General features: G+C 55.8%; 1 protein-coding gene across 9 annotated transcripts; it reads right to left on the minus strand.

The window, feature by feature from the left end:
* Nucleotides 1-5,066: 5,066 nt before the first annotated feature.
* On the minus strand, nucleotides 5,067-54,225 carry ACOX3 (acyl-CoA oxidase 3, pristanoyl). Of its 9 annotated transcripts, none has more exons than XM_033419513.2 (18): nucleotides 54,205-54,225; nucleotides 46,318-46,473; nucleotides 45,777-46,007; nucleotides 44,835-44,909; nucleotides 44,251-44,340; nucleotides 41,743-41,886; nucleotides 36,947-37,035; nucleotides 31,488-31,584; nucleotides 29,480-29,662; nucleotides 27,699-27,821; nucleotides 26,048-26,168; nucleotides 23,840-23,962; nucleotides 23,485-23,598; nucleotides 18,526-18,641; nucleotides 12,971-13,145; nucleotides 11,783-11,850; nucleotides 9,171-9,257; nucleotides 5,067-5,795 (listed from the first exon to the last, which is right to left on the minus strand). In XM_033419513.2, the coding sequence occupies exons 2-18, from the start codon at nucleotides 46,459-46,461 to the stop codon at nucleotides 5,676-5,678; spliced, it is 2,100 nt and encodes a 699-aa protein (XP_033275404.1). In that variant the 5' UTR covers nucleotides 46,462-46,473; nucleotides 54,205-54,225; the 3' UTR covers nucleotides 5,067-5,675. The 9 variants fall into 9 exon arrangements, with proteins under 9 accessions (XP_033275404.1, XP_004265203.2, XP_033275403.2 ...); XM_004265155.4 differs by lacking the exon at nucleotides 54,205-54,225 and adding an exon at nucleotides 53,359-53,455; XM_033419512.2 differs by lacking the exon at nucleotides 54,205-54,225 and adding an exon at nucleotides 53,290-53,429.
* Nucleotides 54,226-57,442: the final 3,217 nt, after the last annotated feature.

Raw genomic sequence — 57,442 nt, forward strand, 5'->3', positions numbered from 1 at the left:
TGGCCCCTGAGTGGTTAATGTACTGCCTGGCAGGACGCTGGGAATTCGCCAAAGGAGTTGTCAGAGTTTACCAGGGGGCCTCTCTTCCCTCGCTCGCCCTGGGGGCCTGGGCCATCTTAGAAGCGCCCCCACTGCAGGCACCCCTGCCCGCCTCCCAGGGTTGGACCTGACCCACGGTCGGGCCGATTAACTGGACAGCCGTGACCTCACAGGGCGGCTCCCACAGTGCCCAGGGCTCGGTGATAAGGGACGGACAGGGTCCCGCATCTGGGATGGATCAGCCGCCCTGGACAGGCCGCGGGCCCCGAGTCAGGCCGTGCAGAGACCGCCTGGGCTGGAGAGCGGATGCCGCAGTGCAGGAGCGCGCGGCACAGCCGAGGGGAGCCGTGCGCGGAGGAGTAGCCCCCCCTGGCCGCCCTGGGTCAAGGGCTGTGTGTGGCTCTGCTAGATTTGGAAGTGCCAGGCGACCGTGCCGGTGGCAGATGTGCTGCGTCTCCTCCACGCCCACTGCTTGGGTGCACACTGTGTCCCGGACGTTGCCCCCACAGCACCCAAGAGCCCGTCTGCGGAGACGTGGAGCCGCAGCAAAGGGCACCACAGCGGCCAGCCCCCTGCTGGGCAGTTCCGAGCACGGCGACCACGGAGCACCTCCACTTACTCACCTGCTCAGAGACCAGCACACAGCAAAAGCTTAGCGGTGTTTGTTCAATAAATGGTGGATGTTGGGGCGGGGCGGGGCTGGATGGAGGTGGGGGCGGGGCTAAGGGAGGTGGGGGCGGGGCTGGATGAAGGTGGGGGCGGGGCCGGGTGGATGATGGGGGAGGGCCTGGGTGGAGGTGGGGGAGGGCCTGGGTGGAGGTGGGGGAGGGCCTGGGTGGAGGTGGGGGCGGGGCTGGGTGGAGGTGGGGGCGGGGCTGGGTGGAGGTGGGGGCGGGGCTGGGTGGAGGTGGGGGCGGGGCTGGGTGGAGGTGGGGGAGGGGTGGAGCTGGCTGGCGGGGAGGGTACCCATGGCTGTTGGCTGCCCCAGTCCCGCTCATGGCTCTCCGAGCCCATCACCCTGGAGTTTTCAAGGTTGCTTCAGGGAAGCGTGGGACCTGGTCCAAGGCTGAGATCTGTTGAGACCACTGTGGTCCTGGAGCAGAGCAAGGAAACCTCTCCCTGGTGACCGGACCGCGGGGGTGCTTCTCCAGCCTGGCTGTAGGAAGACGTCGTGCAAACACAGACCAGACACTGTCTGAGGCCTACAGCTGGGCAGGATGCCCGCACCTTCTTCCCTCCCGTCCCCACAAAGGGCTCTTGTGTCCCCCTGGCTGGGCCGGTGTCACCGCTTTCTGAGCAGTGTTGTCTCTGCTGCCTGTGGCCCCTGTGGGCCAGCCAGGCAGGGGTGGGGGGAAGGGGGTAGGGGTGGGGCAGGTACCATCGGCAGAGCTGTCACCGTCATCGTGGCTGCAGACGGAGAGGTGAGGGTCCTGCAGAGGTGCCACCAGGCCCCCAGGCCTCCCGCCTCCCCGAGGGCATCCCTGGGAGCAGGGCGTCTTCCTGGAAATGCCCACCCTCTCTGGGAGGATGTTTGCCTGGCCCCAGACCTGCGCTCCTCACGTGCGGCTCTCCCGACCTCAGGCTGCGAGCACGCCCTGGGGACCGGCCAGATGCCCGTGGTTCCTCACCATCCTGGGGAGGATCAATCATCCCAAATCATTCTGCTTTCCACTCCTAACACGGTCACTAGTGTGGCTCTGAACACCCCGCCCACCCAGCGCGCCGGAGAGAACCAGCACACTGGTCCTGAGGCCCCTGCTATGGACGAAGGAACCTTCTGGAAGGGCGATTTCACCACAGACCACCTGGACAGAATGCAAGGCAGCCGGTCTCCTCTTCCACCCTCTTAGCGCACGACGGTTCTGCTGCCACCTTTGGACTCACAAAGTTAGCCCTGGAGGGGCTGCAGCCCCCAGCCCGGGAGCCCCTCCCCGAGGGACAGTGGAAGCACTTGGGACTGCAGGCTGGCCACCTGAGCTCTCGAGCAGCAGTGTCCTCACCTGGAAAATGGGGACGATCCCTACCTCTGGAATCGGATGTACATGGCCTGCAGTTTCTCCCCAGTGGCAGGCCAGTGCGCTCTGGAGCTGGGGAACCTGAGTCTGCTTCCCAGCCCCTGACTGTGGGCTGCCTGACCCGAGAGCCCGCTTCCTCACTGTGGCCACCATCCCCGGGGCTGGTGGAAGAGAAAGGCAGGCAGGGGAACGCCGGCTGTGAGTCAGGTGCCACCTGGACACCGGTCCCCAGGCCAGCCCTGCGCACGTCTCCTCCTGGCTTCCCTTTCAATGTCCCACGCCAGCCAGCACCCACATGCCCACGATTTCCCCAGAAACACACACACAGTCCCTGTCCCCTTGGCCTTTTCCCTCTGGGCAGCGGAAACACAGGCTGCAATCTGCAGACTCTGGGTGCAGAGTGCCCGCTGCCAGAGGAACCCTGGACCAGCCACCGAGCCACCGGCTGAAACAGGTGGAATCATTTGGCCCGTCTGGGCTCACAGAGATCATACGGGAATGGGTCCTGTGCGCTTCCTTGCTTGGGCTTCCAAACCACAGAAAGTGATTTCCTCACAGCCCTGCAGGCTGGAAGTCCAAGATCAAGGCGTGGGCAGGGTTGATTTCTTCTGAGGCCTCTCTCATTGGCTTGCGGACGGCCGTCTTCTCCCTGGGTCCTCACGTGGTTACCCCTCTGTGTGTGTCTGTGTGCTGACCCCTGCTTCTCATAAGGACACCAGTCTTACTGGATCAGGACCCACGTGTATGACCTCATTTTACCTTAATCACCTCTTTAAAGGCCCATCTTCAAGTACAGTCACATTCTGAGGTGCTGGGGGGAGGACTTTGGCATATGGATTTGGGGGGACACAATTCGGCCATAACATCTTGCGTGGCCATTACTTTGGGGAAGAAGGACATCAAATCCAAGGTGCAGGAGCAGTGTGGTCACAAGGGAAACCCCCGGACTCCAAGTCCTCCCTGCTGAGCTCCGCCAATGCCGAGGATGCCCCTTCCCGGGGCTGCTCTTCCCACCCGGCCCTCCCTTCTGCATTTCCCTTCCTGTACGTTCTCGTGGACGGTCAGCATCTCCTTGCTCAATGACCGAGGCTGAGCGTGACCACTGCTGCTTCCCTGGCCAAGTCGCGTTTGTGTTCACAAAGCCTTTATCCAGCGTTCTGTCATTTGATACATGATTTTCTACATAGGAGTAGAAACACACTCCTTAAAAAAACACTTGGTTACTGAGACGGGCAAGTGAGTAGCTCTGGAAATAGCATTTGCTCATTTAATAGGGCTGGAGGGGAGCAGTGGCTTTGGCTTTTTTTTTCCCTTGTGATGATTTTTAAAGAATTTCAACTGCAGTGATACTGCAAGATGAAAAATGGAATTTTCAGTGGCTGGTGGGCTCCGTCTGGTCACACTGTACTCCAGCATTATTTCCACAGTGGTCCACACATCCTGTCTGCTGTAGACGGGATGTCATTGGTCTTCAGTGTGAAGGACGTGCCCACCCCTCTGCTCACCTCTCCCTCCACGGAGCACCTCACTGGTGGCGCCCTGTGAGGGGCAGAGCTAGGAGACCACCCCTGGTCCCAGGGATCCAGAGGGGAGGCAGCCCCACCCAGGGTAGAGAGCCCTGGCTACTGCCTTGGAATGCGGCTGACCAGGAGCTGCAGCCGGTACCGGAGCTGGAAAGGTGGGCGGGGGTCAGCATGGGCTCAAAGCAACAGCACAAGCCCCGGGTGGAGACAGGAAGGCCCGAACCTCACATGAGAAGGCGAGCAGCCCCACTCGATGGAGTGACTGGGACCACAGCCGTACCTGCCATCGCTGGGCACTGGGGCCAAGATGGTCCTCCCTCCTTCAGCAGCCTCTAAATCCACCCCGATCATTCTTTTACTCGTTCATTCATTCGTTTCTTCACTCATTCATTCATGAGTTTTTTCATGCAACTCATTCACTCATTCGTTCATCCATCCACCCACTGATCCCCCCATCCCCCCATCCCCCCATCCACGCCCCTCCAGCACTTGCCAAGCACTTCCCGTGTGTGGCCTCGAGCTGGGAATTGGAAACAGGCGATTCAGACCTGGTCCCTGACCTCAAAGAGCTTCCAGACCAATGGGAAGACTGACTACAGGCCAGTCAGTGCTGTGCTGTCCAGGGAACTGGGCTATGCACGTGGTAAAGGCAGCGTGTCACATAATTCCTTCTGGCAGACGACTGACAGTTCAGCAGAGCAACGGACAGGCCCCCCGGCTCAGATACCAGGTGGGAAGGGAGTCCGCTGCCAACACCACATCCGTGTCCACACAGAGGCCGTTGGTCGGTCAGGGAAGAGGGACACGCCAAGGAAGGACAGAGGGAGCCGGGGCTGGGACGCCACGTAGGCAGCCCTGGGACGGAGCAGATCGTCCGTGCGGCCCCTGGCCCTCGACGGCCAGGTGTTGAGGGCGCTCACAGACAAAGACCACGTGACGAGGGCTCCCCCGGAGGGCAGGCTTCTGTGCAGCCCAGTATTTGCAGAGAAGGGCCGGCCTGGAGCCACGTGAAGCTCCTTCTGAGGCCCCGCTGGCCCCTGGTCCTCGGACAAGACCCTCCGCCCAGGCAAGAGGACTGGAGGCCGAAGGCAGAGCCAGTCCTGGGCACACACAGGAGGTGAGGGGGCCGCACCTGGTCAGCCTCCATCCTCCATCTCAGCCTCTTCGTGAAGCCACAGGACGGCCCCTCCCCTGCCCCCGAGGCCAGGGGCAACGGAGACGGGGTGTCGAGTGAGAACCCACCCACCAGCCATCGTCCTGACCTGGGACACTCGAGTGACAGGTGGAGACACCCATCAACCTCCTCCATCTGTCTCCCCCAGCCACCCCATCGGGGCGCCCAGGACCCGGAGCACACGCCCCCCCACCCCCACCCGCGGAGCCAGGCAGCAACGGGTGTTCCATTGCCTGTAGGAACAAACCACTTCACGTAACAAAGTGACAAAGTACACAGCTGGGAGGTCGGAACTTAAGGATGACCAGACGTTCAAATCATTATGCATTTTTTTTTCCTTTGGAAACATTTCTTTGATGGAAGCTTCCAGTTCCACACAACAAAGTAATAAAACTGATATTCTTTTCCTGCAAAATCTTCAACTATGTCATTCGGGTGGTCCATGGTGCAAATGAGTAAGGTTATAATTTAATTACATGAGAAAGTCAAACCAGAGTGAACGAAGAATCAGACTGGCATCGTACAGGGTGTAGTGTTACAAGCACAGCCTTGTAAGAAGTCTCAGATGAAGGTAGAATATTGCCCGACCCGAATCACCAACGACCAGTTTCACAATCAGCATATGAAAATAGAACGTACAAAGCTCTAATTATCAAAAAGTGCTCAGTCCATCAGGAAGAAATGATCTTACAGGTTTTCTTTTCACCCAGCAAATCAGCCCTGCCCTTCAGGCGTTACCCGTCCTGCTGGGACTCGGGGTGGGGGGCAGGCCAGGATGAGCCAGGCCCGCCTTGGGCTCCACGGGAGGAGCAGCCGGGCAAGGGCAGAGCTGTGGGTTCGGAGAGCGGCAGCCGTCTCTGGGGCCTCCAGAACTTGAACTCGAGGTCCACGTCTTCACGGCTTCATCATGGTCAGCCAGTGCGACTACAGCTTGGATTTCAAGCTTCCTAGGACGGGCTTGTTGGCGGAGAATTCCGACCACCACGAGGCCCTCTCTAGCACCTTGCTTTGCTGAAGCACAGCGCTCCAGAGGTTCTTATAGAGCTGCAGAAGATACATACAGAACACACATGTATGTAGTAAGAAAGGTTTTTTTTTTTTTTTTTTTTTGTGGTACGCGGGCCTCTCACTGTTGTGGCCTCTCCCGTTGAGGACCACAGGCTCCGGACGCGCAGGCTCAGCGGCCATGGCTCACGGGCCCAGCCGCTCCGCGGCATGCGGGATCCTCCCGGACCGGGGCACGAACCCATGTCCCCTGCATCGGCAGGCGGACTCTCAACCACTGCGCCACCAGGGAAGCCCAATAAGAAAGATTTTGAGTGTGCCAGTGCAACTGTGAACACCCAGGAAGTTCTCTCCTGTCACTCATGGAAACATTTTAAGATGATTTAAATTTAATTTATGTAAATCAGTCTTTGCCAGTAGAGAACAATTGTGAAAATGCAACTATAAAGGCCAATAATGTACACTTAATGATGAAGACATCCCGCTCGCCCTTTGCTTTGGAAATTCTCCTGGAAGGTGGATTCTGCAAGTCGACGTTTCTCTCGCACCCACGTGGCTACTGGCTGGTAGGCGGCGGGGCAGCCCAGCAGCAGCGTGATGGCTGTCCCCTGGGCCACAGGGCCTGGGCACGCACTGTCCCCTCTCTGCCTGCCCCGTCAGACTGTGCAGACCGGGCCAGCTAGCCGTCGCCTCAGGGCCCCCCAGGTGGAACTGCTCTCGGTTGTTATCTTCGAGGAAGGTCCTGAGCGTGGCGGGCAGCCGCCTGACGCCTCCCTGCTCCCAGCACGGCCAGCGTCCAGGCTGAGGTCCGTGGAGACAGGGAAGGGGCCGGTTTCGTATCTGGCTGATGCTGGCAAATGTTGCTTTTAAGAAGCCAGCCTCCCCTGCACCTGCTAAGCACACTCAGCAGTTCTGCCCACGCTCTGCTATTCTTGGCTCCCAGGGAGACGCAAGGACGGGCTCTGTCTCCACAGGTCATCAACCCGAGGCGACACTGCACAGCCCGGAGCGTTACGCTTCACTTACTGATGATCTCAATCTCCTACAGCTGTGCCTGTTCATCTAAAATGAATTTCTGGGACTTGCCTGGTGGCGCAGTGGTTAGGAATCGGCCTGCCAATGCAGGGGACATGGGTTCGAGCCCTGGTCCGGGAAGATCCCACATGCCGCGGAGCAACTAGGCCCGTGAGCCACAACGACTGAGCCTGCGCTCTAGAGTCCGTGTGCCGCAACTACTGAGCCCGTGCGCCACAACTACTGAAGCCTGTGTGTCAAAACTACTGAGCCTGCGCTCTAGAGCCTGCAAGCCCCAACTACTGAACCCGCGCACCACAACTACTGAAGCCTGTGTGCTACAACTGAGCCTGCGCTCTACAGCCTGTGAGCCACAACTACTGAGCCCACGTGCCACAACTACTGAGCCTGGGCTCTACAGCCCGTGCGCCACAACTTCTGAAGCCCGCGCACCACAACTACTGAAGCCCGCGCACCTAGGGCCCGTGGTCCACAACAAGAGGAGCCACCGCAGTGAGAGGCCCACGTGCCGCAACGAAGAGTGGCCCCCGCTCGCCGCAACTAGAGAAAGCCCGCGCACAGCAATGGAGACCCAACGCAGCCAAAAATAAGTAAATAAATAAATTTATAAAAAGTAATGCCTGACATTAAAAATAAAATAAAATGAATTTCTTACCTAGGAGCACCTAGTTCAAACCTCAGCCCTTAACACTAGGCGGAATGTGCACTGCGTCAGGCACCCTGTTGGGTGAAGCCTCACGCTGGCTCTGGTGTCAGCGTGGAACCCGGGGCCCCGGTATCAGGACAGGACGGGATGGGACGGCCCTCCCCTACTCCTCCGCCGCCCGCCCGCGAGCCAGGGCTGTGTTCTGCAGAGCCGCTCGGCGCCGCCTGTTCGGGGCTAACGCTCCAGTGCACCTGTGTCGCAGAGGCCAGCCCCTCTCCCGTGGGCTTGTCAGCACGTCGTCCTCGTGCTCCCGCGGGGGCCCTAGCCAAGAGCAGGGTTCACTCTCTCCTGCCTTCCCTCCAGACGGTCCATCTCGGCCCCAATCCTGGCTCTGCTACAACCCTCCCGGCCCCTCCGGAGGCTGGGTTTCTCCCTGGCGAAGTGGACGTGGTGACACACACCGTGAGCAGGGACGCCCCGCCCAGCTGTGCAGCCAGGACAGCAGGCCCTCCACAGATGTACGGTCCCCACCATCCTGATTCGATGGGGGACTCGTCCGAACTGCCCACCCCAGTGCCTGGTACTCCTGTCCCAACCCCAGGTGTGGCTTGGGCTGGTCAGAGGTCCAGGCGCCTGCCCCCCCAGACTGATTGCAGTGTCCCCTGGGGACAGACGGAGGGTTCCTAGCACCCTACGTTCAGTCTCCTGGGTCAGCAGAAGTCTCAGCAGAAAGAACACGACAGCCCTGGAACCTCAGCACGTGACTTCAACACTGTGAAATGCCACGTCTCCATGGAAACACAGGGACAACCACCCACAGGTGGTGGGAGGCACTGAGCAGACCCGTGGGTGTCGACCAGCACGGGCGTCTCCACGTGGTGGAGGAGGTCAGGTAGGGACACCCGTGGGCACCGTGAGGGTCCCACAGCAGGACAAAGTGGGGCCACTCTTGGGGGTGCCCCTTCAGCTGGAGGCCGGAGAAGACCTCTCTGAAGAGGCGGCATTCCGCTTAGAATGAACACAAGTGCTCCGGCAACAGGAACACAGGTGCAAAGGCCCTGGGGTGGGAAAGCACCCAGTACGACGGAGAAACAGGAGGACAGTGAGACTTTAGTCCAGAGGGTGGGAGGGGCGCGGTGTGAAATGACCTTGGAGAACGGGGCAGAGGTCAGGCCGCGTGGGCTGGGGATGCAGGAAGGGATTTGGGTGCCATTTCAGGTGCAGGGCTCCATCAGAGCAGCTGTCTGACAAGGTCTGCTTTTAAGCCATCGTTGTGGAGCGTGGGGAGGAGGGGCGAGAGAGGAGCTCGGGAAGCCACGTGCGGGCTGCCGGCGAAGCACAGGCAGAGGGTGAGGGGTTACGAGCTAGTGCCGTGAGCCGGTCAGAAGACCCGGGGGTGGAGAGGCTCCCAGGAGAGCGTGAAAAGAGCCAGACAGCTGCAGGGCCCCGAGCGTGGCACAGGCTCGGGCTGACCTCGGCATCACGGCCCAAGCGGGCGGCAATGCTGTCCCCTTTCTCGGAGGAGGGCAGGCTGGGGGACGGTTAACCCGCCCGTGACCACCCCCACGTCTCCCAGCCACTCCCTCCCTGCTGCCCACGTGTGACCAGAGACTCCCGGGCCACGGCATCATCTCAGGCTCTGCAACGACTACCATCAGGCCCCAGAGAGCCCCCGGCTCGCGGTCCTGAGTGCAGCGGCCCCAGCCGCCACGGGAGGAGGCTCTGCTCTTTACCTCGCCGTCAGCTCTGCCGATCGGTGAGTTCAGGATGGAGTCAGGAGGGGCGATCACATCAACCAGGGCAACAGCATCGTCTTTCAGCTGTTGGAAAACAAAGTCCATACACTTGGCAACTCCCGGCATCTCCATGGCGACCACCGAGCAACAGAGCCTACAGCCCACTAGCAACGGTAACTCCGGCGGGCAGGCGCATGCGGCTCAGTTACTAAAGTGCTATCTTTTCACTGGCCTGGATTTTAGGTTCCCTGAGTGTGTGTCTGAATATTTTCACCATGTTGCTATCCACTCAAGACTTCCAATGTTTTATTTTTTTCCAACAAGGTACGGACCGCTCGTAAAACTGACGACTCTGTGGCTCATTAATTGGCAACTGTCTTCAGAGGTTTGTCTCTGAACCCTGACTTATCTGGGCAATTACTGTTCCAACAGAGGAAAATATGTCCGGAAAAAAATGTAAGAGAAAAAGCATTTATGAGCACGTGGAAAAGCCATCATTCCAACGCTCTTCGGTTCCCAGTAGTTTTATTACTCTCCCGTCCCATTATACAAATTATTCTTCAATATGACAAGTGGAATTTATATGAGAAGACTCCCAAGCATTTTCTTGAAATGCAAAAAACAATTTTCTTAAAATGACTGTGAAATGCCGTGGCTGAACTCAAGAGAACGCTGGAACGGGGGCGACTCAAACAACGTATGAAATCAACTGTTGAGCAAAGAGTCACAGGAACAGGGAAGTGCAGCCCGCTTTGTGGTTCAGAGGCTGCTCCCCGGCTCCGCATACCCCCAGCACCGCGGTGGGTGAGGGGAGACGAGCCTGGACCGGGGTCGGCCAACGTTTAATGTAGGGGACCCACAGGAAAGAGCTCGGCTTTGTGGGCCGCAGGGTCTCTGTCTCACGCTCCCCTCTGCTGTGACGGTGAGGACAGCCCCACAGACGATGCCCAAGGGAATGGCTGGACCGGGGAAGGAGCTGGCGCCCTCCCCCCGGCCGACCCTGGCCTCCCCGAGTCAGGACGAGCCTGGATCTGCCAGGCAGCTCGGGCTGCATTATGGCCCAGGACCGCCAGCCACCAGCTCCGTGGTGTAAGTGTCACGTTTGAGAGCAAGGAAAACAATGGTTGTATTTTTTTTTTTTTTTTTTTTTTTTTTTGCGGTACACGGGCCTCTCACTGTTGTGGCCTCTCCCATCGCGGAGCACAGGCTCCGGACGCGCAGGCTCAGCGGCTATGGCTCACGGGCTCAGCCGCTCTGCGGCATGTGGGATCTTCCCGGACCAGGACATGAACCCGTGTCCCCTGCATCGGCAGGCAGGCTCTCAACCACTGCGCCACCAGGGAAGCCCCGATGGTTGTATTTTTAATAATGGCAACTCACCACCTGTGGAACACACGAAGGAAGACCCCCTCCTGTTTAAGTAAATGTGGTCTGTGTACACAGCACGATCACAGAGACACCCTTACCCAGAGCCCACGTGGGGAGAGATGGGCGCTTAGGAAACAAACCCGGGGAGAGCCTTAATGTCAACCACAGAGGCATCACCTAGAACTACATCAACTTGAAAGCCCTGAAAGAGGAGAAACGGAGCGGCCTGTCACCCGTCGTGTGAGACACTGGGCAAAATGCTGGGGACTTTGGTTCATGTCTTACCATCAAAAGTAGAGAAATGCCTCTAACTGCACCCCCCGATACGGCAGCCACAACACACGTGACTGTTTCATTAAAATTAAAGAAAACTGGACTGGCCTGGTGGTGCAGTGTTAAGAATCCGCCTGCCAATGCAGGGATCATGGGTTCGGTCCCTGGTCCGGGAAGATCCCACATGCTGCAGAGCAACTAAGCCCGTGTGCCACAACTACCGAGCCTATGCTCTAGAGCCCACGAGCCTCAACCACTGAGCCCATGTGCCGCAGCTACTGAAGCCCGCATACCTAGAGCCCGTGCTCCGCAATGAGAGAAGCCACTGCAATGAGAAGCCCCCACACCACAACAAAGGGTAGCCCCCGCTCTCCGTAACTAGAGAAAGCCCGTGCGCAGCAACGAAGACCCAAGGCAGCCAAAAATAAATAAATAAAATATAAATAAATTGGTTTAAAAAAAAATTAAAGAAAACTAAAAATCCTTGGTCACACTGGCCGCCATTCTAACAGCCCCAGGTGGCCAGTGGTGATGGTATGGGACAGCACCGTCCCAGAACACGTCCACCCCCACACAAAGCTCCAGTGGACAGAGTGCCCTCAGAACGTGATGTGGCGCTGGGGCCATCTGACTTTTCTGGGCGACAAAGGTAGAAGGATGCAATAAAAAAGGAAAATACCGTGAAACAAACTAAAATTGGAGGCTAACATGAAATGCTGGAGAGAATTATCGCTATCGCTGTAAAAAATTATTATTAGAGCGAGCTGAATGTGTATAGCTTCTACGACAGTCTCTGAAAGTGACGCTTCCTGAAATTTCTGACATAAGCACATTCTGTAAGTTTCCCGGCTGTGCTAACAGTTGCCCGCACACAAACGAGTGGGAAGCTAAGGTCAGTGAACGTTAATATACGGGTGATCGTGTGTAATGTGGAAATCGTATAAGGATATAAGGGGATTTCAACTCACCTGGGCACACAGGGCCAGGATGGCGTTCTCTACCGTTTTACCTGCTTGTTCACCAGAAAAGTAGCCACCTGTAAGCAGAGCGCTGGTTACTCTGGGTTCTGCTACCCTAACTCCCAAAGTACCGACAAATTGCAAACATGCTGAAACCGCTTTCCAAAAGAGCCCATTCTGTGTGAAAATGCCTCGCTACTGCTGCCCGAGCCCCGCTGCGACCCCTTCACAGAAAGGCACCGGCCAGGGCTGGGCTCCTGCGTCCCCCTTCCCGCCAGCTCACTGAGCTTGTGCTGGGGGTCAGAGCCGGGAGCTGGGGAGGCTGAAGCCCAGGAAGGCGGCCTCGGGGGGCTGTGGGGAGACCTGCGGGGCAGGGCCGGCGGCAGGCAGAGCGCGGCGCGGGCGGTGGCCGGAGGCTGTGCTGGGGGCCGACAGGGGCTGCGGGCACACAGCTGCACCTGCGGGCATGTGGGCCTCTGTAGCCACCAGGGGCTGCGCACGAGACCCAGCCCCGCAGCCTCACCTCCTACAATGCGGCGGGCTGTGCCATGCCGTCCAACAGGCCTAAAGAGGTGGCCCCGACTTTGCCATGGGACTGGCTTTTGTCTGACTTTTGCCGCAGAGAACGGCGCCCGCTCACTCGGAGTGGGTGGGCGCCTCGCCCCACACCCTGCTGCTCCCTCTACCCGGGAGCCCTCGGGCACCACCTCCCAGGGGCAACACCAGCCCCAAGAGGGAAAACATGGGTTCCTGGCAAGGGGGAGGGGAAAAGTGTACTCCTCACACAGCCCAGATGTACGCACAGAACGTGAACAGATACACAGAATAGCTGTAGTGTTAACACGTCATGGGGGTGGTTAGGAAAAAACGTCTAAAAGAGCTCCTTGGGGGATAATAATGAAAATGAAGGTTGAGAAACACAGGTTTACCCCCTTCCCACCAATCTTCCAGGAATCAGGCCATTCATCACCGCCTCCAGGAAGCCCTCCCGGATCCCCAGTCTGGGCATTCCTGGGCATTCCGGGCTCGGCCCTGTGGGCGCCACCCTGCTGCTGTGCTTTTCTTCTTGTGGCCTCTGGGCTCCTCACTCAACGTGTGATGAGTGCTCAGAAAATGGCACGGAAGGAGCACCACACGGGGAAAGCAGAGTCTCCTGGGGAAAGCGGAGGGCGCCCAGCTCCTGGGCAGGGGGCTCACCTCGGTAGAGCAGGGCCGTGTGCTGGTTCAGGGACCACAGGGCATAGAGAGCGCTGAGCCGCCCAAGCACAGCCCGCAGCGGGGGTGGCACGTCGGGCTGGTGCACGTGCTCGTGGAACCTCCGCACGACCGTGAGCTCCAGGAATGCCAGGGCCAAGGGGCGGCAGCAGTACACCTTCAACAGAACACAGCACACGGCGTTCGGGAACACACAGCAAGGTCTGCGTGCCAGCAGCATTAGTGCAGCAGGGGACGGACGGGGCCGGGCAGTGCCTCTGGGGAAGCACCACGGAAAGGCCTGCAGGAACACAAGCCCAGCTGCAGCGGCTCTGGACCTCAGGCCCGGCGACCTCTCTCAGCTCAGTCCCATCTGGGACGCGGGGTGACCCCACAGCCAACACACAGGCACGGCGGGCTTGTCCAGCGCGGCCAGTGGCGTCTCCAGGAGGTGGGCTCCCTGAGAGCACAAGGGCAATTCTCTTGTACCCGGGGCCACGGACAAGGCTACTCCGGGGACTCACCTGAGAGTGACGTCAGCTCCTCCAAGGGCGTGGCCACGCCCCTGCCTCCCAAGATTCTAAAGATCAGCCTTTCTCGCCCACTCTCCTACCACGTCCAGGCATAAGGCAACCACTGAACAGGGGCCAAGACGTGCAGCCGTTCCCGGCCGGGTTTGACTTGCGCGTGAGTTCTGATGCTGGCTTTGTGTGTGGAAGCAGGAAGTCACCACGGATCTTTCGGTCCCAGCTTTTGCTTTTTTAACCAATTTCCAAAACATCTGCTGCTAATCATTAGCTTTGCTCGTCAGCTTTTCTCTCTCCATCTCTAATTGATCGGTTTACTGCTTTTTTATTAGAACAATTATAGATGCGTTCCTGATTTATTATAGTGAGCATGTGTTGCTTGTGTAATTAAAAAAATAATCCAGCAAGGAGGTGACCGGGGACGGGGCAGGGTGAAGACCTTTATTCAGTGCCTGCCTACTTTGCCCCCGACCGTCGACCAGAATCAACAGACTGCGGTCCAGAGTGCGGTCCGGGGCGGGCGAAGGGGGGAAGAGGGTGCAGGCACCAAGGGGCAGGGGCTATGATTTCAAGGACTGCTCTCGACTTTCAGAGCAAACACTGGGTCGCCCCTTGGTCACTTCCGAGGCCGAGGCTCTCCCAGGGCCTGCCCGAGACCAGGCGCCCTCAGGAGGAAATTCAAGGGGAGGACGCTTCCCCGGCCTCGTGCCAGTCTGCCTCGTCCGACCCCAACGCCCCGCTGGGCTTCTGAAGCCGCAAGGGCACACATCCTGCGTCCCGTGTCCGGCCTGGAGGGCCAGCCTGGGGCCTTCAGAGCGGCTCTGTCCCCTTCCCTCTCGCACACGCTGTGGTGTGTGCGCCCTTGGCTTTGGAGGGTGAGCGCTGGGGGAGGCTGGGGGAGGAGACCTCCCAGGAGGGAAGCTGACGACGGAGGTGGGCAGGGAGTACCCCACCCTCACCCCAGGCCAGGCACTAAGCTCACAAGAGCCAGCAGTTTATCACCTTGATTCTCCCCGGACCCCACGGATGAAACAAGGTCATGCAACGGGCAAGAGGTGGAGACATAGCTGAACCCAGGCAGGCTGGCCCCAGTGTCCACCCCTTCACTACGTCGCTCGAGCGTGTCATTACAGTAACCACCCGCACCCCTAAATGTGCTCACGCGCTGTGGGCTCCGCTCTGCGTGAGGGCCCTTGCGAATCCCAGAGGCCGGGCTCAGAACTGAATCCAAACTCTCTGTGCTCTCACTTCACTCTTTTTCAACCACGTGGATTTTCTAGTATGAACTCACATTGCGTTCATCTTATTTCCCCGTGCAAGTGGCGTACGTCCATTTCAGCTATGGCATCGGCTGGTGCAGGCCTGGAAAGGCAGCGCCACCTCTGACCTCGCCACCCGGAAAACGCATCCTGAGCCCCGCTGAGCTCTGAGTCACTGACGCAGAAGTGATTCAGGGTCGAGGGGACCAGCTTCCAAATCCACTCGGCTTTTCCAGATGTGCACGTGTGGACAGGCGGTTTCCGCCCCAAGCCCAAGCTTCTTGGTCTGAGAAGAGGGGGCGTCAGCGTGCAGCCTCCAGCGCTGCCAGGAGGGGCATCAGACAGCATCTCACGTGTCCGGCACCTGCTCGGGGTCCTAGAAGCTGCTCTGTGATGGTGGCTGCTCTTCTACTCTGTCTCAATCCCAGGACTCGGACACGCATGAAGCTGCTACGTGTGCTTCTGGAAATGTTCAGATGAGGCCATCGGCCGCCTGGGGGACCTGGGCTTTGGGGTCCGCCCCACCGCGACCTCCGTGCCCAGGATGCCCGACGCAGCAGCGGGCCCAGGAGCCCACGTCTACTTCCCCACCCCGCTGACTGGGCGCCAGGGGCTGGCTGGCTGGCTCTCCTGGCCGCTCGTCAGGCCACCTGCCCTGCTGCCTGAGAACCTGCATTAATACCCGTGGAGAACACAGTGCATGGGCAGCATATGTGCTGGGCCTGAGTGGTCACGTGGATGCAGGGTGACGGCCACGCCAGGCGGTGGGCCGGCAGGAGGTGTCTGAAGGGAGACACGGCAGAGGCGAGATTCCACGAGCCACAGAGAACGGATCTGCTTCCGCTTCCCATCAGCTCCCCGCTCCAGACGGGAGGTTCCACTGACTCAGGGGTCCTTGACTGGGGCCGGTTTGCGCCCTGGGGCATCTGGCACCATCAGGAGACAGTTTGGTTGTCACGACTCGGGGGTGTTGTTGGCATCTTAGTGGGTACAGGCCTGGCGTACTGCTGGGCACCCCACAATGCACGGACAGGTCCCCCCAAATCACACAGCCCGAACATGCATGGGGTGAGGGCCTCACCCCAGCTCCCACGCCCTCCACTTCCCACCCAAATCCTTACACGCAGTACCCGTCCTTGGCTTCTCCCGGACAGCCTGTCCTTGCCACCAGCAGATCTGACCACGCTATTAACAGACATGGGCCAGTGCCTGCAAAGGGTCCTTATGGTGTCCACTCTGGGGCCGTGGTGGGGACAGAAACACTCAGGGGTGGTCCTACCCGCCATGGCACAAGCTGGTCCACACTCAATGTTTCTGCCGCTCTGTAACCACGAAAAGCTCCAGAGAGAGGCCAGCAGTCCGACGTGTGAGGCCAGGAAGGTCCGTTCCCCTCTCCCTGCACTGGTCCCAGTGCCACGGTCCTCCCTCCCATGCATCCCCACCCCCACTAAACCTACAGCCCCAGGGAAAAAATTCAGATCCAGGTATCAGTTTCTGGTGTGCTCTGATTTCTGAGTATATTTGCATTTTACCAAGTAATAAATATTTTAGGCAAAAAACAAACTCTGAACTATTCAAGCGTGGATATCAGCCGTGCAGTGTGGGGGAAAGAGCTGGGCTCAGGGGTCACAGCTGGCTTGGATTCAATGCTTGGGAGTTCTTACTAGCAGGAGCAGATAAAGAAAAGTTTATCAACTTCCCCCCCTACCCCCCGGTGAGTCAGAGCGTGAACACGCTTTATATTTTCACAAAAGCAGCCAGTGACCTCCCCCAAAGGGCACAGTAGTTCACAGCCTCGACTGACAGCGCGTGGAGTGGCCCTCGTCCATCAGACACTGTCCTCTGACCCGCGCATCCCTGGCCCTGGTTCATGGTCAGCGACTGCTGTGGCCGCCACCTCGGGCCAGAGGCTGGTTTCCAGGCCAGGCTGACCCTCAACCTGTAGGAACTCTTTGCTACCGTCGGTTACGTACGTCTCATGCTTCCCCAGCCTGGAATCTGTCTTCTGACTTTGCTTGCAGTATCTTTTGCTATTTAGAAAGGGGGAACGTATGTGTAGTCAGAGCTGCCAGCTTTCTCTTCCTTCACAGCCTCTGAGTTTCCTGTCATACTTGAGCAGCTCGTCCCCCCGAGGGCACGTAAACATTCGCTGAAGTTTCCCTCTCGTGCTCTACTGCTGCTCCCATCACCATACGGGCGGGGACCACATCTCCACAGGACCCTGAACATCTGTCCCAGGGCTCTGAGGCGCTCTCAGCTGTCAGGATGACCCAGCGCTCACGCTTAATGCTCCGTGATCCAGACCAGGTCTGGAGAAGGCAGCCCCCCTCTCGGGTCACCCTCCCCTCCAAGCCCCGCGGCCGCCTTCCAGTACACATCACGGCCACTCCGTCTGGCTGCACCTCAGCTCCGAGGCTCTCCCCAGGGACACCCGTCTTGGCTGGACCCAGGCTGGGTACGCTGGCCCCTCCTGTCCTCTGCCACGAGGCTCACTGAGGTGCCGTTGCCAAGTTCTCAGTCGAAGGTCTAAATGTGAATTCCTTCTCAAACGACCATGCCACACACTCGGGTTCTGTTGTCTGTGTGTGCAGGTGCCGGGCACAGGCCGGCGGGCATGGCGGTGTCGCAGATCGGCTCGGACGAGACCTGTGGTGACCTTCTGGGCAGCTCTGCGGGATTCGGATGTGCTGGGAAGGGGCGACCTCTGTGTCCTCCATCTCTTCGAGGTCTTGGGCTACAATGCAGAGAAAGGAGGAACTCTGCAGCCGTCAGTGTCCGAGTGACCGAGGGTGCCGTGGCCCCAGCCCACGTGGAAGGATCGTGTTCACACCTCCTCTCTCAGGTTCCTGGACTGAACTAGGGTTTCACCCACCTTGACGTCTGCTGAATTCATTGAAGACACAGGTTTGATCCTGGTTTATTCGCCCTCGGTCGGAGCCTTTCCAGCGAAGCCCCATCCCTGTGTGCTCCTCCCCCTTCCTGGGGCAGACACGCCCGGCAGGTCCCCAGATGCCTGCTCTGCTCTGACTGCACCTGCTCAAGGGGGTGAAGCTGTCCCTCGCAGCACAGGGGGCGGGGCCCTCGGAGGTGACGGGCAGACGTGGCCCCAGGCTATCGGGGGAGGCTCCATCACCCAGTGTCCAAGGCGAAGGGACGACACCAGTTTTAGAAGCTTCCTGGGCTACGTTTTTCCCGAACGACACCCGTCACTGTGGATGCACGGGGCCCACGGACCACAGCAGGCCCAGATCCCGCGTAAAGAGGTGTTCAGAGCGGCTGTTGTCGTGCTGGGGATTCCAGACACGAGAGGCAGCCCTGTCCCAGAGTGAGAACCAGAGCTGCCCGTGGGCCAATCTCACCAAGCCTCCTTGGAGAGAAGCACAATGACTACGGAAGCAAATGCAGACAGAGCGCGGGTGGGACCTCACAGGAGTCAACGAGCCGTCACTCTGCTGGTCGGGAGGGACCCTGGTGGCTGACGGGCTCCCACAGCCCCGGGTCCCCCCTCCAACCAGCACAGCTCTGGCCGACGGGCCACACACTTGTCAGGGGCCTTCGATATGATGCCCACAACCTCTTCCACACGGGGCAGGGGCGGCGCCACCGTCCCAACAGCAAACCAAGGTGCAGAGAGGTCAGGCCAAGCGCCCGAGGTCACAGGGGCTGAGCAACGGGGCCTGCCATCACCAGGACATGCAGCTCACCAAGGACACGACGGGGCGGGAATCAGGAGCGAATCATTAGAAAAGCAACCTCTAAAACAAACACGTACCTGACAGTTGTTTCTTGCTTCAAAGTCGTTGCTTCCCGATTGTTTCTCTTGATTTAATTTCTGATAACTCTCGCGGAGCAGGTAACAGACCAACCACTCGTATGCCGCCAGCGGGACTTCAAAACGAGAAAGGGAGAAAACTGTAACCGATGTCACCGTAGGGCGTCTCACCCTTGTCGAGAACTCAGCTCTCCAGTTTACAGGTGCGGAAACTGAGGGACTGCCCACGGCACAGCCCGGGTGGTGGCCGGGCTGGGACAGGCGCAGGTGAGGGTATTTCCTGGCTCTGCTGTGAGGCCAGCCCGTGTTCTCCATGGTTCTGGTAGCCACAGAGCCCACAGGGTCACGGAGGCGCTTTGGGGGCAAGCACCTCATTTACGATGAGGATACACAGTCTGGAAGAAACTCGGATGCGCACGGACGTGAGGACGACTTTCCAGCAGGCGGTAGGAGGAGGGACGCCCTGTCCACCTGGCCAGCCCGGCCCTGGGGCCCTGGACCTCACACCGGCTCCCCTGACGCCTCGCCCCCCTCACCCGAGAGCCCTGAAGTGCAGAGAGGAGGTACACGGCAGGGGTGTAGACAGACAGGGACGGGCTGGAAGGGGCTGGAGGAAGACCTCGGTCCTCCTCCCCACGCCCCAGCACCGCGCCCGCATCTGTGGGTCCTTCTCGCCACATCTCCGCTAGTTCCGAGGACTCGGCGACCTCAGAACAGCCTGCCCGGCAGGACTGCTACCGCCTCTTCCGTTAAGGACACAGGACGTGAGGACGAGCCCAGGTACACAGCGAGTGCGTGGGGTAGGGGTGCGGAGTGTGACCCGGCCACGTGGCTCTGCGTCCACACTTTCCCGCCCGACCCAGGCAGAGGACCCAGAGCCAGGGCGCCCAGGCCTGCGGGGCCTGCAGCTGCTCCCGGCTCCAGACTCCCAGGTGGGATCTGGCCGAACTGGGTCTGGGCAGAGAGGCAGGACACGGGGCACCTGGGATTTCCTTCGATGTCACACAGCCCGTTCCCTGGGAAGATGACGCATGGTACCCACTGCTACAGGCCCTGCTACGGACCCCCGACCGTTTCACGCTGTCGTATCCGTTACCTCACAGCACAGGTGAGAACTTCGAACTTGATTAAAGAGCAAAGGATCCATGTCACTGGGCTGAGGAATCGGCTCAAAGGCCGCAAGCAGCCCGAGCTCACACAGCTGTTCTCAGGGAGCCCAGGAGGGCGGGGCTGCGGACCCGGGACCCGCACCCCTCCCAGAGGCCTGCCGGGTGGGGTGGCTGTAACGGGACATGTCCTAACCCCCTGAAACCTGTGAATGTGCCCTTACTTGGGCACAGGGTCTTTGCAGATGGAATGACGGGACAACACGGGGTCATCCTAGATCAGGGTGGCCCTGAATCCAATGAGAAAAAGGAGAAGCGCACACACAGAAGAGAGGCCGTGCGAACGCAGAGGCAGAGATGGGGGACGCGGCCACAAGCCCAGGGATGCCTGCAGCCCCCACGAACTGCGGAGATGAGGAGGGAGCCTCCCCGGAGCCTCCGGAGGGAGTGCGGCCCCGCCCACACCGGGGCAGTGAGCTTCGGTCCAGGACACATTCCTGCTGTTTTCACACCCAGTCCTGTGCCACGGGACACCCACAAACCAGCGGCCCAGGGCGCTGCCCTTCAGGACATCCCTGAAAAGCCAGGTGGACGCTGGAAACCAGCTCTGATGCCGACGGGGCCCGCTCTGACGCGTGTGTGTCCCAGGGTCTTTGTGCCTGAACTCTTCCTGCCGGATGGACCGTCACCAAGACGGTAACAGGTGGGCGCCACGGGGACTCAGATTTTCCACGATCTATTTACGTGGCAACAAAACCCAGGAAGTCGCCAAGGCCAGCAGCCGCTCAGGCTAATTCCTGACCCCAGCCAGGGCCCCACCATCCCACGACGCAGCAAGCGCGGCCCCTCCGGACTCTTCCCAGACGCTGCCCGGGCAGGCGACCCCCTGCAGAAGTGACCCGGCTCCCCGAGGGCCCCGCACCACGTGGAGCCCCCGTGCCGACGTCAGCAACCAGTTCACGGTTTGCTCTGTGCTCCGAGTGAGAAGCAAGCTTGATACGTGAGTTGCTGGAACGTTTTTCCTAGAAATTCCACTTTTAGCCTTTAGTGTTTCACAGAGAAGCGGGTCACACTGCTCCATGTTCACACGGAAGCCCCCGTGCCGACGTCAGCAACCAGTTCACGGTTTGCTCTGTGCTCCGAGTGAGAAGCAAGCTTGATACGTGAGTTGCTGGAACGTTTTTCCTAGAAATTCCACTTTTAGCCTTTAGTGTTTCACAGAGAAGCGGGTCACACTGCTCCATGTTCACACGGAAGGGCGGAGCCCCCAGTGAGCACACAAAAGGTACCATCACAGCCGGCGGCGTGTGGGCCGCTCGGAGAGTCCGTCTGGGCGTGAGGAGTCATCGGGAACAAACTGGGGGAAACCGGCACAGGTGGGCGGTAACGCTCTTGCTTGGGGGGCTGCTGACGGCCCAAGACAAATGCTGCTTCAACTTCAGTCCCCAAGTCCCTCCCAGGTTCCTGGGTCACAAATGGCCTCCTCGGGGCTCCCCGGCCGCTCCCCTGCACCCCTCGAAGGCCCTGAGCGCTGCCTGTCTCCCCATGCCGGCTCCCCCCACCCAGGCGTGCTCCCAGGGCGGCCGCTGTCACTACGGTCAATCACTCCAAGGTCTGCCCACCTGCCTGGCCTCTCAGTGTCGGGGCTCCCCGACACGCCCACCGGGCACTCAACGTGGGACCCCTGAACTCCCAGTTTCACCAGCACCCACCCCCCGGGGGGTCTCTCACCTGGCCCTCCATCGAACGTACCACCTGACCATCCCCCCGACCGTCCCCCGTGCCCTCACCCAGCTCCCGTCGCTCTCTCCTGTGCTGCCCCTGCCCGGGTTCTGGTCTTCTGGCTGCTCTCCCGAGTCCAGCCTTGCTCTGCGTCGGCACCAGAGCACGCCTTCCAAAGTGGGGCTCTGGCCCAGGTGCGCCCCAGAAAGCAAGGCTTGGCCACCTGGCCCAGATCCTCAGCTGGCACACAGCCCCAGGTGTGGGAGCCACCTGCTCTCCCACCATGCCCACCCCACGGCTCCTGTGTGGCTGACTGCTCCCCAAACACACGGCTCTGAACCTCCAAGACCCACCTTGCAAGCCGCCTTCCTGGGAAACAGCTGAGCTCACGCTGCAGGGGTCACTCTGCACCCACCATTCCCAAGGGAGGGCCCCAGCTCATGGCGGTGAGCCGCCCACGAGGGCGGGGGGTACCGCATTCCCTCTTGATACCTTACAGGGGAAACGGAGGCTCAGAGAGGTTAAGCATCTAGCTCGAGGTTACACAGCTGACTCCAGACCCTGAGCTTCCAACCTCTGGGCGGTGTGCTGACCGCACCATGTACCCCTCTGAACACGTGATGCTACACAACCCTACTGTCCTGAGTGTATACACAATGGTCAGAGCAGCCAACACGCTGAACTCCAATTATTTAATATTTCTGCAAATAAGCCAACTAAAGGAAAAAACTGGGCCTCAGTTATTAAGCGACGTGCAGCTCCTCAACATTCAGGACCATTTGTTAAACCCATCCTCAGCACACACGCATCCTCAGCACATAAATCAGAGGAAGCAGACAGAGAGCTGCCCCACCCGGCCCCTCCCTCTCCAAAGAAACCTTTTAATCCCTGGAGGAAAAATCTCCTGACCTTGCAGACAGCCCTCGCTCAATACTGGAAAGGTCTTGAGTGTCCAGCCCTACAGAGCCCCAGGGTCATATGTCATTTATGGACTTTTTACCCAAGATGCAGCTGAGACAAAGGCCGGCCCCGAGGTGTGGGATTTCATGATCGAATGCCCTGGAGACGAACGGCTGGCTGTGGGCTCCCGACCGTCAGTGTTGGATGCCAAGCCCCTTTTGTCAAATGAATTTTGTTTGCGTTCTTTGCTCCAGAAAGTGTTTTCACTTTGTTGGAACGAGCAGAAATTAGAGCACCCACAGGAAAAACAGATGACGCCGCCCTGGCGTGCTTCCTGATGGCCGGCGCACAACACAGCTCCTGCGTCCACAGCTCCAGCGAGCGGGGAAGGGGCACAGCGGGCATAGCTGACACCTCCTGAAGCTGGCAGACCACGTGCTTACGTTCGGATTTTATGGTGGGGGACAGTATTAGGGGAAAACATTCCGGTGGGGTTGATGTTATTAGAATGATTAGGTCATTTCCGGGGCTTCCTGGAGCAACATTTGGGGAGCTCTGTAAGCATCAGAAAGAGATTTTCAAGTGTGTCCCTGTGTCCTCTTAGCACTTTAAAAAGGGAGATAAAGGAGGTGCGTTATGTCAGAAAAGCTGTAACGAAGTGTGGTGAGGGAGACGAAGCAGTTACTAGCAGCAGTGTTTCTGGATGATGATGGTGATGAAGAAGGTGGAGGAGAGATGGCCGGCAAGTCAGCCCAGCCCGGGTCTGACGCCTGCTCCGGCCGCTGACATGCACTGGGTGCACTGGGGTGGACTGGGCAGCCGTGGTCTCCTCTCCTGGAGATGTGAGCAGCGGTGCAGCCCGGCGGGGTCCCCCAGAGATGGCACGCCCAGTGCCCGCAGCTGCTGATGCTGCGATGTGTCACATGCTCTCCATCCTCCGAGTAAGGGAGGGGGCGGCTCCTTCACCCGGAGGACCCAGCGACCTGCCCCCGGGGGACACAGACACTCTGTAAAGCCAGGTGCCCTCCTGCCACGCCAAAGGCTCTCCGCTAACAGCGTTCCGTGGAACACACAGCATCTCGACAGCGGTTTTTGCGATTAAAATCACAACCGTTAACACGGTGGGGGGCCAGGAGCAGACCCAGCACCCCTTGCTCTCTGGCAGATGGGCTGCCATTCCAGCTTCTGCCAGGCACAGTGCACCCTGGAGACACGGAGGGAGTGTACTTACCTGAGGAGTCCAAGCAGTCCTCAGGGCTGGAACCCTCGAACCCGTGGCCAAGGAGGTTGGGATAGGCTTCCAGAAAGTCCACGGTCTTCAGCGGGCTCTCAATGCGGGCACCGTCTAGGAGCACAGCCAGTGACTCCGGAGAGCCAGGGACCCCACCCCCCACCCCAGGGGATGTCTGGCGGAAGGACCCCACCTGCCCCAGCCCATCACTTCAGAAGCTGGTCCATCCCCATTTGATCACACATTTCCTTCCTGCAAACCCAGAGTCCAGCCTGACAGAAGAGCTAACTCAAGGGGGCCTGGGAATCTCACCCTCCCGCCCCCAACTGGGCTGCAGGGGCGCTGGCCTCCTCACCTTGGTCCCGGCGCACCAGCAGGCCAAGCAGGTAGTTGCTGGTCTGCTGCAGCAAGACGTTGTTGTCGCCTTCGTATGTGCAGTTCGGGTCATTGTCATCTCTGAGGTCTCCCAGACGGTTCACTGCAAGGAGGCCCCAGCGTTCTCGTCACTGGGGGTGCACATGTGGGAAGTGCCCCCCAACCCCCAGCTGCCACCTGGGACTCTGAGGTCCCAGGCCCGGCTTGACCGGATGAAGCACTTCCCGCCCTGCTCCCAGTGCCAGCTCCACCCCCGACCCGCGGTGTGCCGTCTCCATCCGGCTGCTCCCTCTTTAAGGACATATTGGTGACACCCGCGAGGTCCCCGGGAAGAGAAGCGGGTGGCTCCCCGTGAAGCCCCAGGGCCGCGCTCAAGAAGCATCCGCTGGCGTCAGCATCCCTGTCCCTACCACGAGCCTCTCAGGTCACCTGGCATAGCGCCCTCCAGTGGGGTCACTGACAGAGCTGACTACCTGAGCGGCGGGAGGGTGCCCTTCTTCCTTTTCCAACTGAAGGAACCCTTCTTTGGACACGAGACATTTCAAATATCTGAAGACAACTCTCATTTTTCTCTTGTCTTTCCTACCAGCGAAATAACCCAATTCCTTTGCAGATTTGATAAAGTATGCTTCCCAGATCTTCACCACCTAGGTTTCCATCCTCTGATGGAAAATGTTCTCCAAACGTGAGGCTGAGATGGGAGAAAGGGTAGGACCCTAACTTCTCACACTCACGTATTGCTATGAACAGCCCAAGAGGGTGTAAGACGTTCAGCAGCAGACACGAGGCTTCTGGTCACCTATGACACCCTGATCATCTTCCTCTGAATTGCTGCCCGTGCCACAGTTAGACCACTGAACGTGAAGGGCTAAGAGTGCCCTTAGAGAAATGATTTGCAATTGATATTTAAATCTAGATAAACGGCTTTACGTTTATCCCTGCTGAGTTGGGCCTCACTGGCTTCAGCCCTGTTTGTATTATGTGATGACACTTCCTTTAGTCATTTTTGTTGTCTGAAGGGCTGCGTGATTCAAGTTCCTCCTTCTAAACTATTTATAGCGTCTCTATATGAGCTATAACAACAAACAAATACTACAAAGAGCATTGCACAGAGGACAAAACACATGGGTGAGTAACGTCTGCAGCCCCACGACTACCCACACGTCAGTAAACGTGGAGTGTGGAGGAGGGGAGGGGCCCCCCTGCCTGCCGCCCCCGCACGAGGAGTAACTGGGACACTTCCCGGTTACTGAAAGCTCCTAAAAGGCTTCCGGAGGAATAAACTGTCAAGAAGGTCTCTGCCAGCTCTGTTGTTGCCTTCTTTGAGTAACCAGACTTTAACCAATCAGTTATTGAAGAGACTAGCACACGGGGAGTTAGGCAGGTAAGCTGCAATAATGATGACGACCACGATAATAACGATAATAATAACAGACCAAAATGACGGGGCACACGCCCTATGCCGATACCATGCTCGACCCTTCATGTGGGTTAGTTCACTTACCCATTGCAAAGCCCCCCGTTGTGCTATCCTATTATCAGTCCCATTCTATGGAGAAGAAAGCTGAGGGGCAGTGAGGGTGGGCAGCTTGCCTGCGGCTACGAAGCCCGTGACCGGCAGAGCCGGGATCTGGCCCCGGGCTGTCGGTCTCCCCCTCTCTCCACCATCCACCAGCTGACCAACTGCCAGTGTCAATAAAAGCAAACTCTCTTTTTCTAAGTTTCAGAATTTTTTTTCGGAACAAAACTTGCTGCCAGTTTACTGCCAAAGCCATTAACTAAAAAGTTCCAATTCAGATGAACAGATAAGCTCCTTCCTCTTCTGGGTTTCGGTCTCCACGCTGCTTCGTGACACCCGGATTTCGACCGAGGAACGTCAGGTGGCGGCGAGCCGAGGGACTGGACTAGGGCAGGGGTTGGCAAACCCGCTCTGGAAAGTTCCAGCCAGTCAATGTTTTAGGCTTCGCTGAGACAGCTCTGCTGGGCGGGTGGAGCGGGAACACGGCCACGGGAAGTGTGTAAACAAACGGGCGTGACCGGGGGGGGGGGGCAACAAATCTTTATTCACAAAAACCTTTACCCACAGAGACGGCCTTTGGCCCGCAGGCTGTCGTTTGCCGACCCCTGGCCGTGAGCCACATGGTGCGGGAGAGGACAGGAGACCAGCCCACGTGTCCCCAAAACCTACTGGCCAGATAGCCGTGTCCTCCGCACGCCTCCCGGCACTCCTGGATTCCGCGCTGGGCCGTCCACGAGGCCAGGGGCTTGCCGGCCGACGCCAAGGCGTGGATCTCGTGTCCCAGCTCTGCCTTCGGAGAGAGAAGCCAACGAGAACGGGTGAAAAGAGGCTCCGACCCCAGAGGTCAGGGGTCAGTTCAAGACAGCCTCAGAGGCTCATGTCCCCTCCAGTCTAATCCGAGGTACCCGACAACTACAAAGGAAAGAAACCCAATTTTAGTTTAAAAAACAGGATTCAAGTAAACAGGGATACCCTGCAGCACAGTCACACAACTCCACGACAGTGAAAATAAACGACCACGGCTCTGCCCAGCCGGTGAACACGGGGTGGGAGCGCAGGCGAGCGGGAAGGCTGATGGCAGAAGAGCATGACGTTATGACTCCGTTTACACGAAGTCTGCAGCGGAGACTAAGAAGAAACCCAAGGGGTGGGAGGCGGTGCCAAGACACTGCCCCCGGGGGAGAGGGTGGCAGGCGGCCCCAGAGGACTGCACAGACACGGCCACTCGGTCCACACTGTGCGGAGGCCCAGCCAGCATCCCCAGCCTTAACACGTCCGGTAAATACTCTTTCGCCTCGACTCGATATTCAACGCAAACAGTTACAAGAGAGACACACACACACACCCGCGAAATAACGGGATGTGTTTTACCAGCGTTTTCAACTTCGAAGAAGGGCTACTTTATAACCTGTGCCTGGGTTGAAGCACTGAGTTTCAGAAAGAACAGAGCTCGACGACACGTCAAAACATTTTTAACAGGACAACTCCATTGTCCGCTGGCAAAAGTTTCAATGACTCACGCTTGGGAGAGAAAACACGCGTAACCCTGCACTCCTGATGAAACGGTCTTCAGGGTCACGGTTGTCACGGTCGGCCTGACTGCTCAGCGGTGCACACTGCCGGCAAGCCCCCCCCCCCGCCTCCCCCTCCCCACCTCTGGACTCCTGGATGTTTACGCTGAATATTCCAAAACGTGCTAATTTGATACAGGCTTTTCAGGGCGTGGTACGTAACCCCGATCTTCAGCATTCCTAATCAGTTTTCAGACGCCCTTGGTGTGATTCCCATTTCACCGCTGCCCAGGAGGCAGCGTAAGGGGGGAAAAGAAACAACACATGAACCGTCCACACAGAAATTAGCGGAGGACCCCTTTCTACGAAGGGGCCGACCTCAGTGGATTTGCACGCTCATTTCTGGAGCAAAGCCCCGCCTGTCAAGTCAAATCCAGTCAGCTGGATTCAGACCTTTGTCGCGTTGTTTACAAAGGGATCAGAACCGTGAAATCGACTGAGGGGCCGGTAATGCGGATTTTGCAAAACCATCATGTTCTCAAGAGGAGAACAGCAGCTGAACTCACAGACGGGAACCGGGAGACGTGTCAGCACATCCTTGAGAATCGGGAATGTGGACACGTGCCTGACACGTTCCCATCGCAGCGAGGGCTCCGAGAGGACACAGCCCACGGGTCAAGTCGGACGGAGCCTCCGTCCCCGCGAATCCACGCACCGAGGCTGTTTTGAAAGAAAGGCTGAATCTGTGCTGTCCAACCCATGAGATTTAAAGGATGATGAACGCTGTGGAGAAAAGCGGAGACCCTCACCTGCCTGGCGCTCCGGTCTTTCCCCAGAAGGCCTTGCTGAAGCTCCACCAGATCCAGGAAGAGAGATTTGGAAAAGTGGTCCAAGGCATAGGCCGCGGCCAGGTACGGAAGTAAACGCCATTGCTGAAACAGACAAGTCCCTGCCTGGAGGCCTCCAAGTGCCCCCAGGGCCCGCCTGCCTTCCGGGGCTGGAGCACCAGGAACCCACTGTCCACCGTCCCCACTCATTGCATAAGGTCCCGCACGTCTCCCGGACCCACCCCCGTGACGCCTGCCCCCCGACGCTCTTCCGGTGCGGCCAGGTCTCCCACACAACCCCACTCAAGGAGACACTGTGCCGCGTGCACCACCCTGCACAGCCCCCTCACCGCTCTCCCATCCACGTGACCCCTGAGCCAGAGCAAATGCTGATCTACAAGAGAACTAAGAAAGCCAGGCGGCCGTGCCTGAGCGCGGGGCCCACCCGGCGACGCCTGGGCTTTGGGAGCCTACGGGGAATGAAGCGACCCCCCCAGAGCCAGACGGGGAAACAGGCTCATGGAGAGCCGAGGGAGGGTGTCTCTTTCACCAGCGCACATCCGCTGTTGCATGGATGGAGGGGGCGGAGCCTGAAAGGACCTGGGAGACAGGTGCCACCATCGGCAGCACCGTGGTCACCTGCCGTTTCCTGGGTGTGGTCACGGTGCCAACTGCTTCTCATGCACTAACGTATTTAATCCTTACAGCCACTCACAGAGCAGTATTATCAGCAGTCCCAACTTACAAAGGAGAAAACTAGAGCACAGAGAGGTTCAGTGGCTTGCCCAAGGACACACAGCAGGGAGGGGACGGACCTGGGGTCAGGAGCCCAAGCATGTGGCTCAGGTGGGCTCTCGTGACCGCTGAGCCAGGCCTGATGCCCAGGCAGTCGGACGTGCCGTGACCTCACCAAGGCCACGGGGTTGGTGGTGTGGTGGACATTATGTGCCAGCCCGGCATGAGCCAGGCACTGGGCTTTTCCTTACTTGTTTATTTGGTATTAAAACAGGTTCACGGACATAGTAAAAGAAATGTTAAAAGAAACAACTTCGATTCAGTTACAATTTCCTGAAACTTGCGCTCAGATACACCTTTGCTCAGGCCTAACTGGCCAAGACCTGGGTCCGACTTAGCTGCTGACTCTGGCAGGAGCCACTGACTCGAGCCTCGGGGACCCACCTGGATCCCCAGCCCACCTGGTGTGCAGGGCAGCTGCATGGTGCGCACGGAAGGGCTGGGGACGCAGGGGCACCGGTGGGGGCTCGCTGTGATAAAATGCGTCCCCCGCCCCGCCCCGGCGTCCAGGTGATGCTCAGCCTGAGTTGCACCTTTGCCATCGAGGGCTGCCTCATCTCGGAGGACCCGGAAGGCAAGCGTCCCCCCTGCTAGAGGACGTCACCACGAACAGTGCTGCCCCCTCAGCCGCTGTGTCCCGGGGTCACTTCCCAGGGATGGGACGAGCGCGTTGGAGTGTGGCCTGGACGTCAGGGTCCCGCAGGTGGGATGAGCGTGCGCACCTGCTCCCTCGGCCTCACCAGAGCGCGTCCTGCTGGTCGTACACACTCCTGTTCAACTAAAGACCATTTATCGAGACCGCGTGTGGCCCCAGACGCCGCACTCCTTCCCTGTGTCTGTCACTCCCTCTGTTAACTCCTGAAGAGGCCTGACCAGCAACCAGCAACCCAGGTGCAGCGACCTAAGAGAGGAGGTATGTCTGCACGCGGAGCAGAAAGAAAGTGAACTCACGCCTGCGGAAGCTGTACCTGCATCGGATACTCCAGCACCGGTACTTCCTCCTCGTCTGTTGGTCCAAACTGACGCCTGGTGGCTGAGAAACGCAGAGCTATGGACACGGCCAGCTTTAGGTTCACGACGGACATGCCCGCGATGGCGACCCGGCCGGAGGACAGGCTGCCCAGGGACTCGCTGAAGTGCTGCCTGGCGTCCTGCAGGAGGAAGACAGGTGAGGGCGGACCTGGGACCCGCAGGCTGCCTTGGGGACGGGCACAGATGTGGAGGGGCGCTCCTTTATTCTTCCAGGCCCTGCCCCCAGGGCGTCCCAGGCACAGGCCCCTGGGCCCAGGAGGCCAAGCTGCATGGGGGCCGGCGTCCCCATCACGGGATGCTGTGCGGAGGCACGGAGGATGCCTAGCGACAGGAGGACGGGGCCCCAGGCAGATGTACCATCTGCAGAGACCTGCAAACGGCCACCTGGAAGTACGAAGCCCCGCTCCCAATCCCACCGAGGACCAGACAGCTGTGCCAAGAGCGACGCAGGAGCCGAAGCAGAGGGCATGGCTGGCACCGACATTTTGTTTATAAACCAGGCTCCTTCCCCCACCCCCTCACCCCCACCTGGGATTCCTCCCGGTCCGTCAAACCACCATTCTAAGCGGTGTGATGGTCAGCTGTTGTCCTTTGCGATCTTTGAAACTGGGCAATTGCCCGTGTGCGTCTATTTTTGACGTGTTGTAAATCGCAACGCGCTTATCGCTGTTTCCAACAGTGGCTCGTGCTTTAAGGGCCGGCGGCGGCGTTTGGGTACCTCTGCCCATAAGGCTCACCCAGTTATCCGATCACGCGCACCTCCCTCACCCCCTGCTGCTCCTCCTGGGTTCACTTATTTTACTATTCGGACTTTTCTTCCAAAATCATGTCCACGCTGGTATTTGTGTGGCAACACGTCAAGCCTCTGGCCGACAATATTGATTCTGTTCTCATGCACGAATGACAGTCCAGCTGGATCTAGAAGAAGCGTGTTTACAGTTGTTTGCCCTCAATGGTTTGAAATGTCATCTCACCGACTTCTCGCGTTCGGCGTCGTGCCGGAACTCTGACACTAAAGGGGCTTCTACTCCGTGGGAGTTGGCCCAGCATCCCGTCTCTGGAAGGCCTCAGCATCTTCTCTACGAGGTTCTGACATTTCTCTGCAGTGAGTGTGGGATGGGAGACCCTGACTCCCCCTCTATGGGCCCCTCTGTCAAGGTTTTCTTTCTTCTTTACTTTAGAGACATTTATCTTCATCGTTTCTGCAAAACGTTGTCTCCGTGGTTCTCTCCATCCTTTCCTGCCGCCTCCTTCACTCTGATTTCCAACCGCTAATTCACTCTCCCGCTGTATGTACCCCATCTGTTGGGTTCTCTCAATGACTTACTTTCGTACTTTTCATTCATTTTTTATAGCGTTGTTTCCATTCTTGAACGGCTTCCCGTGTCACCTCTAGCTTCTCTCGTCCTCTGAAGGTACCCGTCACACTCATTGAAGCCCTGTTCTCTCGGCTCCAAGCAGCCGAAGCTCAACGTCAGGCGGGGTTCTCACACGCACACGTGCTGCCGGAACGCGTCATCCCGGGTCCAGGCCTGGGAGGGCTCAGCTACCCTGACTTGGCCACGTCTAGAAAGCGCCCGGGGCCGTGCCACTGCATGTCTACACTCAATGAACTTAGGGGCGTGGTCAGAAACCAGAGGACACTGTCACCCCCGTTGGTGCACAGCCCACAAGGCGACCCTTCACTCTTAAGCCCCTGGTGGGAAACAGCGCCGGCGGGGGCAACCTCCCTGACTGAAATGCCGGGGGGCTGGCAGGGGCAGGGTGGGGGCAGGTCATCGTGCTCGGGGCCCTGGGGGTGTGGCCGACCCAAGCACTCCCGTCCCTGTTGGCGGCACTGGGACCTGATCCTAGACAGGTTTGCACGGGCCACGGGCTCCTGTGGTGACTCTCCCCCTCTGAGCACAGGGGGTGGGTGTCCTGTGGGCCTGGAGGCAGCTGTACCTTAACATGGGTGACGTAGGTGCCCTCGGGGGTGATATCTCCTGAGCGGTTCAGCAGGTCCTGGCGAGGAATCCTGACTTTGTGGAACATGGCAAATCTGTGTGGAGACACAGCACTTCTGGTTAAACTGGGGTCGGCCCCCGGGGCTTATCTCCTCTCCCTCCTGAAACTCAGTCAAATAAAAGCAAAGGACAGGGCTTCCCTGGTGGCGCAGTGGTTGAGAGTCCGCCTGCCGATGCAGGGGACACGGGTTCGTGCCCCAGTCCGGGAAGATCCCACATGCCGCGGAGCGGCTGGGCCCGTGAGCCATGGCCGCTGAGCCTGCGCGTCCGGAGCCTGTGCTCCGCAACGGAAGAGGCCACAACAGGGAGAGGCCTGCGTACCGCAAAAAAAAAAAAAAAAAAAAGGCAAAGCACAGCTCAGAAGGTGGGTGACATAATCCCCAAAAGACCAAAAAAAACAAACCCAACAAAACCCAACAAAACAAAAATGCAGGAGAGAGAAGGCACCAGTAGACAAGACATTTCAACTAATTTTTTTATCCAAAAAAGTAGGCGTAAGCAAAAGGTGGTGTGAGTGATGGGCTCTGCCTGAGATAAAGCGGCCGTCTGTTCGTAATGATGGAGGCGAGCCCCCCCACCCCCACTACCGCCGGTGCTCGGGCCTCAGGGCTGCACGCGGGCTCCCGCTACACTACACGCTGGGAGGAAACGTCCTCGCTCGCTGCGGCCAGAACACCTGGGACCGGTCATTCAGCAGAAAAGGCGGGACCATTTTCGTAAAGATGAGAATCTCCGGTTCTCACACTTGACTCCCACACCAGAGTTCACACACCGAGTGACAAAGTCAGCAAACTGAGGTTTTAAACGTCCCAAGTCAATAGGGGTACTGCACCATCCCATTAGGGCTCCAGGGGCAGGCGAGTCAGCTCCCCTGAGCAGCTGAGAACACGCGTGCACACGCATCCCTGGGGATCACGCGTGTGTCAGTAATCGAAGGTGTTCTCTGTGGTTGTCAGGAAGGAAAATCTATCTCACGACAGTGCAGGAACAAGGTTATGTGAAGTAACGGGTGGTACAGACACTGTGCAAAAAAACCCAAACCATCTTAAAATATCAATAGTTCCGACAGCGCCTTATCTGACTTCTAAGCAATTTCGATGTCACACGGAACATTCTTTTACTGAACCACAGGAAGCAGCTCTGGGGAGAAGGGCAGCGCCCTGCGGAGAAGGGGGGCAGCTCCGCGTACCACCCCCCAGCTCCTCCTTGGATCCCAGGCTGTGTGGCTCCCCAGCCACCGTCCGAGCCACGGTGCTTACCCCCACCCCGAGCTGTGTCCTGATGGTCTGTGCCTCTTCTTGTCCCATTTCCTGCAACAGTCTCCCCCTTGGCTCTCTCCAGACCCCACCTCGTCCCCCTGTCCCGCACACGGGAGCAGAGGCCTGTCTAAACCTCAGCTCGGAATGGTCACACCCGGCACGAGAATCTTAGGTCCCTGGGACCAACAGAATCTAAACCCATAGGGAAACGTGGTGAGCCCTCCGGCGGGACCCCTGTCAGCTGCTGCCTCCTTGTAGCCCACAGCCTGTAGCTGGGTCACATCTGCCTGTGACCGTCAAGCCGGCCAGGCCCTCTCCTGGCCTCGGGGCCGACGGCCCCCAGAGCACTGCCACCTCCTCCAAGATGCCTGCCACGATTCCCACCCCTGCCCCGAGGTGAGCACCCAGGGGTCCCACAGCACCATTAGATGGCGGTCCTGGCCATGTTGCCCACTGAGCCACTTGCCTTTCGGTGGCCGTTAGGGACCCTGTTATAAGGGGGCCACATGCCTGGCACCCAGCAGACACGTCCTAAGTGCCGGGGATGAATCAACAGCGGCGAGACATCGTCCTTAGGGCGCTGGTGCACCTCCACAGAACCCCGAGTCCCGGGGCAGCCTTGAGGGGTGACACAGCCAGTGCACCTGGGGAAGAGCTGAGAGCCGGGGCTGGGCGTGGGGTGGCTGGAGGGGCCCCTCCCAAACTCCTTCGGAAGCGACTAGGATTTCTGCACGTGAGGCCACCAGGGCCCCAGCAGCATCCAGGCCAGGGTCTCCCTCCGGCGTGTGAAACGCAGGCCCGGCCCGAGCACCCGAAGGCCCTGCCTGGAGGGAGCCACTCATCGGGGCCTTTGTGGGGCGGCTCTGACTGGCCCCGGGACCCACGTCTCTAGAACGCCCGGCCTCAGTGCCGACGTCCCTGGTCTGGTCCAGCTCATCACTTGAAAGGCGAGGAATGCTTTCACAAGTCTGATGCTGTCAACTGAGAGCGCCCTTTTTAAGGAGTGGAAAATCTTCACCCTCCCTGCCACACAGGGATGGAACAAGGCGGAATACATTTATAGGCGCAAAACTATTCGCTGGAGCTTAACTGAAATCAAAATTTTACACATTCTCTTTTGAGCACTGCCATGTGGCAAAGACTGTTCCAGGAACAGTCGGTGCTGGCCAGCCTGGTCACAATCCCCAGTGTCCCCCGAGGGCAGGGGGCGGGGGGCCGCACAGGTCGTATCTGACACGGGGTGTGCGTGTGACACGATAGCGTGAGCATACGGCAGGGCTGGGGGGCTTGCGGGCGGCAGACCCTGCCCCAGGCCCCGCACCCCCTTCCTCCTGGGCCACCCGTTCCACGTCCCGGTGGCCTCCTTGCTCCTGGGGCCTCTCACTGCTGCCCCAGCCCCACCTGGGCCCCAGAGCCTCATGGGACGTCCTCCCAGCCGCTCTGGAGACGCTTCCCCGCCTCACCTCTGAGCAAGTGTGAGGATGCCCGCAGCCCACCTTGAAGGTGAGGCCCAACAGTTCACTGGAGGGATCTCTACTGATTTGCTTTTAGAGTTATTTGGCTAAAAGTGATCCGTGCAATTTAGGTCTGCCTCTGATTTCTACACAGTCTTCCCACAGACTCACGAATCCTTGTGACCTACGTATGAACTGTTGACCACTTTTTCAAAATAAAAAATCTCAATCGCGACCCTGCTCTGCAAGCGGCCTGCAAACAAGGAAAGCCAGAGATTCAGACCCGCGCGCCCTCTGCTGGGCGTGCGCCCCGAAGCTGGCAGGGACAGCTGCGTTTCTGGCGGGGCGGGCACTGCCTGCGTCACCGCCCCTGGCCCACATCCCAGCCCCAGCCCAGCGGCCGAGAGACCCCAGGCACCACTGAACCTTCAAAGGCGCAGGGTACGGCTGCTTCCACGCCCTGTCTGCCGGCCTCCAAGTGGCCCCATGGGAATGGCGACTCTGGTTTGGGGGGGCCGCTCTGAGCCGGCTTCAGGGTAGTCGCCATGCTGCCCCCTGGCGGCACCGGGCTGGCACTGCTGAGTCTCAGAAGAGCTTTGCCCCTCGGACGCGACATGTTTATTTAGGAGGGCCTTTGCTACGTTGGTGTGACTCCCTGGGACCATCGCAATAGGAAACAAATACTCAGTCTCTAAAACGGGACTAACAGTCTCTGAAACGAAACTAACACACCATTGTAAAGCAATTATACTCCAATAAAGATGTTACAAAATAAAATAAATAAATAAAAATAAATAAAACGGGACTTGATTTGGAGGACCAAGGGCAGAGTTTTTCACGGATGTCCCAAAACAGTGTTAAAGGTTCTAACTTGTAAAACCAAATGAACAGGGACTGGAGATCTGTGACCTCACCCAAGGCCTTCCTTGGACAGCAGTGACCCAGCAGCACTTGTTCACAGCTGGAGGGTCATTTCCCACCGCCAGGCGCCTGGAGACACACCTGCCCGGCCTTACGTGTGAGCACAGACCCTTCCACAGATGGAGTCACCGTACACGCATTTTCCGGGTCCCACAATGGGACGCGTGGATCTAATAAAGGACGCTCGTGCTCAGGGCCCAGAGCAAGACGGGGCCTTCCACCTCCACCTCCCGCATGGTCCTCCTTGACGCTGACTCACCTCGGCCAGATCGGGTCCATCTTCTCAAACACTCCAAGCCGCGTGGCGGCCTCGCCCTGAGGGCTGCAGAGCTTCCCCTGCCCCAAGGACCACAGGCCACATGACCCATCCCTGCCAGGGGGGGCCCCATGCACCCGCACAAAGCAGTGATGGAAGGGAACTGACACCCTCCTCCCCCCACCCCAGGCTCCAGCGTTAATTAACAGGCTCTTTTCACAGGCCAGCGAGAGAGGCACTCAAAGCTCTAGACAGGTATAGGTTAGAAGGGCTGTGTGTGTGTGTTTCTGGTTTCACTTTTTAGCAACTTCCTTCCGTTTTCTCCTCCAGCTACACAGAGTGAAAATCGATGGTTCTCCCGCCCTCTCTGGTACAGGTGGGGGCCCCACCTGTTCTGAGGGGCCAAGCAGAGGTTTGAGACACTCTCCGTGCCCCCAGCTCCCCTACCTCTGGGGAGGGGGGACAGCTGAAAGGAGGTTTCTCCACGCTTAGGGTGGTGGGAGAGCACCTGGCCCAGCTTCTGTCTCGGAGATGAGCTGCTGCTCCTGATTTACACTCAGAATGACCGGGGTCAGGATAAGCAGCGGGCTCCAACTCCGGCGAGGCGGGCTCCTCTGTTCTCTGCTCCCTGATGAAGTGGCAGGTATGCAAACGTTCCTGAGACGCAGCGTGAGGTGCATGACCAAGGAACCCCCGGCTCTGCTTCCCCCCCAGGTAGAAAGCGTCTCAGGAGAACAGAGGGGCAGAAAGCATGTCAGCCAGGCTTTCCGGGAGACGGCGCGTGAGTCCCGCCCGCAGGCGCAGGTGACGAGAGCACTGACAGGTAGCAAAGGCCCCCAGGCAGGGCTACGAGAGGGCCCGGCTTGGGGACATCATGCCCACCTTACAGAGGAGGAGAGGGCCAAGAAAGCTGGTCAAGATAACACAAAGAGGCAGAGGTGGACCCAGGATGTGAACCCAGATCTGATTCCAAAACTCATGCCATGAATGAGCCCGGGAATCCCTCAGGGAGACTCCAAGGCCCTTCCTGACGTGGCTGCCCTGCCCTCCCGCCCCCCTCCAGCTCCCCAAGCCCAGGTCTCATCTCAGGCCACTCTGCCCCGGCTACCCGGCACCCAGCTCTGTCCCCAGAACCAGCGTGGACACCTGTTGGGTGCCTGAGCTCCAGGACGGGGAGCAGGGCCCGGGTCACAGGCTGAGGCCCCCACGGGATACGGGTGTCCAGCCTGAGCCTGGCCTGACAGCTGGAGAGGCCACCTGCCGGGGAGAAGTCTGTGTGCTCTGCACTTGGGGCCACTTATGTCTCCTGAGGTTGGAGCACAAACAGCACCCGGCCCTTCCCAACATGATCTCAAGTGCAGAGGTAAGGCGCATCCCGCAGGAGCCTGGGAGGGCACGGGGACAGCACTGAGGGAGCCGGTGGGCTCACAGGGGGGACGTGCTGAGCAGGCAGCCTTGAGGAATGACCCCTGGAGGAGCGACCGTCAAGTACAAGGTGCGCGCTCACCCGTTGTCCAGACCGTTCTGTCCAAGCTTCCTTCCGATGTCGCCAACCATCACCCCTGGCATGGGAAGAAGGGTCTTCGGGTCCCGAATCTGCAAACCACAGATGGCAACTCTTATGACCACACGAGAATCAAGATGAAAATGTTCGAAACCCCCAGGGACCGAGCCACAGGCTGCCTCTGTGTAGCTGCCGTGGGTTGAAGTGTCCTCCAAACACGTGACCTTGTTGGGAGACAGGGTCCTTGCAGATATAATTAAGGATCTGGAGGTGAGGTCACTCTGGGTTACCTGGGTGGGCCCTGAATCCAATGACCGCTGTCCTCCAAGAGTCAGAGGAGGAGAGGGCATGGAGAGAGGGGGGCCACGTGCAGATGGAAGCAGAGACGGGAGGGAAGCGACCACAGCCCGGGAACTCTGGGGTCACCAGAAGCTGGAAGAGATAGGAAGGACCCTCCCATGGAGCCTCCGGGGGGAGTGTGGCCTTTCTGACACCTTGATTTCAGACCTCTGGCCTCCAGACTGTGGAGAGTAAATTTCTGTGGTTTCAGGCCCCCAGTGTGTGGTGCTTTGTTTGGTTATGGTGGCCCCAGGACACTGACGCCTCCGTCAGCAGCTGATTAGTACGTGCTGCCTGGAAGAGGCCAGGTATTTCCCAGTCACGTTTTAGATGGAGGACTTTCCACTGGCTTTTCATGAAATGACAAAATGGTTGTGCACATACTTGCTGTGGATTACTTTTGTAAATCTCTGCTCCCCCAAATGACCTTCCAGTAAATATACTTACTAACACACACAGAGACAGCTGGCTCCCTGGTCCTCACCTCGTGCGCTCTAAGCGGACAGTATCGAGTTTCGTCCTCAAAGACCTTTAGTGATTCCTACCAGGCGTGACTGCGCCACCCTCCCCTCCCAGGGTCATCTGCCGATGTCTGTTGATATTTTGGGTCATCATAAGTGGCGGGTACTATAGGCATCTAGTGGGTAGAGGCCAGCGATGCCACTAAACATCCTACAGGGCACAGGGTGGTCCTGCAGCATGGAATTATCCAGTCCCGAATGTCAACGGCACGGAGGCTGAAAAAAAACTCCGTGTTAAAGAACTACTGAATTTGTACTATTAGAAATTTAGCTATTTGTATGAATTGCTAGTTTTTCTTTCTTTCAGTGGAAGAGTTAGCTAATTTAGTTGAACTTTATAATACTGATAAAATAAAATTGAAGGCTAGCGACAAACAATAAGGCTCAGTGAAGATTCAGATAAAAGCTCTTGAAATCCTTATGAAATAGAAAAAAATAGTTTTTTAAAAAAGATGGAGGGCTTCCCTGGTGGCGCAGTGGTTGAGAGTCCGCCTGCCGATGCAGGGGACACGGGTTCGTGCCCCGGTCTGGGAAGATCCCACATGCCGCGGAGCGGCTGGGCCCATGAGCCATGGCCGCTGAGCCTGCGCGTCCGGAGCCTGTGCTCCGCAGCAGGAGAGGCCACAACAGTGAGAGGCCCGTGTACCGCAAAAAAAACCAAACAAAAACAAAACAAAAAAGATGGAGAGGAGAAGAGATATAAAAAACAGTTAGTGATTTTCAAGTAATCAAACAGAAAAACACTGCTAATGCCAGTTTTCAGTTCATCTAGAAAGAAAGGATAACATCGTCCTTACAAACTTCACGTTAACCTCTCAAATCAAGGAAAGGACGCTCACTAAAGTCAAAACCAGAATTAAGTTAATGGGCTCCTCTTCTCAAAAGTATTAAATTGTATCAATTTACATATAACATTTCCCATAATATTTGGAGACTGTCCACCTGATGTGACATAACAAACCTGCAATGAATTATGCCCTCTGGTAGATACACGCTGCTACGTGTAAAGTAAATAAGCTACAAGGATACGTGGTATAGCACAGGGAATATAGCCAATATTTAATAATAACTTTAAATGGAGTAAAAACTATAAAAATTTTGAATCACTGTATCGTACACCTGAAACTAAAATAACGTTGTAAATCAAGTATACCTCAATAAAAATACCACAAAAATTTTTTAATTAAAGGAAAAGAAGTATTGGTACCTAAATAGCGGAAGCCACTACACTGTTGAATTTTCCAATAAAAAAAATTATACCCCTCCACTTCTCAGCTAATGACCTGTGGCACATATCACATTCTAATTAAATAGTTTTGTGATGACTTATTTCAACCTCTCTTTCTCAGTAGACGGTAAACTCCACGAGGGCAGGATTCATGCCACCCTCGAGCCTGCACTGGATATGCACTAAGTACACAGAGAGGATATGTCAAATGGAGGGCCGCAACACCCTACTGAGTGTTTAAAGCACAACGTGTAACAGAATCCAGAACACCATGGCTCTACAATCTAAGAGCCGGAGACACTGAAAGACGTTGCGTTCAAGTCCGATTTCCATAAGAAGTTCACTTCGGGTACAAATCTATACTCCAGAAACAGTGTATGGTTGCCTTAGGTATCAAAAACTACACCTGGTCTGCAGGGGTTCGTTGCAAATTGAAAAATAAGGACATGAGCACCAAAGGGAAATGGGTCAACTGGACGTCGTCAAAATTCAAGCCCTTGTGCACAGAGGACGTTATCGAGAAAGTGAAGGCAATTTTAGAACAGGAGGAAATATTCGCCCACCATCCATCTGATAAGACTTAGTATGCAGAATATATAAAGAACCCTTGCGACTCACCAAAAATCACAAACAATCCGATTAAGAAAGGAACTGAGGGTCTGAACATACTACAACTGGACGATGACCAGACCACGTGCGAAAGCAGGGCTCTGACCCTCGGGCCGCAGCCGCCAGCCCCGGGGGCCAGCCTGCTGGGAGTCGGACCTGCAGGAGGGCAGACTGCTGTCTCTAGTGACAAGCCAGGAGCCCAAACAGCCACCGCTGGACAATCGGCCAGGACTCGATCAATACTGACGGCCTCCCTAATCGTCGTCCTGCCTCCGACTCGGGACCAACCGCAGAAGGCCCGCCTGCCCCCTGACCAGTCACCCGGGATGCCCTCCCTTCAGTCACCCTGAAGACCACTCCCAGGCCCCCAGCCCCCAGCAGGGCACCCTGAGCCCCCTGTTCTCCACTGGGAAGCTCGCCCATGCCTCTGCCTGCCTCTGGGTCTCTGCCAATAACACTGACGAAGGCTGATCCCCGGCTCAGCCAGCTCTGAGCAAACAGCCTTTGCTTTCTCAGTCCCTGCTTGGTTCCACAGGGCAAAGGATTTGAATAGACATTTTGACAAAGAAGATACGCAAATGGCGCAGGAAAATATGTTCCACATTGTTGGTTATTAAGAAAATGCAAATCAAAATCACAACCAGATACTGCTTCGTACCCACTAGGGTGGTTATGGGGGGAAAAAGGAAAATAACAAGTGTTGGTAAGGCTGTGAAGAAACTGGAGCCCTCGGCATTGCAGGTGGGGATGTAAAATGGTGGAAACTAGTACGGGATTCTACAAAAAATTGAACACAGAATGACCATACGAGCCAGCAATTCCACGCCTAGGTACATACCCCGAAGAACTGAAGACTGGTGTGCAAACAGGCACTGCTCATGAATGTTGACAGTGACATTACTCCCAACAGCCAAAAGGTGAAACCACCCAACATCCATCAACGGACGAATGCATACACAGACTGTGGACCGTCCACATAATGGACCATTCAGGCTCGAAAAGGAAGGGGGTTCTGGGACAGGCTGCAACGTGGAGGAACTTCAAAAACACGTGAAGAGAAAGAAGTCAGACACAAAAGGTCACACAGCGCGTGATGCGTTTTATATGAAACATCCCGGAGAGGGAGATGCATAGAGACAGGAAGCAGACCACTGGCTGCCGGAGCTGGGGAGGGGGGCAGGGAGGCGGTGCTGAATGAGCGCGGGGTTCCTTCTAGAAAGGAAACGCTCTGAAACTAGAGAGATACAACATCGTGAATTCCCTAAATGCCACTAAATTGTTCTCTTTAAAATGGTTAATTTTGGTAATTCCCTGGTGGTCCAGTGGTTCAGACTCTGCGCTTTCACTGCCGTGGGCCGGGGTTCAATCCCTGGTCGGGGACCTAACATCCCGCAAGCCACACAGCGAGGCCAAGAAAATAAATTAATTTAATTTAAAAATAAATAAAATGGTTAATTGCATGTTACATGAATTTCAGCTCAATTTAAAAAAAAATGATGATTTTTCTTCTCTCATGAGAGCACCGTCCCCGTCAGAAAAGTCTTTGAGAATAAGAAATGTCAGAATGGGTCTGGGGGTGCGGGAAGCAGGGTGTCATTCAGTATCCAGTCAGCCCAGAGAGAAAGGTCCTGGAGAACCTCCCAGAGCTCCAAGTCCAGGGACACTGCAGCCGCCCTTGGCAGCGGGAAACAGGCCGGCCATCCCAGGCACCCCCGATGGCCAAAGCTCCGTTTGTGACCCAGGAAGGGGCTACATGAAAGCCCCCAAGTCAGACTTCACGTCGGGACTCCTGGAGCCCCTGAGACCAGCTACCAGAGCCTGGGGGGTGGGGACAGGCGTCCCACCATGCCAGTGTGGCCCCCAGGAGGATGGAGATCCCCCCGCCAGCTGATCCTGGGCTCAGGGTTTCTCAGCGGCTGCACACTGACATTTGGGGCGGGTCAGGCTTCTGGTGGGGGTTGGCAGCAGGGCTGTCGTGTGTACTACAGCGTGTTTAAGGCACCCTTGGTCTGGACCCCAGATGCCAGAAGCACCCCGTCCCCAGCTGTGATGAAAATGTCTCCAGACTGGCCAGACACCCCCTGGGTAACACCTGCCCTTACCTGCACGACGAAGGGGTGCAGCCCGTGGCACTGGCCCCCCGGCGTGTACAGCTGGGCAAACACCACCGCGTGCGTAGCCGTCTTGCCCAGATTGCCAACCCAGAACTTGGCGGCTTCGAAATCAGGGGAATGTATGATGAGCTCCTGCACGAGGGAAAAAAATGAAAGTTACAGCTGGAGACTGGGGGATACATGGAATTTCTTTCTGTCTTTGACACACTCGATTTTCTCTGCTCAAAATCTCTTGAGGCAAGAGTAAGAAGAGGCTGCAGTTATCTCCTGCGTGGCACAGGTCGCCCTGCTTTTAAACAGAGCACGTCCTGGGTCTTACGACTTAAAGAAGCACCTTCCTATGGAAAACGATGACCAGTATGTCGAACAATAAAATATAAGCAAAATACCTTGGAAGCTGCCAACGCCCGACAGCGTTTACCTTCCCAGCAAGCCCGCCCTGAACACGGCCTTTGGGAGGAGGCACGGGTCCCCTCCTCTGCCTCGCGCCTGCCTGACCCCCTCATCCACCTCTGATTCACAACGTTCTGTCCCTCTGCTCACCCTGTCTCTCCCACCTAAAGGCTGGGATAGATGACAGGGGGATGACACCTCACGAGCCCAGGAGCACGAGGCAGACAAGCACAGGAATTAAAGAAGGAGCAGACAGGAGGGGACAGGTCCTCCGAGGACACAGCTGGGGCCTTGGGGAGGCAGGACAGAGCACGAGAGCAAGAGGAAAGCAGGGCTGGGGGCTGCCCCCAGGAGGCGCCCCAATGGAGGGACCGGGAAACACTCCAAGGAGAGGGCGTCCTGGTCACTGGACGGACCGCGCCTGCAGGCAGCGGAGAGCGTGTCACCTCCCGCATAAATTCCCGAGGCCCCTGGAGGCCGGTTCCAGTTCAGCTTCCCTTGTTCTTGCAGGGCTCACAGGGAGAATTCCCTTCTGTAACCGGCGGTGTGTATGATTTTATAAACTGTACGTGTGCTACTGCATGAGATAATACACAGACACCTTCCCCGCACCCTCCACACTCTCTCCTCACTGCCCCCCCGCGTCTCCACAGCCCTGGCACATCCAGCTTCTCCACGCCGGTGACCGTCAGCATCTCCCCTCCAGCGTAAGAGTCCCACCAGGCCCTCACCGCAGCTTCTAGCGCACAGTAGGTGCTCAACAAATACCCGTTGTCTAGACCAACACAACCCGCGGCCCGTGGGAGGCTCGGGGATCCTAATCTTGCCCGATCTGCACTTAAGGACAAACGCCAAGAGGAACGGGGTCAAAAACAACTGCTTGTCCGCGTTCCACCCAGGCCACCAGGCCACCAGGCACTGACCTCTCTGCGCCAGAGCTGGAAGCCCCCCGCCCCCCCTACACCGAGAGCCCAGGGGCACGGGAGCCAAGGAAAGAGAAGGCCGAGAGCCAGAAAGACCTGGGTGCAGACAAAGGTATGTCGTGGCTTAAATGACGGGTAAGAACCCAAGAGGCCACGTGGCCTGCTCTCAGCCCCGAGAGCGTGGCTGACCCTCGGCTCTGCTCCCAGGCACCGCCCGGCAGCCTGCGGGGCGCCCACTGTGACCCCCGTCCACTGCTCCACTGTCCCTGCTCTGCCAGGGGCTCCTCGGGTTCATCCTTGAGCCCCCAGCCTGCAGCACGGCAGGCACACAGCCCACACTCGGCCGGCGCTGTCCCATGAATGACTGGCCGCATGCTGAGCAGACGCACGGGACACAGCTTCACTCTGCTGCACAGGACTCTGCCGAACCACACGACCAACTGGGCGGGTGAAGGCCAAAGGGTCCCAGATCCCAGCACCGTGAGAAAGTGGCAGAAGGATGCGGGCCTCTGGGAGACATGGGGGCAAAGGGGCCCGACACCAGTGATGGGAGAGGGGCCGCAGGACGCGAGCAGCAGAGGTCACAGATCCCCCGCACGCCCCGTCCTCTCCACCTCCCTCACTGCCGTCCGCCCCACACACCACGACCCCATCTGTTCACAGGCTCGCCTCCTCTAGAGCACGCGCCCTCTGACAGCAAGGACGGCCAGGGTCACCCGGACATGTGCCACGAGAATCCACGAATGCAGGAGGAGCGCCAAGACCGGAGGGGCCGGGCCACTGCCCGAAAGAGCCTGGCCACAGGCAGGGGATGCAGACAGACAGCTAGAGAGGGACAAGGGTCACAGGGAATCTTCTTTACTGTTTGTTCTACAAAGCAGGAGCAGACTGAACGGTTTACAAATCAAACACCAAACCTGGTAAACAAAGAAATAAATTGTACCAAATGGTAGCTCGTGCTTTCACCACATTCAAATGCCACCCAAATGCAAACCAGGACAGACTTCCGGGTGGGACTGGGTTTCACATCTCACAGCCTTTCTCTCCTAAGCTCCAGTGTTCTGCGTGAGAGATCTCAGTGTGCACTCACGTAAAAAGACGGGTTTCCTGGTCTTATTACATGACAACACCACGTTTCATGTGCTCGAAGCCCAGAGACAGACGGGCGGGTATCACCTACCTCAGTGGTGGGGTCGTAGTGTGCGGTCGTCCGCATGGCCTTGGTATTACTCCCGTGACTCACTTCAGTCAGAGCAAAACATCCAAAAATCTAATGTGGAAACAGAAAATGATGTAAGGCGAGGGTCCCCTTCGTGGAGGGGCCCTGCCAACACCCTTTCCCTTACGGCCTAAACCACCCATCAAAGCCCCGAATCTCCATTTCCTATCTAACAACCAGTGACCTTACTGAGCCGTCCTGCCGTGCCGGCCGCCGGCCGCAGCTCCCGCCTGTGAGAACAGCAGGTTGGAAGAGCTGACGGCGGCCTCGCTAAGTCAGCACGGCGGCAAGAATGGCTCCCGGGCAGCAGAAGAGAACGGAAGGCTTTAACCTCGATAACGAAAACCTAAATTCCTATAGTGCTGGGGATGTGGCACACCCCAGTTTGGTAAACAACAGCCTTAGCTGTTTGGTGAAAAGCCTAAAAACATCGTGAGATAAGAGGAGCATCCCTACCCCCTTCTGCAAGCTGCCCTTTCCACAAACCTCTAAGGGGAACAGGGAACAAGACGTGAACTCACGACTCACCACGACCCTCAACTGACCTCCATATTGAAGATCTTTGGAAGATATTTGAAATGCCTTTCAGAACCAGAGCTGTAGATCGCTGATCCAAAGGTCTGAAAACAGAACACCATGACGTAAAAAGGTGGAAGCTAATGAGTGCCGCCGCCCTGGGACTTCACACCCACCCTACCATGGTCCCTCAGCACCATAGCATCCCACAGCGAGGTCATCAGGTTCCCAGAGGTAAAGGCACTGGCGTCCAAGGTCCAGGGTCCCCTGAGACACAGCCTTGAGCTCGTGAAGTGGCGAGACCTGGGTCCTTGTCCCAAGCAGTTTACGTGAGTTACACTGAACTGTGAGGGTCCATGAACAGCAAGGAGATGGGGCTTGGATGAGGGTGCAGGAAGGACAGAGTGAGCCCACCTTTCCTTCACACAGCACGTGGATGAGGCCGCCTTCTCAAGTTCAGCTCTACCCATGTATTTGAGGCAGAAACACAGGCTTCACCTTTGACCTACTTTCTCTCCCCCGCCCCCCCTTTCTTTCTCTCTCTCTCCCCCTCCCTTTCTTTCTTTTTTGGTATAAAGCAAAATTCCCAACGCTCCTGTTCCTATGGGGCTGTAACTTCACAGCACTGCACTTTATCCAAGGACTTAACGCGTAAATATTTGCATAAATGGCTGAAAAAACACTGGCCTTCTCACTAAAAGTCACAAGATCTGCCCCCACATTCTCATCTCTGCTTTTGCTTCCTATCTTATTTTCTAGAAATCTCTTTAAATGAATATTTCCCCAACGCACAGATCTCCCAAAACTTTAGAAGCAGGCAAACGCTGACAACCACGAACCCACAAAGGCACCTGTCTCCCTCTCACAGGCTGAGTGAGTTTTAGGTCCACGTGGACAGAGAGTCGTCGTGGCCCCGGGGCGCAGGGTGAGAGCGGGGATCCCTCTCCTCTCCTCTCCCGGGGCCGACTCACCAGCGTGTGCAGGAAGAACTTGGTGGCCAGGGACCAGTCGTACATGCCCAGGCACTGGATCAGCGCCAGGACCCTCAGCGGGTTCCCCAGCAAGTCCTCCACGCGGAGGAAGTCGTATTCGAAGACCCGCTTGCAGCGCAGGAAGTTCAGCTCCCGGTACTTCTCCAGCGAGAGACTGCCGGGGGGATGGGCGAAGAGGGGGTCGTTCTCCAGCGCCGAGAAGATGTTTTTCTGGAAACGCAGGGGGCGCGGAATGGCTGATTTGGAGGTAAAGTATGGAATGTCGCTATGCTCTGGCTTATGTGGACTTCTCGTGGCCACGTCTCATGGCCTCAGACGTGCAGTGTAACCCAGAAATGCAGGGACAGAGATGAGAGTCCTTCCCAGGGGAGAGCGGAGGGCCCCAGGCCTCTGTGTTCATGCATTCCCGGCTCCCTATGATTCCCCGAGGGCCCGCCCCACCTTTCTGCCGAGGACCCAGCCACCCAGCAGACCCTGCCCGACCGTGAGGGTCCCCCGGCGCCGCCCAGCCCAGCCTCACCTTGAAGCGCAGCATGTCCGGCCCTTCCCAGAACAGCGCCAGTTCCTTCCAGGGGAAGGAGGCGCGGGCGCGGGCCGCATGCAGGGGCCCCCGGGGCAGGTCTGGCAGCACAGGGTCATCGCTCCCTTCCCCAAGGGGCGCCATCGCTCCCGCCACCTGCACAGACACATGAACCAAGTCAGCTCGTGTCCTACTCACACCATCACCAACAACGGCACGTGTGCAGCAGGCTGTGAAGGGCAAACGAGCTCTGACTGTGAAGGGACAGCCGGCGGGGGCCACAGAGCTGACGGCCATCCTCCCGGAGAGGAGGTGAGCGCTCCGCGTTTCTATTCCTGAACCAAGGTGATGAGGCGTTGGACGGGGGCAAAGGGCAGCCCAGGGCCGGCGCTGTGAAGCACCAGGGTCCAGGGCTCTGTGTGCTACAGCCTGGCCTGAAGACATCTCGCCCCCGCCGGGCCATCTAGACCGGTGGCCCAGGAAGCCTCGCCCTGGAGTCGAGCCAGCGCTGGCCAGTGCACTCTGGCCACACCCTTAGGGTCCCCTTGAGCCCGCCTGGATGGGGGATGCCTGCCCAGAGCCTGGATGGGGGATGTCTGGCTTCTACTAACAGAGCAACCCAACTCTCTTGACCAAAGGTTCGATCTGGAATTTTCTGAGCAGACTGGCTCCTCTTCCACAGTGCCTGGGCCAATGAAGCCAGGGACGGGAGACGCTTGTGAACACAGACCTAGAGGGCCACCAGGAGAGCAGAGTCCCCAGCTCAACTCTCTAAGGCCCAAGGGAACCTTTAAGTCCTTCTAGTTAAACATTAGGATAGTCTAGGATGTCGGACTCTGAGTATGACGGTCAAGGTTGCTGATACACAATGGGAAAGTGGTCTCTACCGGTGAAGCACCTCTGTCTCCTGTGTGTGTGACAGAGGAAAAGATGGGAAGGGGCACATCTGACCGCCCACTTGTGTGTCAGGGATGATGCCTCGACAGACTGCAGCTTACATCGCCCCCCCAAACTGTGAGCCAAGTACTACTGGTCCTCTCGAAAGATGCAGGAACCCCAGCTCAGAGAGGCTTGCTGTCTTTTGAGAACCCCCACCGCTGAGAAGTGGTAGAGAAGGGACCTGAACCCAGAGTCTGAGCCCAAGGCAAGCTCTTCAGGCACCGCTTTAAGATGCTGGGAAAAAAACCAGAGACTAAACCTAGAGCAAGCAGAAAGGAAGAAGATAAAAGATTAGAGCCCAAAGAATGGAATAGAAAAGAGAAGATCAACAAAAACAGAAGTTGGTTCTTTGAACAGACTGACAAAAAACTTTTAGCTTGATTGACCCAGTTAAAAAAGAGGGAAAACACAAATTACTCACTTCAGGAACCAAGAAGGGGCTATGACTACCGACCTTAAAGAAATAAAAAGGATTCTAAGGGAATCCTATGAACCACTGTATGCCAACAAGTCCGATACATTCCATAAAAAGGACAAATTCCTCAAGAGACACAATCTACCAAAACTGACTCATGAAGAAATAGAAAATGTGAATAGACCTATAACAAGAGAGTGAATTAGGAATCCATAAACGACACACAAAGAAAAGCCAGAGGCCTTCGGGTGTGAATTCTACCAAACATTTGAAGAAGAATACCAGTAATCTACAAACCCTTCCCCCCATTTCCCACCCCCCGCAAAAAAAAGAGGAAGGAACATGTCTGTAAAGTGTTCCATTAAGCCAGTATTCCCTTGAAACCAAAACCAAAGACATCACAAGAAAACTACAGACCAACACCCCTCGTGAATATAGCAGAAGTCCTCAATAAATCTTGCAAACTAAATCCAGCAACATACAGAAAAGATTATACACCATGACCAAGTGAAATTTATACTAGGAATGTAAGGCTGATTCAACATTTGAAAATCAATTCATGTAATACACCATATCCACAGAATAGAGGACAAAAAACACATGGTCATATCAACAGTTGCAGAAAAAGCATTTGACAAAATTGAACACCCTTTCATGATAAAAACTCAATAAACTAGAAATAGTTTGATAAAAGCTATTTAATCTGATAAAAGGCATCTACGAAAACCCCATAGCTATCATTGTACTTAAATATGAAAGACGGAATGCCTTTCCCCTAAGATCAGGAACGAGACAAGGATGTCCACTAACTCTTCTAGTCAACACTATACTGGACGTGCTAGTCGATGTAATTAGGCAAGAAATGAAATTAAAGGCATCCAGATTAGAAACCTATCTCTATCTGCAGATAACATGACTTTGTATACAGAAATTCCAAAAAATGGTTAGAATTAATAATATCAGTTCAGCCAGTTTGCAGGGTACAAGGTCAGTAAGCAAAAGTCAACTGGTTTCAGGACTTTCCTGGTGGTCCAGTGGGTAAGATTCCATGCTCCCAATGCTGAGGGCCTGAGTTCGATCCCTGGTCGGGGAACTAGATCCCGCATGCATGCCGTAACTAAGAAACCCACATGCAGCAACTAAAGAGCCTGTGTGCTGCAACTGAGACCTGGCGCAGCCTAAATAAATAATAAATAAATATTTTAAAAAAAAGTCAACTGGTTTCTATATACTAGCAACGAACAACTCAAAAATGAAATTAAGAAAACAATTCCATCAACAACAGCATTAAATATGATAAAATACTTGGAAATAAATTCAACAAAAGAAGTGCAAAACTTGTACTCTGAAAACTATAAAACATTTTTGAAAGAAATCTAAGACCTAAATAAGACTGCCCTGGTGGCGGAAGTCTTGTACCCCTTGTTAACGGATCAGAAGACTTAATATTGTTAAAATACCAATATTCCCCAACTCATCTACAGATGCAGCGTCATCCCAGTCAAAATTCTAGCTGGCTTGTTTTGCAAGAATTAAAACCTGACCCTAAAATTCATATGGAAGTGTAAGGAACTCAGAATAGACAAAAACACCTTGAAAAACAAAGTTGGAAGGTTCACACTTCTTCTTGATTTCAAAATTTGCTACAAAGTGACGATAATGAAGACACTGTGGTACCGGCATAAAGATAGACATATTTATCAATGGAATAGGATTGAGAGTCCAGCAATAAACCTTAACATGTAGGGTCAATTGCTTTTTGAGAAGGGTGCCAAGACAATTCAAAGGAGAAAAACAGTCTTTTCTCAAATGGGGCTGGGGCAGCTGAGTGACCACATGCAAAGGAATGAAGTTGAACTCTTGCCACACACATACACAAAAATTAACTCAGAATGGATCACAGATCTAAATGTAAAAGCTACAACTATAAACTCAGAAATATATATAAGAGTAAATCTTTATAATTTCAAGATAGGCAAAGCCTTCTTAAAGATGATACCAAAAGCACAGGCAACATAAGAAAAAATATACATATTGGACTTCATCAAAACGAAAATGTTTTGCTGCAAAGGACACCATCAAGAAAGTGGCAAATCAAAACTACAATGAGGTGTCACCTCACACCGGTCAGAACGGCCGTCATCAAAACATCTACAAACAATAAATGCTGGAGACAGTGTGGAGAAAAGGGACCCCTCCTGAGCTGTGGGTAGGAATGTAAACTGGTACAGCTGAGACAGGCCTGGGACCTGGGACCCTTTGCTGCAGTGCTTGCACATGGACACACCTCTCCTTGAGCAACAAAAGACAAAGAAACTATATGGGACTAAAAATAACTGCGTGCATGGGCAGTTGGGGCAAATTCTGGACAAAATACACAAAAGACCAAAAAACTCAAATGCCACTTCTGAAGAGCTGGGAGCAAAAGCAGGGTGGTGAGAGCAAAAGCAGGGTCCTGAGCACGCCCCCTGCACTCAACCCCCCCTAAGGGGTGGGCAAACCTCCTAAGCCACCCCTCCGGCTCGACCCCTGTACACACCCCTACCCTCACCCCATATAAGGACGCAGCTCGCACCCCGTCAGGGAGCGAGCCAGCAAGGGTGCCTGATTTTTGCTCCCCTCTTCTGCAGCAGGGGTCCCAATAAAGCCTTGTTTGAATTTCTTGTCTGGCCTCTGATTAATTTCTATTGGTTGGGGAAGGCCAAGAACCCTGGTCACTATCACAGCCACTATGGAAAACAGTACGGAGGTTCCTTAGAAAACTAACAGAGTTGCCGTATGATCCAGGAATCCCACTCCTGGGCATATACCCGGAGAAAACCATAACTCAAAAAGATACATGCACCCCAATGTTCACTGCAGCACTATTTACAATAGCCAGGACATGAAAGCAACCTAAATGTCCATCTACAGAAGAACGGATAAAGAAGATGTGGCACATAGATACAATGGAATATTACTCAGCCATAAAAAAGAACAAAATAATGCCGTTTGCAGCAACGTGGAAGGACCTAGAGATTGTCCTACTGAGTGAAGTCAGTCAGACACAGAAAGACAAACATCATATGATATTGCTTATATGTGGAATCTAAAAACAAGGTACAAATGAACTTATTTACAAAACAGAAGTAGAGCCACGGATGTAGGAAACAAACTTATGTTACTGGGGGCAAGGGGGAGGGAGGGATAAACTGGAAGACTGGGAGTGACACATACACACTACTATATATAAAATAGATAACCTATAAGAACCTGCTGTATAGCACAGGGAACTCTACTCAATACTCTGTAATGGCCTATATGGGAAAAGTATCTTAAAAAAAAAAAAAGAGTGGCTATATATACAACTGATTCACTTTGCTGTACACCTGAAGCTAACACAACATTGCAAATCAACTATACTCCAATAAAATTTTTTTTTTAAAAGGGAAATGACAACCCAGAGAATGGGGGAAGAGATCTGAAAATCATATATCGATAAGGGACTTGTACCCAGGCTACACGAAGAATCTTAAAACTTAATAATAAAGCCAAATAACCCAATTTAAACGGCTCAGATAGACATTTCTCCAAAGATATACGAATGGCCAACAAGTTCATGAAAAGACTCTCAACCGCATTAGCCATCAGGGAAATGCAAATCAAAACCAAAATAAGATACCACTTTGCATACCCTAGGATGGCCATGCATCAGAAAGATAGATAATAACAAGTGTTGATGAGGATGCGGAGAAACCGGAACCCTTATACATTGCTGGTGGGAATGTAAAATGGTGCAGTGACTTTGGAAAATTTGGTCATCTTTCAAAAGCTTAAGTATACTGTTACCACATGACCCGGCAATTCCGCTTCTAGGAATATAGCCAAGAGAAATGAAAATAAATATCCAAAGAATATTCATAGCAGCATGTATAATAACCCCAAAGTAGAAACAACCCATATGCCACAAAAAGGAAGGCAGTACTGGCATATGCCACAATGTAGACGAACCTTGAAAACATGATGCTGAGTGATAGAAGTGAGACTTGAAAGATAACAGACCGCATGATCCCATTTAAGTGAAATGATCAGATAGGGTAAAAAGAGAGAGACAGAAAGTAGGTTAGCAGCTGCCAGCAGCTGGGGAGGTGGGAAGATAAGGATTGTGACCACTAATGTGTCCAAGGTTTCTTTTGGACTGATGAACACGTCCTGGAATTAAACAGCGGGGTTGGTTGCACAACTCTGTGAATACAGGGTAGGGAAAACCACTGATCTGTACACTTTAGATGGGTGAATTGTACAATGAGTTATAGCTCAATAAACAGGTTAAATTTAAAATAAAATAAAAAGTAAGGCACAGCTCTTGGCAGAGACCAAGTGTCCCCAAATACAAGCTACAAAGTCCAAGGGAACTTTGTATCTTTCTGGACTTCCCTGCAGGTGGCCCCACCCCTTGGTTGGTCCAGAACACCACACTTCTCCTGCCTCTGCAGCTCCTCTTCTGTCTCCTTGCAGACTGGGCCTCAGCCACTCTTGCCCTGCATCATCTCATCCGTTTACACTGACTTAATTCACCAAGGGCTCCCAACTCCACACCTCCAGCCCCATGTGCTCACTGGCAGCTTCCTGGCCACCCCTCTCCTCTCACATTCCAGAGGTCCTCAAACTCTGAATGTTCGGCATGGAACTCACCCTCAGCCCCCGGCTCTACCTGTCCCCCTGCAGGGCCAGTTCTTTGCTGCCAGTGGCCCAAGGGTTAGTTGATCTATAAACCCAAGTGTCATCCTGGAATTCCCTTCTCCTTCGTGCCCCATAATCCAATTAGTTTCCAAGCCTTCCTCCCCCCCCACCCCCCATTGCACCTCTTTAATGCCAACCGAACCCTTTCGTTTCTCGTTGCTCCTATTACATCTATCATAATAACCTCCAATTATTGAGCAAACATTGCGTGTGGGTGGGTGTGTTAATCTCACACGTTGCTAACAGAGATTGAATAGTTGATCTCCACGGTGCTGGCAACCCCAGTATAATCAGTACTCTCACTTTACACGTGAGGAAACCGCAGCTTGTCAGAGTGGAGTAAATTGCCCAAGGTCTTAACGCTGTCATCAGGCACATCCCACCCCAAATGCCAGGATTCTAAGCAGCAAAATGCCGCCTGAGGTCACCAACAGTACTGCATGATGGTTCAGCTGTTACATACGAGGATCTGAAGCCAGACGCTTGGTGTCAGATCCCAACTGTAGAGCTTACGCGTCGGGCGAATTTGGCAAAGTCACGTCACCTCTCGGGGGTGATGACAACACGGTAAGGCTAGTCCTGTATCTAGTCTGCAGGCCGTTGCCATTCACGGGGGCACTTGGAGCAGTTCCCGGCATGGAATGTCCATACCATTATTGTGGCAACAGCCGCTCGCAGACAATTTCAGAGATGGCCCTACCATGCGGATCCGATCATTCTCCCTTTAGGTGACCTCAGGGGACAATGTCGTAACTCCTCAAAACATCTCGCGCAGTTACCCGCCCGGCCGCCGGCCCTTGCAGCCTCTGCGCCCAGCAATCCCGCGCGGGACACACGTGTGCCCCCGGACCTTTGCACGTGCCGCCCCCACGCTCCCGGGCTAAGGCGGGCTGGACCTTCGGAACGCGCCAGGCCCTCCGGCTCGCGAGTCCTCGCACCGCCCAGCGCACACAGAAGGTCTTCACCGCTCGTCCCCTGGACATAGACCGAAGTCCCAGACGAAGAAGAGCGCGCGCAGCCGCAGACAGGCCCTGCCTTCCGCACCGCCCCGGTTCTCCTCCCCCGCCCCCTGACGTCATCTCACCGCGCCGCCCGCCCCGTCGCCCGGGAGACGCAGGACGCGTCCGCGTGCAGAGGCCGCTGAGGCTGCGCGCAAACGGGGCACTTTCCTCCGACGGTCCCTGGCTATCTTCCCAGTGGACCTTCCTGCAGAAGAATCCCGGGGATTCTGTTCCCTCTCTGGTTTTAGGACACTGCTTGACGTGCATTTGACAGGGAACGTGCTTTGGACATCTCTAGGTAGAATTGGGTGGACATAATGACTTTTTGGGCAGTGGCGAGGTGGGGAGAGAAGAAGGGTTCACACACTACTCAGGGTTGTTTTGCTGGGTAGGTAGAGATGCCATGGAGACCGACATAGGAGGAGCCACCTGGGGGAAGAGAAAGGGAGTTCTGTCTTGCGTATGTTTTCTTAGCTACTTCCTGGTAAAGCTGCCAGGAGCTGGTGTGAGCAGTAGGGCAGGGTGCAAGCTCTTTCGGTAACTCAGCTGACGATGATCTGGCTGTCCTCTGCTGGGGCTCTGCCTTCAGTCCCCATCCGCCCACTCTTGTCCTTTTGACATCTGTCCCACTCCACCCTGTTAGGCACACCCATTCCCTGCTCATTTTGAGTCATTTGCTCTGTTGGCCATTGTTGGTAACTGCAATTATTTGAACACATTGTTAACACTAAAGTCTCCTCCAAAACTCTGGCCACTTGTCTCTCCTTATCCCCTTCCTCCTTTCTCTCCCACAACCACCACCTCCCTTACCAGTTCAGGATCCAGAGAAGAGTGGTTGGAAAGGAGTCACCAGGTCACTGGGTTGGGATGGGCCGTGATGATTTGGTACCAAGTATGGTCCTGTCACAGCTCTGCCAGGACCACAAGCACCAACCTCCTTCCCCGTAGTAAATCTACATCAAGTAGTAGGCAGCTGAGAGTGGTATTGGGAAAGCGTTATGCAATTCAATATGGTTTTGCATGAGATGCACACAGAAAGCGCCGAAGCTTTGATCTTCATGGCAAATGTTACAGGCATGAGTCAATGAAAGAATTTATTTTTGGAAATCATAAACCCAACAATTCAATCCAAAGGGTTTAAATACTGAAGGAGGCTTGGCATCAGGGGAGTGTCTGGCTGAGGACCTAGAAAGTAATGGGGAGGATGGGCTCCTACTGAAGTGGCGTGAAGCCCATGTTCAGTCAGCACGATAGGGCTGGCACTCAGGACACTCAGAGCCTAGAGGGCCTTCCCACTGAAGCCTCAGCCGCTGCTTTCCCTGAGCTCCACCGGCGTCCGGCACTTAGATGTTGAGGACCCAGCCTGGAGGGTGTTTGGGAGTCCCACCTGGGTATCTCTAGAGTCACACTGTCCAGTACAGTAGCCACTAGCCTCATGCGCCTATTTTAATTCAAATGTGCATTAGTTAAATACATTTCACATTAAGTTCCGCAGTTGCGTTAGCTACAGTTCACATGCTCCGTAGCCACATGTGGCTACTGTTTCAGACGATGCAGACATAGAACATTTCCAACCTCACTGGAAGTTCTCTAGGCTATCAGTATCCTGAGACCACTCCCAACCCCAGGCCACGGCTTGCAACCTTGACCTAAGCCTGGCTCTGACACACTGCCTTCCCTCACGGACATTTTCACTCAGAAGTTATCACTGGGTGTGTCCAGTGTGCCAAAAACTAAGCTAGGGCTATGGTGGCAAACAAGCCAGATAGAGTTCCTGACCTAAGGACGCTTGTGTTCCAGAGGAAGGAAACAAAACACACTACAACGCTTGGATAATTATAAGAAAACAAAACAGGGCAATAAGATATGAGGTGTCTGGAGGGCTCTTTTTTTGGTGGGGCGGGGGTCGTTCGGGAAGCCCTGTCTGAGGAGAGGACATTTAATCTGAGCTCTTAATTGGGAGAAGATAGGGAACGAGCATTCCAGGCAGAGGGAACAGAGTGGGAGTGAGGGGAATGAGCTTCCAAGTTCCAAGGACGAGAAGCACCCCGTGCAGGACTTAGCAGGTGAGGGAAGGGAAATGAGGTGGCAAGGGAGGCAGGAACCAGCCTGTGTGGGACGTCGGAGGCAGGAGGCCAAGAGGCAAGAGCCCAAGAGGCAGGATACGTGCAATTTTGATTCAATGTGTGGGCTTCTGGCAGGGAACCGGCATGAGCTTATGCAGGGATACCGCCCCCATCGAACTGGAATTTTCCACCTCCCCCTAAACATTGGTCTCTGGATTTATGACCTCTCATTGCTGCACTCAGGTCCAACTGCTTGCCACTTGAAAGCTGATACTTGAGAGGCAGGTGCTGGTGTAAAGGAAAGGTTGCTTTATTCAGGAGTCAGCAACCAGGGGAGAAGGTGGACTCCTGTCCAAAGGCCAACTACCCACTGCCGATCAGCAGGCAAGGCCTTTTATTTTTACTTTTTATTTAATTAACTTATTTTTGGCCGCGTTGGGTCTTTGTTGCCGCGCACAGGCTTTCTCTAGTTGCGGCGAGCGGGGGCTACTCTTCGTTGCGGTGCGCGGGCTTCTCACTGTGGTGGCTTCTCTTGTTGCGGAGCACGGGCTCTAGGTGCGCGGGCTTCAGTAGCTGTGGCTCACGGGCTTAGTTGCTCTGTGGCATGTGGGATCATCCCCGACCAGGGATCGAACCCACGTCCCCTGCATTGGCAGGCGGATTTCCTGCGCCACCAGGAAAGTCCCAGAGGAGCCTTAGAGTGTAAAAAAAACTTCCCTCCTTCTGCAGCCTCTGCACCCCGTATATTTTGACTGTGGCACTTTTCATATTCCTTGATCGTTGTCTTACCTGTCTGCCTCCTCTGTCGGCCTGAAGGTTCCCCAAGGGCAGGATCTTCCTTCGCCCTGCACCCTCAATACTTAGCCCAGGTCCCTCCACATGTTAGCCACTAATAAGGTTTGTAATTATTAATCTTTTGGCTATCCCACCTGGCTAAACATCTTTGGATAGCGGCAGAGGTTGAATTATGTCTCCCCCCAAAGACATGCCAAAGTCCTAACCCACCATACCTGTGACCTTATTTGGAAATAGGGTCTTTGCAGGAGAAGAGACGCAGAGAAACACAAGAAGGCCACATGACCATAGAGGCAGCGATTAGAGTTAGTGGCCACAAGCCCAGGAACACTTAAAATCGCTGGCGACCCCCAGAAGTTGAGAGGCAAGAAACAGATTCCCCCTCCGAGCTTTCAGATCTGTGAGAGAATAAATTTCCGTTGTTTTAAACCATCCATTTTGTGGTAATTTTTTATGGCATCCCTGGGAAAGCAATACAGACAGCATGAAAATCAACTCCATGGTCAAAGACTATGAGGTTTAGCATTCATTTATCTTTTACGTAATTCAACAGACATTTGGTTTTTGTTCTTCTCTCTGGTAAATCACATGATCTGAGTTAGTTTTCACTCCTTGATTCTGACAGAGACCCTTTAGGGAAAATCCCAACTGAGGGACTATAATGTACAAAAAGAATGAAGAATCTTTGAGGTTTTCGGGATATCACTAGATTCTGCAGACTGTGCAGTTGACGTTGGCCTAAACCCGCAGTACCCGCCCTTCTCTGCTCCTCCTGGGAACACGCAGGTGACAGCTGACGTTCACCTGTCCTAACAGACACCCCAGGGCAGCGGTCAGACGCAGGAACGCAGCAGCTGCAACTCTCCCACACGAGAAAGCACGCCAGAGTAACAAACGGAGACGCGCGAGCTTTCATTAGAAGACAACCCTGAACATTCACAAACGGAGGCTCCATGACTTTGATCGGTAACAATACGGAGCCAATCAGACGTCGGATGCAGGATTGACCTTTATGATTCCATAAAGACACCACCTGCAGAATTCTCCAAAACTCAGCTCTGGTCATGTTACTATCCGGCACCGACACCCTTGGGTGTTCCCCGGAGAATAAAGCAAAGGTTAAATTCCTCAGCCCCCAGAGTGAAGGAAGTCAGAAAGAGAAGAACAAATAGCGTATATTAACGCAT

The sequence above is a fragment of the Orcinus orca genome, chromosome 4 (genome assembly GCF_937001465.1).
Source record: "Orcinus orca chromosome 4, mOrcOrc1.1, whole genome shotgun sequence".
NCBI lineage: Eukaryota > Metazoa > Chordata > Mammalia > Artiodactyla > Delphinidae > Orcinus > Orcinus orca.

What these genes read in the sequence shown, in the direction of transcription:
- ACOX3 (XM_033419511.2), bottom strand. Translation starts at nt 53,376, where the DNA reads ATGTCCAGGGGACGAGCGGTGAAGACCTTCTGTGTGCGCTGGGCGGTG. An exon ending in CAGAACGGTCTGGACAACGG is followed by an intron (nt 31,585 to 36,946) that starts GTGAGCGCGCAC and finishes GTCTCCACACAG; the next exon opens with ATTTGCCATGTTCCACAAAG. An exon ending in TCCTGGCCCTGTGTGCCCAG is followed by an intron (nt 9,258 to 11,782) that starts GTGAGTTGAAAT and finishes GTTTTCCAACAG; the next exon opens with CTGAAAGACGATGCTGTTGC.